This window comes from Salmo salar, chromosome ssa16 (assembly GCF_905237065.1).
Source record: "Salmo salar chromosome ssa16, Ssal_v3.1, whole genome shotgun sequence".
NCBI lineage: Eukaryota > Metazoa > Chordata > Actinopteri > Salmoniformes > Salmonidae > Salmo > Salmo salar.
In genome coordinates this window covers 2697800-2769888 of record NC_059457.1, presented here as the reverse complement: position 1 = coordinate 2769888, position 72089 = coordinate 2697800, and the positions used below count along the sequence as shown (strand labels likewise).

Sequence of the window (72089 nt, the reverse complement as noted above, 5' to 3'; positions counted from 1 at the left end):
CAGATTGCTGCTGACAGTGATCTGCTAGAAAAAATAGAAACTTCATTCCATAGACATCAAATCTGCAGGGAACAGAGCTGTCAAGGGACATTCACATCCGACCTCTGCCTGAAGCTAAGAGCAAATGAACACTGTGGAAACTAAAAAGGTGTGTGTGTGTGTGCGTGTGTGTGTGTGTGCGTGTGTGCGTGCGTGCGTGCACTCTACTGCGTGCGTGCGTGCGTGCGTGCATCACTCTACTGGTACAACAAAGTCAAGGCAACAATGCTGAGTACAGGTGGAAAATCTCACAAGTGGATCCTGTAGTCTTCTATTGGCTGCAATGTGACTGGAGTATTTGCCTGTCATGTTGATGACTTCATCTGGGGTGGCTCACAGACCTTTGATACAACTGTGATTCCACACCTCAAAGCTGTTTTCCTGGTCGGCCGTGAGGAGCATGATAGAGTTTGTTATGTTGGCGTATGCTCTAGTCGGCTGGCCCTCGCTACATATTCGTCGCCAGACCCACTGGCTCCAGGTCATCTACAAGTCTATGCTAGGTAAAGCGCCGCCTTATCTCAACTCACTGGTCACGATAACAACACCCACCCGTAGCACGCGCTCCAGCAGGTGTATCTCACTGGTCATCCCCAAAGCCAACACCTGCTTTGACCGCCTTTCCTTCCAGTTCTCTGCTGCCAGTGACTGGAACGAATTGCAAAAATCGCTGAAGCTGGAGACTTACATCACCCTTACTAACTTTAAACATCAGCTATCTGAGCAGCTAACCGGTCGCTGCAGCTGTATATAGTCTGTAAATAGCCCACCCAATCTACCTACCTCATCTCCATATTGTTTTTATTTACTTTGCTGCTCTTTTGCACACCAGTATCACTACTTACACACCATCATCTGCTCATCTATCACTCCAGTGTTAATCTGCTAAATTGTAATTATTTTGCTACTATGGCCTATTTATTGCCATACCTCCTCATGCCATTTGCACACACTGTATATAGACTTTTTTTTCTATTGTGTTGACTGTACGCTTGTTTATTCCATGTAACTCTGTGTTGTTGTTTCTGTCGCACTGCTTTGCTTTATCTTGAAATCACAACAAGTGACTCTAAAGTTTCAGCATGTTGGAAAAGATGACTCTCCAAAACGAGTTGTCTTCAGTGATGCTTCCCTAGGGAACCTTACACATGGAGGCACACAAGGTGGACATCCAGTCTTGTTATTGGGTGAAGAAGGAAGATTCTCACATCTGTTGGCAGTCAAAAAGCATCAGAAGGGTTGTCCGAAGCACACTTGCTGGAGGAAACCTTGCTCTTGCGGATGGAATTGACAATGCCATCATCTGGCAACTCTGTTCTCAGAGCTTACCACTGGTGAGACAAAACGGCACATTCTACCTGTAGTTTGTCTCACTAACAACTACTCCTTTGTTGATGCTGTCAAGTCAACCAAGTCTGTCACAGAGAAAAGATTTTGTCTTGAGATTAGCAGCATCAAGGAACTTATTCAAGCACAGAATATGCAGCGGATCCTGTGGTCGGCCACTAAGGAACAGCTTGCTGACTGTCTGACTAAAAATGGAGCATCCAGTTTATGCTCCTAAAGGCACTCAGTAAATGAAAGTGGCAGCTTGAGTAATAAAAATAAGAACCTTGTCACACAACCCATTTGTAATGGGTAACTTAAATATTACTTGGGACATTTTACTTTGTTGATGTTTTGTCTTTATAGAAAAGTGGGAGATTGTTAAGTTCATGTTTTAAGTATCCCTATATTTCTGTTATTACGGTGCGATTACTCTGTTATTAGTATGCCTGCGCTGTAGTCTTACTGTTGATTCACCTGGCCTGAGTGCAATGGCAACCATGTACTGTGGAAATACGGTGAAGTAAACGCTGTTAAACTGGAACCTAGTCGTTGTCATTTTAAGTTAACATGGATAAGAGCGTCTGCTGAAATGTACAAATTAATTTTCTGTCTGTGGCATCTTTTTGTCCAACAGAAAGACAAGGCCGGCGATTTCAAAAAGCAGATAATCAAATACCTGGAGTCTCTGCAACAGTCACAGCAACAGGTAGCAGTTTCTGCTCAATGGAGTAAACCTGGGCCTGTATTTATAGTGTCTCAGAATAGGAGTGCTGATCTAGGAGACATTTAGCCTTTTAGATCATAATGAATAGGATTATATGGATGGAATTAAAGTAAATAAAGACCTGGACAGATACACATTATATAGTACATGAGGTATTTGGTATACGAAGGCTGTTTCTAATGGCAAGAATATCTGAATTGATTTGGGAACATGGTTGACAATGTCTGTGTACATCTCCTCCTCTCTTTTTAGCTGATAAAGTACTGGGAGGCATTCTTGCCAGAGGCGAAAGCAATTGCATGACCGTCAATCCAAAAAACGAAGAGGAGAAGGCTGACTTTTTTTATACACTTTACCTCTCACCTATAAACCAAGAAAATAACCTAGAGAGCACTGCAAAGGGAGAAATTTGATACAATCAAGTACTTTTTTTAAAGCACCCTAAACCTATAGTTCTTCTGTTGTATTAATAATTGTATATTTTAATTTTACCTTCCACATATATTTTCTTAACGGCAAAAAATACCTTTGCTCGTGTGATGCTATGGACATGTGTGAGGGCTGGGTGTCTGTACTTCTTGCAAAAGATGAAAACAATAGTTAATTATAGCTCACATGAATGATTCCACTTGTTTCCACTTCAGAGGAGCAGCCATTGTTCTCATGGTTAATATAAGGATGTATTCATTATGCCGATTCTGTTGCAAAAGGTTTCTTAAATGGAAGTACCTAAGTTTGTCATAACTTTTGTTTTGCTGTTTAGTTATTATATGGTTTACATAATGAATACACCCCTGGTCGCAAAAACAATGATTGATAGGCAGTTTCAACTTTTTTTTCATTTCACCATTTATTGGGTTAAAATACAAATTATACATTTGTGACGAGCCATCCACAATAACCACAATCCATAAGGCGCAAATAGCGAAATGACAGAGCAGCAGTGTGATTCACATCAATGCGCCTAGATATCAATAATAAGTGATATCCGTATCGCCCATAGGCTATACCACCACTGTGGTCCTTGCCGCCAAGCATTTATTCAAGTTAGATAATCTTTGGATGCTGACAGTAGTCGCACCTTTGGAAGACAACTTGGACTGTAGCTTACAAAAGCCTATTCCTGCTCTTTTCCCACCATCCATCAAACGTATTTGGTGTCATCAAAGTGGTCTCTGATTTATGGTCAGACTCACGCAGGCGGAACAAACTTAAACTTGCACCTTTTTTCAATGCTGTTTTGAATGTCATTGAGAAAACAAAGGTGTCTATTTTTAAAGTGATCATAGAAGTAATCTAGTTTTTCAAAAGTATCTAATTACAATATCTTTGCAGGTAATATAATGGATTATAGGTACAGTTTTTTTTTTTTTTAATCTGTTACATGTAATCTGTTACTCCCCCATCCTGCTCCCATCACACAAAGCAGTGTCTGGAGCTTTCAAGGGGACCTAGATTGTCACGACTTCCACCGAAGTCGGTTCCTCTCCTTGTTCGGGCGGCGTTCGGCGGTCATCGCGCACCGGTAAACATGTGCACAAGCACTTACAACAAACAATTCCACACAAAGACATGGGGGGAACAGAGGGTTAAATACACAACACATAATGAGGGAAATGAGAACCAGGTGTGTAGGAAAACAAGACAAAACAAATGGAAAATGAAAAGTGGATCGACGATGGCCAGAAGACCGGTGACGCCAACCGCCGAACGCCGCTCAAAGAAGGAGATGTCGTGTCTTTGGGCATCATTAACTTGAAGACATGTTTATCAAATAACTTTCTGTAATTATTATTACGCAATTAACTGATTAATCGTGTAACTGTAATTAACTAGGAGGTCGGGGCACCAAGGAAAATATTCAGATTACAAAGTTATAATTTTCCTAATATAACTTTCCAAATATCATAATATCTGACCGATTATCTTCTGATTAAAGGGATCAACCGAATGGGACCGGCAAGCTTATTGTTTAGAAACAATGAGGGGACATTGGGAGCTGCTTTTGAGAGGAAAGATCAGTCAACAAAGTGAATGAGCTGGGGTGGCTGAAGGTGTAAAAAGTTTTTACACAGTATAAATTGTTGTGTATGGGAGATTGAGAAATGGAACCTCAAATGCTCTAATTGTTGTGTATGAGAGCATTTGAGGTTCCATTTCTCAATCTCCCATACACAACAATTTATACTGTGTAAGAACTTTTTACACCTTCAGCCACCCCAGCTCATTCGCTTTGTTGACTGATCTTTCCTCTCAAAAGCAGCTCCCAATGTCCCCTCATTGTTTCTAAACAATACGCTGTCTGCTAAATGACAAAAAATGTAAAAATGTAAATGTACATTTACTGTCTAAGCACAACCAAAACCCCCTTCCTCATCTCAAAGTACCGTCTGTAAACCTCCCCCAGCCCATTGACTTTGACAGATTTTTCTTGTCAATAGTAGCCCTTCGCATGGGAATTTTGTAGAGATGGGTTTGTATTGTGTTTCAAGAATCTGCAGAGAAAAGAATGCTGTTCATTGACTATAGCTCAGCCTTTCCAAGTTCTTAAATTTTTCCAGATTGACTGACCTTCATGTCTTATAGTAATGATGGATTGTCGTTTCTCGTTGCTCATTTGAGCCATAATATGGACTTGCTGTCAAGGTTGTGCGCTACTGGTAAGAAGTCAGGTGCAGGAGAGCAGAGAGTTGTGATCAGGCACACTTTATATGGCAGAAGCACAAAAGACAGACACAACGGCGTCAAAAAATCTCCAGCCAATGGCAAATAGGAATAAGCGCGAAAACACTCACAATAATGCAAATGTATGACAATAAACATACTACGGGTCAAAATATGATACCCGGGGAAAAACCAGTCTGGCGTGTAACAGTAAACACGTAACAAAACAATTCCACACAAAGACATGGGGGGAACAGAGGAATATATATATGCAGTGTGATTAGGGAATGCAAACCAGGTGTGCGGAGAACAAGACAAAACAAATGGAACAATGAAAAATGGATCGGCGATGGCTAGAAGGCCGGTGACGTCGACCGCCGAATGCCGCCCAAACAAGGAGGGGAGCCGACTTCGGCGGAAGTCGTGACGCTTGCTCTCTACACCCGCAATAACATCTGCTAAATATGTGTATGTGACCAATAACATTTTATTTGGATTTCTATCCCACAATGTTGTGCTCCATAACCACGAGGTGTGTCCTGAGACTGGCTGAGAATTAACTAACCAACCATAGAGGATTTATACACATTCATCATTGCTACCAACACACAAACAGAGTGTGACTGAGCTACAGTTGAAGTCGGAAGTTGACAAACATGTAGGTTGGAGTCATTAAAACTCGTTTTTCAACCACTACACAAATTTCTGATTAACAACTATAGTTTTTGCAAGTCGATTAGGACATCTACTTTGTGCATGACAAGTAATTTTTCCAACAATTGTTTACAGACAGATTATTTCACTTATAATTCACTGTATCACAATTCCAGTGGGTCAGAATTTTACATACACCAAGTTGACTGTGCGTTAAACAGCTTGGAAAATTCCCGAAAAATACGTCATGGCTTTATAAACTTCTGACAGGCTAATTGACATAATTTAAGACAATTGGAGGTGTACCTGTGGATGTATTTCAAGGCCTACCTTCAAACTCAGTGCCTCATTGCTTGACATCATGAGAAAATCAGCCAACCTCCACAAGTCTGGTTCATCCTTGGGAGCAATCTCCAAACGCCTGAAGGTACCACGTTCATCTGTACAAACAATAGTACGCAAGTATAAACACCATGTGACCACGCAGCCATCATACCGCTCAGGAAGGAGATGCGTTCTGTCTCCTAAAGATGAACGTACTTTGGTGCGAAAAATACAAATCAATCCCAGAACAACAGTAAAGGACCTTGTGAAGATGCTGGAGGAAACAGATACAAAAGTATCTATATCCACAGTAAAACAAGTCCTATATTGACATAACATGAAAGGCCGCTCGCTCATCAAGGAAGAAGCCACTGCTCAAAAACCGCCATAAAAAAGCCAGACTACGGTTTGCAACTGCACATGGGGACAAAGATTGTACTTTTTGGAGAAATGTCCTCTGGTCTAATGAAACAGAAATAGAACTGTTTGGCCATAATGACCATTGTTATGTTTGGAGGAAAAAGGGGGAGGCTTGCAAGCCAAAGAACACCATCCCAACCGTGAAGAATGGGGGTGGTCGCATCATGTTGTGGAGGTGCTTTGCTGCAGGAGGGACAGGTGCACTTCACAAAATAGATGGCATCATGCAGGAGGAAAATTATGTAGATATATTGAAGCAACATCTCAAGACATCAGTCAGGAAGTTAAAGCTTGGTCGCAAATGGGTCTTCGAAATGGACAATGACCCCAAGCATACTTCCAAAGTTGTGGCAAAATGGCTTAAGGACAACAAAGTCAAGGTATTGGAGTGGCCTTCACAAAGCCCTGACCTCAATCCTATAGAAAATTTGTGGGCAGAACTGAAAAAGTGTGTGCTAGCAAGTAGGCCTACAAACCTGACACAGTTACACAAGCTCTGTCAGGAGGAATGGGCCAAAATTCACCCAACTTATTGCGAGAAGCTTGTGGAAGGCTACCTGAAACGTTTGACCCAAGTTAAACAATTTTAAAGGCAATGCTACCAAATACTAATTGAGTGTATGTAAACTTCTGACCCACTGGGAATGTGATGAAAGAAATAAAAGCTGAAATAAATCATTCTCTCTACTATTATTCTGACATTTCATTCTTAAAATAAAGTGGTGATCCTAACTGACCTAAGACAGGGAATATTTACTAGGATTACATGTCAGGAATTGTTAAAAACTGAGATTAAATGTATTTGGTTAAAATGTATTTAAACTTCCAACTTCAACTGCATATCGACAAATCTAGTTTTAGTAACAGAGTGTTTTCCAGACAAGGGTGGAATAGATGGATACCAAATTGAGCTACCAAATAAGAGTAACATTAGCTAGCTTGCCTTAGCTAACATCAGTCAGAGATCGAGCAAACAAATATATTTACTCCACTGAAAGCATCTTTCAGTCTAGCAGTGACTGCCATGGCATAAGAAAAATTGATTGACAGTGTATCCCAAAAGATAGCAGCTATATGATTTAGCTGATGGCTTTCAGAGTTCAGTACAGGACTGTAATGGTTAGCAAATTTACTCAGCTAGACTAGCAAGCTAGCTAACGTTAGATACCGAGGTAAAGACAGTTTCAGGTTGGATATTCGACGGATATTTGCCTGTAGTTTTCCTTACGTCCACCAACAGCAGTTGGGGACCGTCAACATAGTGACAAATCTAATTTTTCAAATTTCAATTGCTCTTTAACCATTACTCCTAGAACTTTCAAAACTGCTTCTAGCTAACCCGATGGCATAGACACACATTGCACACACTTTTTTTGTCGATTTACATCTCGCACTATTTTAAAATATTTATTTACATTTTTGAATTTCAATTGCTCTTTTGTCATGTGACCTACTGACTTCAAACAAGGTTCAGAATGTACACTCAGCGGGCCTACATGTTGCACACCTTTTTAGTTTGTCCATTTTCATCTCACACAATTTAACTGAATTTTCAAGGTTTTTCAGTTTTTCTAATTTCAAAGCTGGAGAATGTCCACTTGATCATGTGACCTACTGACTTCAAACAAGGTTCAGAATGTCCACTGACTACCCTTATATATTGCACACACTTTAGTTGGTCCATTTTCATCTCACTCGATTTTACATGAATTTTTCAAAATGTAAAATGTCAATAGCTCCTAGGTCATGTGACCTACTGACGTCAAACAAGATTCAGAATGTACACTCAGTGGGCCTACTCATTGGCACACCTGTTTGTTTGTCCATTTCATCTCACACAATTTTACAGTAATTTTCCTGCTCTGCCCCCCTGAAGGATAGTGTCACTCACACACCTATTCACTTGGGCCTTCTCCCTGGGGACTTCCTGACCTCAAGGCAGGTACTCCATTGACCTGTTGACCTCTGACTTCTTGCCTCTAGGCACACGCTCCCTGCTCGCCTGCCTGCCCTCTCCCTGGGCCTGAGAGTCTATAGCTTACTCCCTGGAACTACAGACCTCCAGGGCTCCACACCTACTCTCCCTACCCGGTCAACACCCTCTCCCTTGGCCTTAGAGTATAGCATGCTCCCTGGAATTACTAAGACGTGTATAGTCCCACTGTCAAGAACAGGCTCTGCGCACCTGGTATCCTGAAACAAGCTCTGTGCACCTGGTGACCCGCCCATTTTTTATCCGCTCAGAGACTAAGTCACCAACCCAACCTCCACAGCCTGAGCGCTTCCCCCAACCCCTGAGTCACGCCCGGTGGTATCATCAGAGGCTTTTCTGTCTTACAAGCTGGACATCAGTTGCCGCTACTAACCTCCAGCGGACTTTAACTGGTTTTAGAGCCAATCGACATCAAGTGCCAGTGCAATATTTATAGGCTTGAGAACAAAATACCCCTCGCAGTATCTAGCGGCACCATTAACCGGGTGTCAGAAAAAGCAACAGAAAATAATCATCCCCTTTCAATCATTTCCTTTCCCAGTCAGCCATCCAGGACAGAACCATAGGAACCACCTTTACCTGCGCTTCCTCGATCTTCCTCACTTTGACATGAGAGGGTCACAGTCACCCACGGGTGATTTGAGTGCGACCTCGACAGGTAGGTACGCTCCTTTGAATTTCATCAAGTTGACATTCAGTGATCTGTGCCCAGTAGGAACCTAGGCTTCTTCCGTTCATTTTATGGTTCAGCAGCAAATCAATGGGCGTGGATGGTACTACCCACATCAGATGTAGGCCTCCCTCCCCAGACAAGCTGGATACCTCTCCCCACTTTGTAGGGCATGCCCGATCACTGCGGGGCCAATGGGTTTAGTCTCCACCTCAAGTCTAGTAGAGGAGACCTCCCCACCTACAATGTGTGGGGCCGGCGAGCGCCGTAGCTGGGGAGATCCGCGACCCAACCGCCGGACCCAACCCCCCACAGGTCCGCCTTCGGCCCGCCGATGGACACCATCCCGACGAACCCCCGCACGCAGCCCCTTCCGAGACTACACACGAGAGACCGCAAGATGGGCCGCACAACAAACTTCCAATGATGGTGAGAGGAGGGCGACGGAGCGACTGCTCCCCTAGCCACGGTTCAAGCCTAGCCCCGCATCGCACCCAAGCCCGACCGACCAAGCCCTTAGAGCCAATCCTTATCCCGAAGTTACAGATCTTTTTTGACAACTTCCCTTACCTACATTGTTATAACACGCCAGAGGCTGTTCACCTTGAAGACCTGCTGCGGATATGGGTACAGCCCGGCCTGAGATTTACACCCTCTCCCCCAGATTTTCAAGGGCCAGGGAGAGCTCACCGGATGCCGCACCGCTTTCCAGGGCTTGGGCCCCTCTCTCGGAACAAACCCATTACAGGGCACCCTGCCCTTCACAAAGAAAAGGGAACTTTCCCCGGGGCTCCCGCCAGCTTCTCCGGGATCAGTCGCGTTACCGCACTGGATACATCACGACGCCCGTCTCCGCCAGTCCGTGGACATTCTGAAAGTAGTTTGAGTTCAGTAGGTCACATGACCAAGGAGCTATTGAAATTAGAAAATTAGAAAAATATATGTAAAGACGTGTGAGATGAGCAATTGTCTACTGCATAGGGTTAAGGACTTGCTTTCAGCTGTCAAAACATGATCTTAAAATCACTTTCTGTGCATATCAATTAGTCTGAGACATGTATATAGCCTATACATGGCTCTGCTTTGAGCAAATAACTCATGATCAATGGTTTGACCAAGGTCCAGGAGGTTTCACTCAACCAGGATGACAAACCCAACCTCATTACTACCTAGACTACTGAATTAAAGACCTATTACCTATTGTTCTGGTAAAGTAACATGTCACCACTCTGTTCCACATAGGAAACAGGTAGTTGCTCATTTCAATAGAAGCAGTTTTTTATGCATCAACTGCATGCAAAGTGAAAACTACAATGTACATTCAGTTGCCAGTTTATTAGGTTCCAGTATCTCAGAAACGGCCGGCCTCCTGGGCTTTTCACGCACAACAGTGTCTTGGGTTTACCGAGAATAGTGCGACAAAAAAAAAATCCAGTCAACGGCAGTCCTGTGGGTGAAAACAACTCGTTGAGAGAGGTCGAAGGAGAATGGCAAGAATCGTGCACGCTAATAGGCGGGCCATAAACAGGCAAATAACAGCGCAGTCCAATACTGGTGTGCAGAACAGCCTCTCAGAATGCACAACTCATTGTTCCTTGTCACAGATGGGCTATTGCAGCTGACGATCACACCGGTTTCCACTCTTATCAGCTAAAAACAAAAAGAAGCACCTACAGTGGGCACGCAATCACCAACACTGGACAATTGAGGAGTGGAAAAATATTGCCTGGTACAATGAATCATACAGAGTCAGGTTTTGGCGTTAACAGCGTGAGTCCATGGCCTCAACCTGCATGGTGTCAACGGTACAGGCTGGTGGCAGTGGTATAATGGTGTGGGGAATGTTTTCCTGGCACACGTTAGGTCCCTTGATACCAATTGAGCAGCGTGTGAACACCACACCTTGTAGAATCTATGCTCTGAAGAATGCAGGCTGTTCTGGAGGCAATGGGGTCCGATCCAGTACTAGATGAGTGTACCTAATTAACTAGCTAATGAATGTACATTGAGAAAATTTGACTGGGGGTTGATGTATGAATATTTCCTTGAACAACAGTTTCCCACCCCCCCCTTCAAATTTGAGGCCATCTAGCCACAAACTAATCACACAAATCGACAATAACTGTCAGATAAAGACAGCTTCCATTGAAATGAAGGACTTTTTCTAGGTGTAAATAAAATCACTTTTCCAATGAACCACTATTTTCAGTGACTCAAGGGGGGCTGAGAAAGCCTACTTGACCTACTGTAAACTACAGCTCACCAAGATCAACAAATCATCTACGATCGCAAGGTGCTAAATCAACTCCCAAATCCCGGAGGTATGTGTGCTATCGCCTAAACATGTAACAGAACATCCTCAGAGGTGGTTGCCCTTTCAACAGTTACCAACGTAGTTTAAACATTTTACATTATTTTCACACTTTAATCAATCTTTCTAGTATGGTTCTAACTTAATTTCTTTACATTTATTTTGGAAGGTTAAAATCTCATGTCCATTTGCACTATGGTTATGTCCGCGAGTGTCTACATAGCACAGTAATTGAACCGATCATGTCAAAAATAGGGTTAAAGAAATTCAATCAAACTTGAGAAATTCAACTGCCGTGTCAACTTGTGACTACAGACAGTTAAGGATCCTCCCAAACTTTACATGCTGAATGTGGCTATACACGTGTCTGACTTATTTCCAAATGATCCCCCAGACCCCTAACCCTAGGCACTAAATCTGAAAAGGTAAAGATAGCTTTCAGCAACAACTACATATAGCCTTACGTATTGCTTACTTTTATCCAATCCTTTATCTTGATTTTTAAGAAGTGCAAGAGGAATAGGGTGCTAGTGTTCGATTTGGAATTGGGCATCTCATTCATCTACTTCCACTGAAGTCGGTATCTCTGTCATGACGTTGCCCTCTGGGTTTTCTATGCACCATCCCCCGACCTCTATACTTCTGACACAAGGCTGTGTGAAGGCGGTCGTAAATTCCAAAGGGAATGTCCTGCCTCACAGGCCACAGTTTTGAGACAGAGTGGGTTTCGTATAGAGAACAAATGATTCTTCCACCTCACAGGATTGGAGAACCGAACGACATTTAGGTTCTGGAGAAGGTATAAAAGATCGGTGAAGAATCCAGCTACGAACTGGTCCGTTTGGTACAATTTTGTGAAACTCATTAGAGACAATATGGCCATATTACCATAGTAAGGTTAATATACTAGCTTCAGCGATGAGACTTACATCTAATGGTTGTATAACATTTATGAATAAGGATAAAGCTATTTGGAATATGTTGAGTTGCTATGTACTTATGTTAATGTGAGAGAATTGTATGTCTGTTCAAAGCTTAACTAAGTCATCGGCACGCCCCCAGGGACACAGACAGGACAAGGCGTCATGTGACAGCATTTTCTACGTTCAGTATATAAGCCCCACCCAGAATTTCTTTCTTCAGACCAGCTTACCTCGAGAAGAGAGAGAGCCAAGGTTTGACCATGCATTCCTCTACTGAACTTTAACCTCTCTGGGCTAGGCGGGACGAATTCATCCCACCTACGCAACAGCCAGTTGAATCCCGTGGCGCGATTTTCAAATACCTTAGAAATGCTATTACTTCAATTTCTCAAACATATGACTATTTTACAGCATTTTAAAGACAAGACTCTCGTTAATCTAACCACACTGTCCGATTTCAAAAAGGCTTTACAACGAAAGCAAAACATTAGATTATGTCAGCAGAGTACCCAGCCAGAAATAATCAGACACCCATTTTTCAAGCTAGCATATAATGTCACATAAACCCAGAAGACAGCTAAATGCAGCACTAACCTTTGATGATCTTCATCAAATGACACACCTAGGACATTATGTTATACAATACATGCATGTTTTGTTCAATCAAGTTCATATTTATATCAAAAACCAGCTTTTTACATTAGCATGTGACGTTCAGAACTAGCATACTTCCGGGGAATTTACTAACAATTTACTAAATTACTCACGATAAACGTTCACAAAAAACATAACAATTATTTTAAGAATTATAGATACAGAACTCCTTTGTGCAATCGAGGTGTCCGATTTTAAAATAGCTTTTCGGTGAAAGCACATTTTGCAATATTCTCAGTAGATAGCCCAGCCATCACGGCTAGCCATTTAGACACCGACCAAGTTTAGCCCTGACCAAAGTCAGATTTACTATTACAAAAGTTTGATTACCTTTGTTGTCTTCGTCAGAATGCACTCCCAGGACTGCTACTTCAATAACAAATGTTGGTTTGGTCCAAAATAATCCATCGTTATATCCAAATAGCGGCGTTTTGTTCGTGCGTTCCAGACACTATCCGAAATGGTAAATCAGGGTTACGAGCATGGCGCAATTCGTGACAAAAAAATTCTAAATATTCCATTACCGTACTTCGAAGCATGTCAACCGCTGTTTAAAATCAATTTTTATGCCATTTTTCTCGTAAAAAAGCGATAATATTCCGACCAGGAATCTCCGTTTAGGTAAACAGAGGAAAGAAAACAAAGCTTTCGGTCGACGCGGGCACGAGCCTGAGTCTCACAGTACTGTAACCAGCCACTACCCAAACGCGCTACTTTTTTTCAGCCAGAGCCTGCAAAGCCACGATTCAGCTTTTTGCCGCCTTCTGAGAGCCTATGGCAGCCGTAGGAAGTGTCACGTAACAGCAGAGAAACTTTGGAGCGTTTTCTATCCAAAGCCAATAATTATATGCATATTCTAGTTACTGGGCAGGAGTAGTAACCAGATTAAATCGGGTACGTTTTTTATCCAGCCGTGTCAATACTGCCCCCTAGCCCTAACAGGTTAACCATACCACGTGGTTAAACTTTTAGACTATCAATACCGACAGAATAATAACACGTCTTTGATATTAACCTGTTAGGGCTAGGGGGCAGTATTTGCACGACATTAATGAAGGTCGCTTTGAAATATACATTCTGACCTGCCTTCCCCGTAGCTCAGTTGGTAGAGCATGGTGTTTGCAACGCCAGGGTTGTGGGTTCGATTCCCACGGGGGGCCAAGTACGAAAAAAATGTATGAAATGAAAAAAATGAAATGTATGCATTCACTACTGTAAGTCGCTCTGGATAAGAGCGTCTGCTAAATGACTAAAATGTAAAAATGTAAATGTAACCTGTCACGTCCTGACCAGTAATAGGGGTTATTGGTTATTGTAGTTTGGTCAGGACGTGGCAGGGGGTATTTGTTTTATGTGGTTCGGGGTGTGGTGGCTAATTTCTGCATTACCAAATGAGAAGAGTTACAAACACACCAGTCCGAGTTAAACTACATCTTTAATACTTAAGATACTTTTGCAAAAGTACTTGACCCCCAATAATGCACTCTCTCGAATGAACCATTGAATGAGGTAATTACACAATGGCTAAAGAGATCTTTTATAGCAACGATACACCCCCTTCAACGTACATTGACAAACCACAGATACTTAGTAACAGTTCACAAAGGTTAAGTTTTGTATGACAGATATCCATAAAATACTACAGACAGTAACTGCTATGTCAAGCTGGTTCATTGAATAGCCCAGTATCTGGTCTCCTTAGAACCGTCCCTCCCTGGTACGGTATAGAACAAAAACACCATTTCATCCAATGGCATATATCAATTGTCAACTCTAGATACTCCCATCTCAAGCAAACCCCCTCTTGACCCTACTTCTGGACAGGCTCACTGGGGAGTGAGCCTCTAGGCCATATATTAACACAGGATAAGTAAGTGCGAGATCTAAGAGAGGACATACAAGGGTCCATTTACTGCCATAATCCTCCCCACAATAAAGAAAAGGAGGGAGTGACTTGCTCACAGAGATTGTGGAGACAAGTCATTGGTTCCCCATTAATCACGCCATCCCTTCACATGGTTTAAGAATAAGTAAAGACACATTCCCATGACAACAAATCTGACCTCTCCCCTCTCTGGGCCCCAAGTGTCTGAGCCCCAGCTAAGGTAGACGAGCAACTGAAAAGACACCAGAGTCCAATGGACACTTTCTAATGACAAGTACCTCAAATCATCATCATCAAATGTATTTATAAAGCCCTTTTTACATCAGCCGATGTCACAAAGTGCTGTACAGAAACAGTCTATGTTATGGAAAGAGCAGGTGTCCTTAATGTTTTGTACACTCAGTATATGTTGTGTATACAAGCTCATTCCCACAGAAAACTGCAGAGGGAAGCAGTACCATCCAGTCAACCATCAGACTCCATTGCGAGACGCCTCACAGAGGATATTCAACCATAATTGCAAATCCAAGATCTCAATATCAACAAGGTGCACACTGATCAGTAAAGAGAAGAGAGACTAACATTCTAGAATGCTCCCTTTTTTCTGCACGGTTCTCACAGTGAGAAACAATAGGATTACAAGTGTTCTACGCTTTCTTCATTTGATCCAATTCAAAGTTGCCAATTATTTTATAAGATGAGAATTAAGTGGAGTGACTAATCTTAGCTGGTCTGAGAAAACTGATGAGACTTCCCTCCTTTATGCATACATTGGGCCATTTAAAAAGACACCAATCTGTAAGGCTTCTCTCAAGTCTGTATCCACATTGCCACATTAAGAGAAGAAGTAAGGCTTCTCTCCTCTGTGTGTTCTCTGATGAGAACACATAAGCATAAGCATATAATATAATATAATATAAGCATAAGCATAAGCATATAATAAGCATATTATACTAATAAAACATCTTAATTATCTATGTTACCCAACTAATTCTGATTCATCCACGACAGGGGTTTAATGGGATATGTATTTATGTAAGAGAGTGGTGTTTGATTTATGTGTTCCGGGGTTTTTGGGTAATGTTCAAGTTTTATATTTCTATGTTTTTCTATGTTGTGTATTTCTTTGTTGGCCTGGTATGGCTCTCAATCAGGAACAGCTGTGCATCGTTGTTGCTGATTGAGAGTCATACTTAAGTAGCCCTGTTTTCACCTGTCCCTTTGTGGGAAGTTGTTGTTGTTTGCATAGCTGTGTGTGTAGCCTGCAATCCTGTTCGTTCGATCGTTTTCTTGTTTTGTTTAATTTTGTGTTCAATAAAAGTCACTATGAGCACTCGACCCGCTGCGGCTTGGTCCACTACGTACTACGACCGTTACAGAACTTCCCACCACAAATGGACCAAGCAGCGGGGTAAAGAGCAACAGAAGAATTATGTGGACTACAAGGAAACTTGGACATGGGAGGAGATCCTGGACAGGGCTGGACCATGGCACCAGGCTGGGGAATATCATTGCCCACCGGAGGAGATAGAGGCAGCCAAGGCGGAGCGGCGCCGGTATGAGGCTCTATACACACGGTTGGCATTTAAGCCTGAGAGGCAGCCCCAATAAAAAAATGGGGGGGGCACACGGACAGATTGGCGGAGCCGAGAATGGAACCAGAGCCAGTCGGGGTGAAATTGGAGGTGAGCGAAGCAGAGACTGTAAAGGAGTTGATGGGAAAATTGGAGGAGAAAACTATGAGAGAGCTGCTGTGTTGGTGTTTTAGGCACGACATACGCCCTACGGAGCATGTCCTAAAATTGATGTCACCTGAGTCAGCTCTCCATACTTGTCCTGAGGTGCGTGCTAGCCGTCTGGTGAAGACAGTACCAGGCCCACGCACCAGGCCTCCAGTGCGTCAGCCCAGTCCTACTCATCCTGTTCCTGCTCCTCGCACTAGCCCTGAGGTGCGTGATTCCAGTCTGGCACATCCAAAGCCAGCACCACGCACCAGGCTTCCAGTGCGTCAGCCCAGTCCAACTCGTCCTGTTCCTGCTCCTCACACTAGCCCTGAGGTGCATGCTTCTAGTCTGGCACATCCTAAGCCAGCACCACGCACCAGGCCTCCAGTGCGTCAGCCTAGTCCAACTCGTCCTGTTCCTGCTCCTCACACTAGCCCTGAGGTGCGTGTATTTAGTCTGGCGTATCCAAAGCCAGTCCCACGCACCAGGCTTCCAGTGCGTCAGCCCAGTCCAACTCGTCCTGTTCCTGCTCCTCGCACTAGCCTTGGGGTGCGTGTATCCAGTCTGGCATCTCCAGTACCAGCCCCACGCACCAGGCCTCCAGTGCGTCAGCCCAGTCCAACTCGTCCTGTTCCTGCTCCTCGCACTAGCCTTGGGGTGCGTGTCTCCAGTCTGGTACCTCCACTACCAGCCCCACGCATCAGGCTTTCAGTGCGCAGTCCCCGTCCAGAGCTTCTGACGACAGTACCCCGTCCAGAGCTTCCGACGACAGTGCCCCGTCCAGAGTGTCCAGAAACAGTGCCCCGTCCAGAGTGTCCGGAAACAGTGCCCCGTCCAGAGTGTCCGACGACAGTGCCCTGTCCAGAGTGTCCGGCGACAGTTCCCCTGTATAGAGATGGCCCACAGTCCGGAACCAAGAGAAACGGCCCACAGTCCGGAACCAAGAGAGACGGCCCACAGTCCGGAACCGAGTGAGACGGCCCACAGTCCGGAACCAAGAGAGACGGCCCACAGTCCGGAACCGAGTGAGACGGCCCACAGTCCGGAACCGAGTGAGACGGCCCACAGTCCGGAACCGAGTGAGACGGCCCACAGTCCGGAACCGAGTGAGACGGCCCACAGTCCGGAACCGAGTGAGACGGCCTACAGTCCGGAACCGAGTGAGTCGCCCTACAGTCCAGAGCTCCCAGAGTCGCCCTACAGTCCAGAGCTCCCAGAATCGTCCTTCGGCCTGAGGTCTACAGCGAAGTGCTTCAGCCCAAGGTCTACAGCGACGTGCCTCAGCCAGAGGTATTCAGCGGGGGTGGACAGGTTAGGTGGTGGACTAAGGCCAGAGCCTGAGCCACCTCCACAGGAGGAGGTGTCACGTCCTGGCCAGTATAAGGTTAATTGGTATTGTAGTTTGGTCAGGACGTGGCAGAGGGTATTTGTTTTATGTGGTTCGGGGTGGTGTTTTGGAAAATAGGGTGTTTGATTGAGTATTTCCGGGTTTTTGGTTTATGGTCTGTGTTTATGTATTTCTATGTGTTATCTAGTTAGTTGTATGTCTATGTTTGGTTAATTGTGGTGGACTTCCAATTGAAGGCAGCTGTGTGGTGTTGCCTTTGATTGGAAGTCCTATATTAGTTGGGTGTGTTTGTTTGTCTAATTGTGGGAGATTGTCTTTGGATTGCTGTGTTGCCTTCAAGGCTGTCATTTTGTCGTTCATCGTTTTGCTTATTTTTTGTATACGTGTTTGTTTGGTTTTTTCCTTCTTTTCCGTTAAATAAAGAAGATGAGTATACACATACCTGCTGCGTTTTGGTCCGCCATTTCTAACGACAAGCATGACAGGAGGATTGGGGAGGGGGGGTGTAGCACGGGAACCATCGGTGACGGCAGCCACCCTCCCTTCCCTCCCTTTAGTTTGGGTGGTTTATTTTATGTTTATTTTTGTGTGAGGTGCATCCGGGGTCTGCACCTTTGGGGGGTTGGTACTGTCACGTCCTGACCAGTAATAGGGGTTATTGGTTATTATAGTTTGGTCACGACGTGGCAGGGGGTATTTGTTTTATGTGGTTCGGGGTTTAACCTCTCTGGGCCAGTGGGACGTTTGCGTCCCACTCTAGTCAACAGCCAGTGGAATTGCATGGTGCGAAATACAAATACCTCAAAAATGCTATAACTTCAATTTCTCAAACATATGACTATTTTACACCATTTGAAAGATAAGACTCTCGTTAATCAAACCACGTTGTCCGATTTCAAAAAGGCTTTACAGCGAAAGCAAAACATTAGATTATGTCAGGAGAGTACACTGCCAAAAATAATCACACAGCCATTTTCAAGGCAAGCATATATGTCACAAAAACCAAAACCACAGCTAAATGCAGCACTAACCTTTGATGATCTTCATTAGATGACACTCCTAGGACATTATGTTATACAATACATGCATGTTTTGTTCAATCAAGTTCATATTTATATCAAAAACCAGCTTTTTACATTAGCAGAACTAGCATACCCACCGAAAAATTTACTAAATTACTCATGATAAACGTTGACAAAATACATAACAATTATTTGTGGGAACTCCTTCTAAACTGTTGGAAAAGCATTCCAGGTGAAGCTGGTTAAGAGAATGCCAAAATCAAATGTATTTATATAGCCCTTCTTACATCTGCAGATATCTCAAAGTGTACAGAAACCCAGCCTAAAACCCCAAACAGCAAGCAATGCAGGTGTAGAAGCACGAGAGTGTGCAAATAGTGTGCAAAGAGTGTGCCAAGAGTGTGCCAAGAGTGTGCCAAGAGTGTGCAAAGCTGTCATCAAGGAAAAGGGTGGGTACTTTGAAGAATATAAAATATAAAATATAATTTGATTTAACACTTTTTTCGGTTACTACATGATTTCATGTATACATCTTATTTGAATATACTGTATATGGATGGATATGTAGACATTTTATACTAATTTTCACATACAGGTTTATATGTTTCCAGTGTTAAATGCATCAACAACAAAAAAGAATAAAGAACTACATTGTGTATATTACGATATCAAATGGTAGGGTAAATGTTGATTTGTAATTTCAATATTGGTACAACAAGCTCAGTTTGGATAATCACAGAAATAGATGATGGTTTGAATCTAGATGCAATAGGATCACTCCTTATTTTTCTTGATTTTCACTCATGAATTAACATATACATTTGCTGTGGTCTACTCACAACCATTAACATAAAATACATGGAAATAGAAACATATAAGGTGAAAAATACAACAATCACTTGCAGAATAATCAAAACTCTACATACCCAGACTTAAGCTTAGTTTATAATTCATATTCAAAGGTTAAAAGATGATCTGCCAATGTAACACACAAAATACATTTTTGGTATTGTGATTGCAGTTCTGAAGTGATTGTTTGAAAGTGTTCTTTCTCTCGCTCTCTCAACCCCCTACCCTATGAATTACTCAGATGCCTATCGTTAAGAGTCGGTGTGATGTGTGATTGCTATTATTTTTGTTTTTTTGACAAACATTTTCATTTCATAACATACCTCATGAAGGTAGTAGTCAAAAGTATATATCCACCCAAAACACATACCACATATGGTGAAGAATGCATGTTGTAATTTAAATTGGTATGTTGTAATTTGAAGATTACAATCTCATGCATATACAGTACCAGTCAAAAGTTTGGACACACCTACTCATTAAAGGATTTTTCTTTATTTTTATATTTTCTACATTGTAGAATAATAATGAAGACATCAAAACTATGAAATAACACATATGTAATCATGTAGTAAGCAAAAAAGTGTTATACAAATCAAAATATATTTTAGATTCTTCAAAGTAGCCACCCTTTAACTTGATGACAGCTTTGCACACGCTTGGCATTCTCTCAGCCAGCTTCACCTGGAATTTTTTTCCAACAGTCTTGAAGGAGTTCAAGTGCTGAGCACTGCTTTTGCAGAGATGGTGTATTGCTGCAGAATGCTGTGGTAGTCATGCTGGTTAAGTGTGCCTTGAATTCTAAATAAATCACAGACAGTGTCACCAGCAAAACACTTCCACACCAGATTTCCACCAGTCTAATGTCCATTGCTCGTGTTTCTTGGCCCAAGCAAGTTTATTCTTATTGGTGTCCTTTAGTAGTGGTTTCTTTGCAGCAATTCAACCATGAAGGCCTGATTCACGCAGTCTCCTCTGAACAGTTGATGTTGAAATGTCTGTTAATTGAACTCTGTGAAACATTAATTTGGGCTGCAATTTCTGAGGCTGTGTCACAGGCGCCATATTGAACAGACCAAGGCACAGCGTGAATAGTGCTCATTCTTGATACTTTAATGAGAAACACTTTACAAAATAACAAACGACCAACAGTTCCGTCAGGTACAATAACTAAACGGAAAATAACCACCCACAAAACCCAAAGGAAAACAGGCTGCCTAAGTATGGCTTCCAATCAGAGACAATGAAAGACACCTGCCTCTGATTGGCAACCATACTCGGCCAAACATGGAAAACGAAACATAGAAATAGAAAACTAGAACAAATTCCCCTAGAAACACATAACCCCAAAACACACAAAACAACCCCCCGCCACGCCCTGACCATTCTACTATGGCAAATGACCCTTTTCACTGGTCAGGACGTGACAGGTTGGTAACTCCAATGAACTTATCCTCTGCCGCAGAGGTAACTCTGGGTCTTTCTTTCCTGTGGCGGCCCTCATGAGAGCCAGTTTCATCATAGCACTTGATGGTATTTGAGACTGCACTTGAAGAAACTTTCCAAGTTCTTGAAACTGACCTTCATGTCTTAACTTCTCTAGGATAGGGGGCAGTATTTTGACGTCCGGATGAAAGGCGTGCCCAAATTAAACTGCCTGCTTCTCGGGTCCAGAAGGTAGGATATGCATATTATTAGTAGATTTGAATAGAAAACACTCTGAAGTTTCTAAAACTGTTTGAATGATGTCTGTGAGTATAACAGAACTCATATGGCAGGCAAAAATCTGAGAAAAAATCCAACCAGGAAGAGACTTGTAGTTTTTCTATCTAATCCCTATTCAAACTACAGTGTCTGTGGGGTCATTTTGCACTTCCTAAGGCTTCCATTGGCTGTCAACAGCCTTTAGAAACTTGTTTCAAGCGTCTACTGTTACTGGGCAGAGAATAGGAGCTCAGTCAATAAGTGGACTGCCTGGGACCAGTGAGTTGTTTACTGCGCGGGCACACTGGCGCGCTGCTCCCTCTTTTTCCTCTGTAATGAATACGCTATTGTCCGGTTGGAATATTATCGAAGTTTTATGTTAAAAAGACCCTAAGGATTGATTGTAAACATCGTTTGACATGTTTCTACGAATGGTAATGGAACTATTTGACTTTTTGTCTCTGGTTTTGCGCTCTCGCGTTATGCCTTTGGATTAGTGATCTGAACGTGCAAACAAAACGGAGCTATTTGGACATAAATATGGAGTATTTCGAACAAAAAGAACATTTCTTGTGGGAGTCCTGGGAGTGCATTCCGACGAAGATCAGCAAAGGTAAGGGAAGATTTATAATACTAATTCTGAGTTTAGTTGACTCCAGAACTTGGCATGTCCAAAAAATATGCAGAAAAATGTATCCATTCTTTTGTCACTTCTAGGTTAGACTACTGCAATACTCTACTTTCCGGCTACCCGGATAAAGCACTAAATAAACTTCAGTTAGTGCTAAACACGGCTGCTAGAATCTTGACTAGAACCCAAAGAAATTTGATCATATTACTCCAGTGCTAGCCTCTCTATACTGGCTTCCTGTTAAGGCAAAGGTTGATTTCAAGGTTTTACTGCTAACCTACAAAGCATTACATGGGCTTGCTCCTACCTATCTTTCCGATTTGGTCCTGCCATACATACCTACACGTACGCTACGGTCACAAGACGCAGGCCTCCTAACTGTCCCTAGAATTTCTAAGCAAACAGCTAGTGGCAGGGCTTTCTCCTATAGAGCTCCATTTTTATGGAATGGTCTGCCTACCTATGTGAGACGCAGACTTGGTCTCAACTTTTAAGTCTTTATTGAAGACTCATCTCTTCAGTAGGTCCTATGATTGAGTGTAGTCAGGCCCAGGAGTGTGATGGTGAACGGAAAGGCACTGGAGCAACGACCTGCCCTTGCTGTCTCTGCCTGGCCGGTTCCCCTCTCTCCACTGGGATTCTCTGCCTCTAACCCTATTATAGGGGCTGAGTCACTGGCTTACTGGTGCTCTTCCATGTCGCCCCTAGGAGGGGTGCGTCACTTGAGTGGATTGAGTCACTGATGTGGTCTTCCTGTCTGGGTTGGCACCACCCCTTGGGTTGTGCCGTGGCGGAGATCTTTGTGGGCTATACTCGGCCTTGTCTCAGGATGGTAAGTTGGTGGTTGAAGATATCCCTCTAGTGGTGTGGGGGCTGTGCTTTGGCAAAGTGGGTGGGGTTAAATCCTCCTTGTTTGGCCGTCTGGTGGTATCGTCGGACGGGGCCACAGTGTCTCCTGACCTCTCCTGTCTCAGCCTCCAGTATTTATGCTGCAGTAGTTTATGTGTCGGAGGATCTGAGCCCTAGAACCATGCCTCAGAACTACCTGGCCTGATGACTCCTTGCTGTCCGCAGTCCACCTGGCCGTGCTGCTGCTCCAGTTTCAACTGTTCTGCCTGCGGCTATGGAACCCTGACCTGTTCACCGGATGTGCTACCTGTCCCAGACCTACTGTTTTCAACTCTCTAGAGACAGCTGGAGCGGTAGAGATACTCTGAATGACCGGCTATGAAAAGCCAACTGACATTTACTCCTGAGGTGTTGACCTGTTGCACCCTCGACAACCACTGTGATTATTATTATTTGGCCCTGCTGGTCATCTATGAACATTTGAACATCTTGGCCATGTTCTGTTAAAATCTCCACCCGGCACAGCCAGAAGAGGACTGACCACACCTCATAGCCTGGTTCCTCTCTAGGTTTCTTCCTAGGTTCTGGCCTTTCTAGGGAGTTTTTCATAGCCACTGTGCTTATACACCTGCATTGCTTGCTGTTTGGGGTTTTAGGCTGGGTTTCTGTACAGCACTTTGAGATATCAGCTGATGTAAGAAGGGCTTTATAAATAAATTTGATTTGATATTCCACAAATGAACTTTTAACAAGGCACACCTGGTTGAGAGAATGCCAAGAGTGTGCAAAGCTGTCATCAAGGCAAATGATGGCTACTTTGAAGAATCTCAAATATATTTATATAACACTTTTTTGGTTACTACGATTCCCTATGTCTTATTTCCTAGTTTTGATGTCTTCGCTATTATTCTACAATGTAGAAAATAGTAAAAATAAAGAAAAACCCTGGAATGAGTAGGTGTGTCCAAACTTTTGACTGGTACTGTACACCAAACATGCAAACAAATGACATTCATTCATTTAAAAGTGAAATCAGAGGCTTCAAACTGTCTGTCTCAGACAGTCACCATAAAGTGGTATGCCTTTAATTCAATTGTTAACAATTTAAACAAATCATGTTGAAACCAAAATGCTCAATATAACAACAAAAATTAAGTCCCAATAATTCACTTTCAATATACAAGAAAAAATATATGTTACATATTAATGCATGGCCACTTAACTTTAAATAATCAATATAAAGTATAATACATTTACAATACACAGTACATTTCCAACAAGAAAGTGAAAAGGTCTTAGTCATTAAACAACATGAGAGAATGGATCCCATCAACCTTAGTTAACAGTTACTTACAGTTCAGGTCATACAACACGGGTGCAAAGTTAGTGGTTTGTGGGATTTTCAATGCATATTCACTCCATCTGAAATGATCTGTGTTTTGTATAACTGATTAAAGATATTATCTCAAATTCTTTAAAAAAAGCAAAGCAAGGAAAGATGTCAATATATTATCTCAACACATTCCAGTTACCCAGACCCTTCTGAAATCGAAATTATGGCATGTACGACAACAACTGTAGCAGCCACAAATATTATGCAAAATGCATTTCAGGGAAACTTTCTTTCCACTACTTAATTAGGTATTGTCATTTAGTAAATTATATAATAAAATGGGCAAAATAATGTTTACCTCTAAATTGTGTTGAATGTGGCCATAAATCATATACTTATACATAATGCACACATTGTGACTACATTGCAGTAATATATGTCTCTCAAAGCTGTCCTACATAAGATTTGTCAAGAGAAGTAAATGCAAAGAGAAATGCAATGTTTTCCACAAGTACAGAGTATAGCCGAAATACACAGCAAAATTATTGAATACTTTATCATGTTTACTTCCCAGATTGGAAAAATATATTGTGTTATTGTGTAGAAAGACATGAATTTACAATTTAAATGACTGAAAATGTATGAATTCGGTGTGTTATTAGTTGCTTTGGATATAGTCTAGTCCTATACAATCAGGAGTATTTTCTACGTAAGAGAACATTAAACCTTTTTAAATATTTAACCTGTCTTCTATTGAGATTAAAGTCTTTAGTTTTTCTGCAAGATATGACTTGCCATAATTATGTTTTCTTCAAATTATGTAACATCTTGAAAAAAACGTTTCTTTTTCTCCCAGGTTTCTCTTCTTCCCAGTGTTTTCAGGTTGTTGCGCTCAATATCACCCTTTTCATAGAAAAACAACATAGATGTTCTAAATGTACAAAAATGCTTCAAACCACATCAGAAGTCCACTTTTGAGGTATGTGAAAAATCTGAGAAATTTAGATTTTCGAGTGTAGTTACCCTTTATTCAAGTGAGCACCTTGCAAGAGGCTGTGTTTTAGCGGTGTGTTGTAGCGCACCTGTGATGGTAGAGTTTGCGAAACAAATACCTATAGGATAGATGAAAATAATCAGATCATTCTGGCAGGTAAGCATAGGCTACTTTGCAGTTTTTGGGAAAGCCTTTCCATCTACCAGAAGACTGTTTTCATTAACATCATCACTAACTGCTACACAAAGTGGTAGACACTTGCAGCTCGCACACAAACACAGGCATTCTCATTGCCTCCAGAAAGTTGCAGGAAACAGGAATCACTGATGCTTTCTGTTCATGTCTTATGATAAACTTGGGAAAATATATACATTTTCAATATTTAGTTGATGCCCTACTAAAGGTCAATAACAAAATGTATATGGTTGTATTTGGACCAGAATGCTCTCCACTAGCTAATGTTCCTGCAGTGATGATTCACGATCTTAATCTAATGTTTTCATAATTTATCTGCTGATAATCGCCAAGACGTTCCTCCCATTTAAGCGTCATTGTCTGGCAAGCACCGACATCCTAAGAAATCTTTCGGTTTACTTGTCTCGATGCCATACCTTGGACATATAACCACGTTGAATGATTTATGAATGCCAAATGGATATAGAAGATTGAATTTATTCCGTCAGTTTGACACCTTGCATAAACTCGTCACCACTTGCTGTTCAGTTGATAATCACTGCACAGTAAATAGCCTACTGTGCGCCACGATTGCGCGTAGCTGGCTTTGTGAAACACAGAAAATAAAATACCGGGAGGCGGGACAGACAGCAGACTGCGTTTTTCCTGTCATCGCTCGCTTTGTCTCTGATAGGCGCCTATCCTATCAATAGATCGCTAGAACATGCAAATTGTTCATTCCGGCAGGAGAGGGCACGATGGACTAGTGAACTAAAACTTTTAAATGAAAAGTATGCCTAGTTTGATATGAAGTGGAAAAATGTGCCGGCTGAAAATGAGTCTGTAACCGGCTGGTTAACCGACAGCCGACGGTAATGGGAAGCAATGAGAAATACAATAATAAATGCAAGAAATATCTGCAAAGTAACAATATTTTGAATAACGAATGTTGGCGAATTTATGGCTATATAAGCTAACTTTAATCATGTTCATTCACCTTGCAAAACTAATATTATACAAAATAATATAGGCCTACATTTGTTAAGGCAATATAACTAAAATAATATATTCCTCCTGATGGAATATTTTAATACCATCAAAGCCACAATAAAAACATCAATCACCAAAACAGGATATACAGTAACAGTCAAAAGTCAAGTAGTTAAGACATCAAAACTATGAATTAACACATATGGAATCATGTACAGTTGAAGTCGGAAGTTTACATACACCTTAGCAAATACATTTAAACTCAGTTTTCACAATTCCTGACATTTAATCCTAGTAAAAATTCCCTGTCTTAGTTCAGTTAGGATCACCAGTTTATTTTAAGAATGTGAAATGTCAGAATAATAGTTGAGAAAATGATTTATTTCAGCTTTTATTCCTTTCATCACATTCCCAGTGGGTCAGAAGTTTACATACACTCAATTAGTATTTAGTAGCATTGCCTTTAAATTGATTAAATTGGGTTAAAGGTTTCAGGTAGCCTTCCACAAGATTTCCACAATAAGTCGGGTGAATTTTGGCCCATTTCTCCTGACAGAGCTGGTGTAACTGAGTCAGCAATGTAGGCCTCCTCGCTCGCACACGCTTTTTCAGTTCTGCCCACACATTTTCTATAGGATTGAGGTCAGGGCTTTGTGATGGCCACTCCAATACCTTGACTTTGTTGTCCTTAAGCCATTTTGCCACAACTTTGGAAGTATGCTTGGGGTCATTGTCCATTTGGAAGACTAATTTGCGACCAAGCTTCAACTTCCTGACTGATGTGTTGAGATGTTGCTTCAATATATCCACATCATTTTCCTTTCTCATCATGCCATCTATTTTGTGAAGTGCACAAGTCCCTCCTGCAGCAAAGCACCCCCACAATATGATGCTGCCACCCCTGTGCTTCACGGTTGGGATTGTGTTCCTCGACTTGCAAGCCTCCCCCTTTTTCCTCCAAACATAACTATGGTCATTATGGCCAAAAAGTTATATTTTTGTTTCATCAGACCAGAGGACATTTCTCCAAAAAGTACAATCTTTGTCCCCATGTGCAGTTGCAAACCGTAGTCTGGCTTTTTCATAGTGGTTTTGGAGCAGTGGCTTCTTCATTGCTGAGCGGCCTTTCAGGTTATGTCGATATAGGACTCGTTTTACTGTAGATATACTTTTGTACCTGTTTCCTCCAGCATCTTCACAAGGTCCTTTGCTGTTGTTCTGGGATTGATTTGCACTTTTTGCTCCAAAGTACATTAATCTCTAGGAGACAGAATGCGTCTCCTCCCTGAGCGATATGACGGCTGTGTTGTCCGTTGATGTTTATACTTGTGTGCTATTGTTTGTACAGATGAACGTAGTACCTTCAGGCGTTTGGAAATTGCTCCCAAGGATGAAGCAGACTTGTGGAGGTCTACAATTTGTTTTCTGAGGTCTTGGCTGATTTCTTTTGATTTTCCCATGATGTCAAGTAAAGAGGCACTGAGTTTGAAGGTAGGCCTTGAAATACATCCACAGGTACACCTCCAATTGACTCAAATGATGTCAATTAACCTATCAGAAGCTTCTAAAGCCATGACATTTTCTGGAATTTTCCAAGCTGTTTAAAGGCAGTCAACTTAGTGTATGTAAACTTCTGACCCACTGGAATTGTGATACAGTGAATTATAAGTGAAATAATCTGTCTGTAAACAATTGTTGGAAAGATTACTTGTGTCATGCACAAAGTAGATGTGCTAACCGACTTGCCAAAACTATAGTTGGTTAACAAGAAATGTGTGGAGTGGTTGAAAAACGAGTTTTAATGACTCCAACCTAAGTGTATGTAAACTTCCGACTTCAACTGTTGTAACCAATAAAGTGTTTTATGTCAGATTCTTCAAAGTAGCCACCCTTTGCCTTGATGACAGCTATGCACTCTTGGCATTCTCTCAACCAGCTTCATGAGATAGTCACCTGGAATGCATTTAAATTAACAGGTGTACCTTGTTAAAAGTTCATTTGTGGAATTTCTTTCCTTAATGCGTTTTAGCCAATCAGTTGTGTTGTGACAAGGTAGGGGTGGTATACAGAAGATAGCCCTATTTGGTAAAATACCAAGTCCACATTATGGCAAGAACAGCTCAAATAAGCAAAGAGAAACTACAGTCCATCATTACTTTAAGACATGAAGGTCAGTCATTCCGGAACAGCCGACTTTATGATGAAACTGGCTCTCTTGAGGACCATCCCAGGAAAGGAAGACCCAGAGTTACCTCTGCTGCAAAGGATAAATTCATTAGAGTTAACTGCACCTCAGATTGCAGCCCAAATGTTTCACAGAGTTTAAGTAACAGACACATCTCAACATCAACTGTTCAGAGGAGACTGCTTGAATCAGGCCTTCATAGTCAAATTGCTGCAAAGAAACCACTACTAAAGGACACCAATAAGAAGAGACTTGCTTGGGCCAAAAAACACGAGCAATGGACATTAGACCGGTGGGAATCTGTCCTTCGGTCTTGTTAGCAATTTATGTTATTCTTCAGTAACACAAACTCCAAAGCAAATCAGGGGAGAAAAATAGGTTTATTCAGAGGACAAATCAAGATTTTATGCTGGGACGCAAATGTTCAGTCTCCCACTGTCCTCAGCTTTCCCCCCCAGAACAACGAACAGGATGCCACTAATAACCCCCCACCCTAGCCTGGGGTTGACCAATCATCCCACTCCAGACTCATTGTACAGACCAATGAAAACGTGGCCCACATAGCACACTTCGCTCTGAGTTCAGGAGTGACATTCCACAGATTCTGAACAGATGTTGAACTGAAACCCAACTCCTATTTATAATTCACTATTGACCATTAGTACTCTAGTTTTTAGTCCTCTCATACTCTCAAACTATGCGTTGTGTATTTATTTTCAAAATATTCTTACAGTCTAATGAGTCCAAATTTGAGATTTTTGGTTCCAACCGCCATGTCTTTGTGAGACGCAGAGTAGGTGAACTGATGATCTCCGCATGTGTTGTTCCCACTGTGAAGCATGGAGGAGGTGGTGTGATGGTGCTTTGCTGGTGACACTGTCGGTGATTTATTTAGAATTCAAGGTACACTTAACCTGTTAGGGCTAGGGGGCAGTATTGACACGGCCGGATAAAAAACGTACCCGATTTAATCTGGTTACTACTCCTGCCCAGTAACTAGAATATGCATATAATTATTGGCTTTGGATAGAAAACACCCTAAAGTTTCTAAAACTGTTTGAATGGTGTCTGTGAGTATAACAGAACTCATATGGCAGGCAAAAACCTGAGAAGATTCTGTACAGGAAGTGGCCTGTCTGACAAGTTGTTGTTCATCTTGGCTCTTTTTATTGAAGACTGAGGATCTTTGCTGTAACGTGACACTTCCTACGGCTCCCATAGGCTCTCAGAGCCCGGGAAAAAGCTGAATGATATCGAGGCAGCCTCTGGCTGAAACACATTATCGCGTTTGGCAAGTGGCCGATCAGAGGACAATGGGCTTAGGCGCGTGCACGAAGTCGACCCCGTGCTTTATTTTCTTTCCTCTTTTTACCTAAACGCAGATTCCAGATTTCGGAATATTATCGCTTTTTTACGAGAAAAATGGCATAAAAATTGATTTTAAACAGCGGTTGACATGCTTCGAAGTACGGTAATGGAATATTTAGAATTTTTTTGTCACGCCATGCTCGTCACCCTTATTTACCCTTTCGGATAGTGTCTTGAACGCACGAACAAAACGCCGCTATTTGGATATAACAATGGATTATTTGGGACGAAACCAACATTTGTTATTGAAGTAGAAGTCCTGGGAGTGCATTCTGATGAAGAACAGCAAAGGTAATAACATTTTTCTTATAGTAAATCTGACTTTGGTGAGTGCTAAACTTGCTGGGTGTCTAAATAGCTAGCCCTGTGATGCCGGGCTATCTACTGAGAATATTGCAAAATGTGCTTTCACCGAAAAGCTATTTTAAAATCGGACATATCAAGTGCATAGAGGAGTTCTGTATCTATAATTCTTTACATTTCTTTAAATAATTGTTATGTTTTTTGTGAACGTTTATCGTGAGTAATTTAGTAAATTCACCGGCAGTGTTCGGTGGGAATGCTAGTCACATGCTAGTCACATGCTAATGTAAAAAGCTGGTTTGATATAAATATGAACTTGATTGAACAAAACATGCATGTATTGTATAACAGAATGTCCTAGGGTTGTCATCTGATGAAGATCATCAAAGGTTAGTGCTGCATTTAGCTGTGGTTTGGGTTTATGTGACATTATATGCTAGCTTGAAAAATGGGTGTCTGATTATTTCTGGCTGGGTACTCTGCTGACATAATCTAATGTTTTGCTTTCGTTGTAAAGCCTTTTTGAAATCGGACAGTGTGGTTAGATTAACGAGAGACTTGTCTTTAAAATGGTGTAAAATAGTCATATGTTTGAAAAATTGAAGTTTTTGCATTTTTGAGGTATTTGAATATCGCGCCACGGGATTACACTGGCTGTTGAGTAGGTGGGACGCAAGCGTCCCACCTAGCCCATAGAGGTTAACCAGCATGGCTACCACAGCATTCTGCAGCGATACGCCATCCCATCTGGTTTGCACTTAGTGGGACAAACATTTGTTTTTCAACAGGACAATGACCCAACACACATCCAGGCTGTATAAGGGCTATTTGACCAAGAAGGATAGTGATGGAGTGCTGAATCAGATAACCTGGCCTCCACAATCACCCGACCTCAACCCAATTGAGAGGGTTTGGGATGAGTTGGACCGCAGAACGAAGGAAAAGCAGCCAACAGCGCTCAGCATATGTGGGAACTCCTTAACCTGTCTGGGCTAGGGGGCAGTATTTTCACGGCCGGATGAGAAACGTACCCAATTTAAACAGGTTACTACTCTGGCCCAGAAACTAGAATATGCATATTATTAGTAGATTTGGATAGAAACCACTCTGAAGTTTCTAAAATGGTTTGAATGGTGTCTGTGAGTATAACAGAACCCATATGGCAGGCTAAAACCAGAGAAAAAGTCAACCCGGAAGTGGAGGATCTGAAAATTGTAGCTCTTCTTTCTAGTCCCTTTCGAAACTACAGTATCCGTGGGGTTACGTTGCACTTCCTAAGGCTTCCATTGGCTGTCTAAAGCCTTCAGAAAGTGGTTTGATCATTCTCCTGTCACTGGGCAGAGTATAGGAGCTCAGTTACTGAGTGGTCTGCCTGGCAACAAAGGGATTGGATATGCGCGGTCACACGAGCACGCTGTTCCTTCTTTTTCTCCTTCAATGAATACGCTATTGTCCGGTTGGAATATTATCTGCATTTTTACGTTAAAAATACCATAAAGATTGATTTTAAACAGCGTTTGACATGTTTCTAAGTACGGTAATGGAACATTTTGACTTTTCGTCTCTGGTTCCACGCTCGCGCGTTATGCCTTTGGATAAGTGATCTGTATGCACGAACAAAACGGAGGTATTTGGACATAAATATGGATTATTTGGAACAAAAACATTTCATGTGGAAGTAGCAGTCCTGGGAGTGCATTCTGACAAAGATCAGCAAAGGTAAGAGAATATTTCTAATACTAATTCTGAGTTTAGGTTGCCCCGAACTTGGCGGGTGTCTGTATAGCTCACCATGATGGCTGAGCTATGTACTCAGAATATTGAAAAATGTGCTTTCTCCGTAAAGCAATTTTAAAATCTGACACAGCGGTTGCATCCAGGGGTAGTCAATCTAAAATTCTTTAAATAATTGTTATATATTTTGTCAATGTTTATGATGAGTATTTTTGTAAATTGATGTGCAAATTCACTGGACGTTTTGGTGGGAATACATTTTCTGAACATCATGCGCCAATGTAAAATGCTGTTTCTGGATATAAATATGAACTTTATCGAACAAAACATACATGTATTGTGTAACATAATGTCCTAGGAGTGTTATCTGATGAATATCGTCAAAGGTTAGTGCTTCATTTAGCTGTGTTTTGGGTTTTATTGACACATGTCCTTGCTTGGAAAATGGCTGTGTGATTATTTTTGTCTATGTACTCTCCTAACATAATCGAATGTTTTGCTTTCGCTGTAAAGCCTTTTTAAAATCGGACAATGTGGTTACATCAAGGAGAAGTGTATCTTTAAAATGGTGTAAAATAGTTGTATGTTTGAGAAAGTTGAATTATGACATTTTGTTGTTTTTGAATTTGCCACCCTGATATTTCACTGACAAGCGTCCCACGTAGCCCAGAGAGATTAAAGACTTTTGGAAAACCATTCCAGGTGAAGCTGGTTGAGAGAATGCCAAGAGTGTGCAAATCTGTCATCAAGGCAAAGGGTGGCTACTTTGAAGAATCTAAAATATATTTTGATTTGTTTAACACTTTTTTGGTTACTACTCGAATCCATAGGTGTAATTTCATAGTTTTGATGTCTTACACTATTATTCGACAATGTAGAAAATAGTAAAAATAAAGAAAAAACTCTTGAATGAGTAGGCGTGTCCAAACCTTTGACTGGTACTGTATGTCTACGGTGTATGCACTATGTAGGCACTTGAGCTGAGCCATAAGGGAGACTAGGCATCTACCTCCCCACTACCACTATAGATTGGAGTGAGGGGGCAATGAAGCCTATGTTTTTTGTCCCCCCACTTTGGTTCTGAAATAACCATCACCCACTAATTAACGTGTAATTTTAGCAGATTAATGAATAAATAGCACAACTTTGGATTTCAACCCCCCCCCCCCATCTCAAAATTGAACGTTTGGAAGTTAAGAAGTAATCTTTTGTCCTCTCGTTTCGGCCATGCAGTGCGCCTCGCAAAAGTGATTGCTGTCCTAGTTATGACATTTTAATCTTGACCTTGTATATCTAAAAATGACCATATACACTGATAGTTTAAAGCCAAACTACCAAAATGATTGCTGAGGGTTAACCCGACCAAACAAAATAACATTTATTGTAATCTCCATTCAACAGGTAGCCTATAGCCAGATGAGAGTTGTGTCTCCAGTAGCTTACTTTTATTTCGGGGAAAACAACATTTTCAAAAGCGCATAGATAACAATAACCTAGCAAATTACATAGGTTGTCACTCGGCACAGTGCACAGTTTGACTAGGCTACTGATATTGCCTTGGGTTGTTTCAGCATGCAAAATCACTTGTAGATCAATGACTGTCAACAGTTACATGCTGTTCGACCCTGAAGGAGAGGACGCATCAGTTGTGACAAAAGATTAGGTAGAAAGAATATGTGCAAAACAAAATGTGAACTTGGCAATTCGTAACCTATGAATCGATTTTCTGACCTACATTTGGATCGGTTTGGGGTCCGAAAACCGATGCCATTGTATCTTAAACATTTAAATCGGGGACCAATGCATATCGGTGAATCGTTACATCCCTAGCTTTTGGAATAAAGTGGAGTAAAGCCCTGGCCCTTATCAGTCAAATATCAGGGTAGAACTCTGTGTTCACATCCATGCTGTGCAAAACAGACTTTTGTTCATTAGCCAACATTCTACTCAGCATTTCAGCTGAGAGTGAATAACTGTTTCCAGACTTCTCCTCAAACCAGCTGTCCAATGGTCGCTTGCCATCGAAGTTGGCCATGGGTGGCCCATTAACCGCAAGGGTCAGTAGGTCATTCATCTGGTCCAGCGTCAGCCTTGAGCAGTTGTTCTTACGCACTTTCTGCAGGGACCCCCGGCCCTTGTCACAGCAGACGGTGGAAGTGGGCAGGACCCTGACGACTTGGAGGATGCGGTTAAGCAGAGGGAAGCGCTGCTTGTACCTAGAGATTTGACTGACCACCTCCTTGAAGCCGTTCATGCCGCAATAGTCAGCTTTGAGGTCCCTCCACTCCACCAGCAGGCTGCCCCGAGCGTCAATTCTGTCCTGCAATGCCTCCCGGACAGCAGAGGGAATCGCTTCAAGGTGGTCAAAGATAAGCAGGATCTCTTCCTCCCCAAAGGCTTGCAGGTCATCCCTGTTGCGTGGCCAGGTGGTGAGGTCAAGCACCCGGCACGCCTTGACCACTGTGCGGCTGTGCATGTCGAGTCGCTGGGACAAGATGCCCTGGCTCTTCTGGCAGATCTTTTCGCGGATGGATTGGAACTTGGACTCTGCGACCCGTAAGTTCTTCAGGTCTACGCCATTAAAACTTTCGCGGAAATTATCCTCAAACTCCTGCAGGTACTCCCCAGGGCAGTCCACCAGCTGACCGATATCATGGATGGCCTCTTCGATCTTGGCATCTACCTGAGATACCAGCAGGTAGTCCCCCTGGAAGATGAAAGCAAGGCGTGAAAGGACAGCGATGACATCCAAGAGAAAGTATATTAGCTTGACAGACTGGTAATCCATGAGGAACTGAAGTAGGGTCAAGGCAATGGCTGCTGCATCTGCCCTCTGCGTTTGGCTGCTAATATCCTTGAGGTGCGCCACCACCTCCAGGTAATCTTTGAGAAGGGCGTTCAGGACATTTGGCTCCCCTATAATCCAGCGGACGGCTCGTATGTCTCCCAGGAACTGTGTCTCCTCAGACAGTGTGGGGGCGGTAGTCCTGAGCTCGGCCATCATGTGAGGCGAGTACCGGTAGAAGCTCAGCAGCTGCTTCAGGTTGTTCTCCAGGTCCTCCAGACAGGACAGCTCCTTCCCACTGATGGCATCCAGCACCTCCAGGTGAGGACGATGGATCATGACCGGCAAGCAGAGGATCCAGGGGAGCATCTTCCGTAAATCAATGTACATATTTGCTCTCAAACTGGAGGAGATGTTGGAGCCATCGACCCCCAGACCAGCCACCAGCATGTCCTGAAGCCTCAGACCAAGCACAGCAAAGGCCCGATCAATGGCCTGGAGGTAGCCATCCACACTGCCAACGCTCAGCCTCTGCAGGGAGAGGAACTCTGTGGCAGGGGGTCCCTCGCTGGTGGTGAACTGCACATAGACGGCAACGGTGTCTGACAGCAAGCCTTCGCTCTGCCCGTCCATGATGACACTGAGGAAGGGTGACAGGCGTATCCTCTCTGCCAGGTCTTCCTTAAGTGCCCTGGCAATATGGTGGATGAGCGTCTGGCAATCGCTTTCGTTCATATACTGGTCGACTACCTTGAGCTCGCATTTCTTAAGCAACTCGGCCAGAGCTTGCAGGTCTGAGAAGGGCCGGCCTTCCAGGGCCAGATGGTAAGCAGCATTGAACAGCAGCAGCATGTTATGACACATCTCATCGGTCTTCTCTGGGTGCATGCGGAGCTTGTATAGCTGAAGGCACTTCTTATGTAGGTTGCTTTGGCTGTGCAGCTTGATGGTGTGGATCTTGAACTGCTTGGAGCCGATGATGAAGGCGGAGGTGCGTGAGGACTGGACGGTGTACTGGCGACAGACATGACACCACATCTCATTGAGCGTTGGCGAGTAGCGTAGGAACCAGAACTTCTTGAGCCATTCCTGCTTGAAGCGGCGTATGCGCCGTCCAGTTACAGCAAACAGCTTGGAGGAGTCGTCAGCAGCCACCATGAGGTCAGCAGTGATGGACTCATCTGCAGACTCCACATCCGGATCATCCTCATCCAGCAGCACGGGAATAGGGGTTATAGCCTCAACTGCTGAAAATAAATGGATATAACATAAATATAATAAAAAAACAACCTCAGCAATGCAATACTGTATGCAACACCTGAGAAACAATTGAAGATTTTCTTCCTATTACTGGAATTTGATCAGACTAGTATCCTACCAAATCCACAGAATATCGGAGATTTCCAAAATCCAGGCAGAAATAAATCATTTAAATAATTTGTTTTACATCTATAAAATACATGTGCAAGCATGTGTATCTATTTTGAATCCCCTAGAATATACACACACACACACAAAAATTCACTAATGCAAAATCTAAAGCAGGAAATCACTGTGACAATTATTTCACACAGTTTGTTTCACATAATTTAATGTTAACTCACAAACGGTGTTTAGCTCAACTTCTTGTTTCAGTTAGCCTAACCAAAATAATGAAAAATGCTTTTCTACTGATAATGATGTGGATTGTGATATGGGGCATCCACATTTTAATTGAAGGTGAATATAGAAAGAACAGAAAATGTAACATCTGAAATGTGCAACAAAGCAGAGGAACAATCTCACCGAATAACCCTTGCCACAATGCTCCGTTTCTCTAGATGACCTACCTTGGAGCTCATCTATAGGTGCGAGCTCAGGGTGGAGGGGTACCTCCACCTGCTCCCCTCCCCTCAGACGAAACACCTCTGCCTCCAGCTCCCGAATCCTCCTCTTAAGCTTCACACAGTTGGGGCAAAACGAGGTGGAAGGCCCCTCATGAGTCTGACCAGGGTCGTCTTCTGAATCCTCCATCTTCAGACAACGAACATCAAAACCCCCATCTAAGTGCTCTGATGGGTGGAGACTCAGACCTGGCACTTTGCATTCCTCCTGGGCCAAATAAGACTCCCCACTCTGGGAGGTGAGTGTGGGGTGGCTGTAGTGGTGGCTGACATGCTGAGCTCTGGCCCGCCTCAGGGAGAAGGTGCTATTCAGAGGAGTTTCCTGGCTCTTGGAGGCCTCCAGAGAAGCTTCCAGGACATCTTTGAAGATCAGGTCGATCTTCTTTTTCTTGGTTTGTGGTTGACCGTCCCCCTCCTCACTAGTGTGCTTGCTGAAGCTCCGCCTCCCATGCAGAGCTGACCTGAGCATGGGTCCTTTGGTCTCCTCCTGGGCCTTGGATTTAAACAGGCCTGCAATACAACAGTGTAGAGTTAGCTGTGTGGAAGTGTAAATGTACGCCTGTGTAAAGTAAAGCTATATACTAGTAATACGACAATGGATGTGATATAACATACAGCAAAAGGTTGTATCACAACTGGCCGTGATTGGGAATCCCATAGGGCGGCGCACAATTGGCCCAGCGTCGTCCTGGTTTGGCCGGTGTAGGCCGTCATTGTAAATAAGAAGTTGTTCTTAACTGACTTGCCTAGTTAAATAAAAGTTAAATAAATAAAAACCGCCTAACTCATTTGAACATAAGTGTTGACCACTGTCATTAACCTTTTACACTCGTGAGAATTGGTCTATATGGATACGGCTAAATTGAAATGTTTGTTACAGAAGATGTATAAGCATGGTAACAATCGAAAGGGAACAGCTTGGAGATTATGGGGAAATTATAAGACCAAAGTTGAGGACACAACAGTTCACCTGACACAATACTGAATCCAAATATTACACTGTTGATTTTATGTGCATTGTACATTTACTGTACTTTTCGCTGTATTTGTTTAACAAAATCTGAAAATATTCTGGATACATTCAGTAACATGATAAGAATATTCAAGAAAATGTGGGGTAGGTGCAACATAAGACAAAACCATTACAAGGGTTTAAGTGAGAGGACTAACTGGTGTCTCCAAGTGGCCACACACCTCTCTAAAGTGTGCACAGTTCCTAAGTAATTTCAATGCACTTTCATGACTCAAATAAGTCTTCAACTACACTGAACAAAAATATAAACACAACATGTAAAGTGTTGCTCCCATGTTTCATGAGCTGAAATAAAAGATCCCAAAAATGTTTTATACGCACAACAAGCTTATTTCTCTAAAAAGGTTTGCACAAATTTGTTTACATCCCTTTTAGTGAGCATTTCTCCTTTGCCAAGATAATACATCCAATTGACAGGTAGCTGATTCAACAGCATGATCATTACACAGGTGCACCTTGTGCTGGGGACAATACAAGGCCACTCTAAAATGTGTAGTTTTGTCATACAACACAATGACACTGATGTCTCAAGTTGAGGGAGCTTGCAATTGGCATACTGACTGCAGAAATGTCCACCAGTGCTCTTGCTATGGCGTCGTGTGGGTGAGCAGTTTGCTGATGTCAATGTTGTGAACAGAGTGCCCCATGGTGGCGGTGGGGATATGCTATGGGCAGGCATAAGCTACGGACAACAAACACAATTGCATTTTATCGATGGCAATTTGAATGCACAAAGATAGAGTGATGAGATCCTGAGGCCCATTGTCTTGCCATTCATCCACCGCCATCACCTCAAGTTTTAGCATGATATTCCTGGAATCTGAAAATTACCTACTTCTTCCATTGTTTGCATACTCCCCAGACATGTCACCCATTGAGCATGTTTGGGATGCTCTGGATCGACGTGTACGACAGCGTGTTCCAGTTACCACCAATATCCAGAAACTTCGCACAGCCATTGAAGTGGAGTGGGACAACATTCCACAGGCCACAAACAACAGCCTGATCAACTCTATGTGAAGGAGATGTGTCGCGCTGCATGAGGCAAATGGTGGTCACAAGACACTGACTGGTTTTCTGGTCCACACCCCTACCTTTTTTCCCCAAGGTATCTGTGACCTACAGTTGCATGTCTGTATTCCCAGTCATGTGAAATCTGTAGATTAGCCCCTAATGAATTTAATTCCATATATGAACTGTAACTCAGTAAAATCTTTGAAATTGTTGCATGTTGCGTTTGAAAGCTTGTCATTTGAATGCTTGTTGTATTGCCAACATGATTAGCTAAGTTATAAAATGTGATCTTACAGTGTTAGGCGTTCACAAGCAAAGGTTGGAACCGGTTCCCTAACTGAACAGAAAACCAGAAAATAACAATTATTTAAGGAACAGAACCCGAACCGAAAGTGATCTATACTGTTCCGGGAGAGAACTGTCATTTTAAAAGCATGGGAACCGGTTAATAATGTTATTTTACGTTCCGGGCATTTTTTCCCCAGTCCCACAAAAATCTCAACACAGTGCCTATGCAAAGCCCTCACTGTCACTCAGAAACGTATTCCAGTGTCTGCCTGCCAGCTGGAAATCTTTGCCAGTGGGTGCACGTGTAGGCTATCTGCCCCTCCCCTCTGAAGCATACGTTACTGAAGCCTACTGACAACGTTACAAGTGTGGTTCAGAAATTAGGGAGAGATGTTTAATTGGAGAAAAATGTATTACATTTTTCAGTGCTAGTTAAGCATGCAATAGTTATCACGTTTCACATTGGAATGATTAACTACAAAAAGTTAAGATGTGTTTTTAATTCTAGTGCTGTTTTGCACACACAAGCTTGTTAGCTAGCTAACATTTACACAGGAAATGCAGATCAAGCAGAAGCCATATTGATTGTCCCCAGCGAAGCTAATCATCCAAAGGGACTCATTAATGATATGTTGACACAAGATATAATTGAACATTCCTCCTCTCCCTGGGCTGCTCCTGTTGTCCTCATCCCAAAAAAGACTGGTGGTCTGAGATTTTGTGTGGACTATAGGAAGACCAACAATGTCTCCCAGACTGATGTCTAACCTCTTCCCACCATACAAGAGATCCTCGAGTCATTGTCTGGCGCTGTTGTGTTCACAACCCTTGACCTCAATAGTGGCAATTGGCAGGTTGAGATGGACCAGGCTTTTGTCTGTGCTGAGGGCCTGTTTTTTCCTTTAAAGTGATGCCTTTTGGATTAAAAAATGCGCCTGCCACTTTCCAAAGACTGATGGAGATTGCGTTAGGTGAACTCAAAAGGAAGATCTATTTTGTCTAACTGGACAACATAATTATCTACTCCCAGTCCAGAGAACAACACTTTCAAGCTCTTCAAGCAGTGTTGGACAAGCTAAGAGAAGCATAAAGAAGAGTAACTTCTGCTAAACCTCCCTGAAGTTCCTTGGCCATATTATGTCTTCTGACGGCATCCATGTGGATCCTGAAAAGACCAAGGCTGTACAAGACTTCCCTGTGCCAACCACCCTCAAGGCCCTTCAATGGTTCCTTGGGATGGCACCATCGGTTTGTGTCAAACTTCTCCCAGGCAGAACCACAATGCATTGAAGCGAAAAGGAGCAAAATCCCGATGGACGGCAGAGTGCCAGACCTCCTTTGAAACCCTGAAACAACACCTTGTCACAACTCCCATTTTGGGTCATCCCAACTTTGACTGCCATTTTGTTGTTTATACTGATGCAAGTGATGTTGGACTTGGTGCTGTCCTAGTCCAACCGACTGGACTTGGCACTGAAGAAGTGCTAGCGTTCGCCAGTCGGACATTGAATGGAGCAGAACGGAACTACTCCACAACCGAGCAAGAGTGCCTTGCGGTTGTCTGGACTTTGGAAAAGTGGAGGTACTACCTGGAAGGAAGATACTTAACTGTAGTCACTGACCATTCCTCCCTTGTGTGGGTGTTCAAGACCAATAAACCAAGCACCAGACTCATCAGATAGGCTCTACGGTTGCAAGAGTTCTTCTTTGCAGTAGAATACAGGAAAGGAAAGTACAACATTGTTCCAGATGCCTTATCCAGAGCTCCTGCTGGTGGTAACAGTGGCCCTCATCTAACATGTGCTTTCCCGTCTCTGATGAGGCCATATGGAAGGCCCAACAGGATGATCCAGAAGTACAGGCTTTGTACCAGACTATCCTGGAAGATGGAGAAAAGATGGTCAGTCCTACCACAAAGCTGACCATCATTGAAGACAAAGTCTACCGAGTTGTACAGCTACCTCACAGAACATTCTACCAAATGTACATACCTAAACCTCTACCCCTTCAACTGCTGCAACATTTTCATGAAGACCTATTAGCTGGTCATCTGGGCAGGTTCAAAACCTACAAGCGGTTGCAAGCGTTACTTTACTGGTCACATCTGAGCATGGATGTGAAGGCACACATCCGAAACTGTAAGGTTTGTCAAATGTACAAACCAGAAGGCAGAAAGCCTGCTGGCAAGTTGCAGCAAACTGTGGTTACCCAACCTTTAGAAATGTTAGGAGTGGATTTGATGGGTCCATTTCCGAGAAGCTCCAATCAGAATATGTACATGCTTGTTTTTGTTGATTACTATTCCAAGTGCGTGGAGCTCTTTGCCCTTCGTCTGGCCACAGTGAGGACCGTCTCTAACATCCTCACAAAAGAGATCCTGACTCGCTGGGGAGTGCCTGATTGCATCCTGTCTGACCGAGGTTCCCAATTCGTCTCTGATCTCCTTGAGGAGACCTGCCAAAGACGGAACCAGAGAAGTTGACCATGGCCTGTCACCCACAGACCAACCTCAACGAGAGGATTAATCGAACCTTGAAGACAATGGTTGCTTCCTATTTAGGGACCCAGCACAAAGACTGAGGCAAGCACCTTTGAGTTTCGGTTTGCCCTGAATTCTGCTGTGCAAGAGTCCACTGGAGTCACCCCTGCAGAGCTAAACCTGTGTTGTCCCCTCCGAGGACCCTTGAATATGGTGCTACAGCCCCAGCAGGTTACTCCAGACATGCATGCTATGACCAAGTAGTCCATCTCCACAACTTGAGAGCTCTTGTCTCAAAGAACATGATCAAGGCCCGTCTCAAGCAGAAGAGAAATTATGATAAGAAGAGACGAGACATGCAGTTCCGGGTTAGTGATCCGGTGTGGCTTCGCTCTCATCCATTCTCAAAAGCTGAACAATTCTTCTCGGCCAAGCTCGCTCCTAAATGGCAAGGACCATATAGGATTATGGAGCAGATGGGCCCTCTGAACTACAGAGTAGTGAAAGAGGACACAGGTGAAGATATGTGCGTTGTACATGTCTCATGCCTTAAGGCCTGTTACCCCTCAGCTGAGGAATTAGAGGAGATTGAGTGCCGCAAGGTCCTGGATATTCCCAAACCCAGGAGTCTCACGCCTTAAGGCCTGTTGCCCCTCAGCTGAGGAGTGTAACCGCCGCAAAGTCCTGAATATTTTTGTAGAGGAAAGTGATGAGGAGACTTTTCTCAGTTTCCCAGACCAAGATGTGCCTTCCAATAGGGCGCTTCCCCTTTAATTCCCAATTAAATAGCTAGCATCAGCTGCGCAAAAGTGGGTTGTGACAGTGGGGCAAGAGAGGAAGTGTTCTACCCTCAGCTTGGAAGCTCGTTGAGACCCTGTTTGTTTTGTTTGTAGTAAAAAGTGTGCACTGTAGCCGTGTCGCAGGATCAACCAGTATTGGATCTACCTGTGTTTATTGTTAGACTACTGATCTACGTTGGTCGCAGCTGTTTCTTCGTGGTCTTTCACCACTGGAGATCTGTGTGCAGATTGGATTGTCTGACTGACCACAACTTTTTGCATACGGTATTTCATTGGTTTTGGTGTGATGTATAACCATGATGACTTATGTGTTCAGTTCTAGTGAAGACTACAGAGATGTGACACATCATAGTTGTGTTGTAAAAGAGTTGATTGCTATCTGATTGTATTAATGAGACCGTGTTTACCCATCACTTTACGAACGGACAAACATGGCGTGACTAAGGTCACTTGAGTTCACTGTACTCATTTACTGGGCTGGACACTTTTTAGGCCTGAGGTACAGGACTTTTCTTGAGGAACCAGAGCTCATTGTTTGTTATATGTGTGTGATCATTTATTTTGGTAATACAACCAACGCTAAAGAACAGTGGTTTTGAAGTCATTTGTAATGTTTTAAGGGTTTATGAAAAGAGTATTTCCATACTGACTGTTACATGAGTCTTTTGTATTGGTGTAGACTTGAAGGACCAGACGGGACTCATTCCCTTCCAAACAAAAAGGAGAAATCAATATTTTCTCTGGTAGGCACAACCTACCTGGCAACCCTACAAACAACCTCAAGTCAAAGCCGTTACACAACGTTAAACCAGCTCGGAAGTTCAAAGACATTTAAAGTGCCTCCATAGAAGCCACTCCTCCGTAGGTATAATTCTGTGGGCCTAATTCAGATAATGCCTGTCATAAAATGTCCAGCGCTTCAAGGCTTGCTTCCTCCATCCTCTCTCGCGCTCTCCTCACCTGCAAAATGTCAGTTGCATCTCGTGCGCCCTATACTATGACTGGCAGCACAGTGTGTGTTCGTCTTTCATTATGATTAAACCATGCTGTTACGGTAAAATACAATTTGCTCTTAACAACTTTCCTGTACAGACTAAATCGCTTACCCGCTCCTAGAGCAAGGTGCTCTATCCACACTGATTGGTGAAGTAAGAAGAAGAAAAATGGTTTGAGGTTTAAAAAGGAATAGAATGGAACGATATAAACTAGTACTTTTTTCGGGTTCAAACCGGTTCAGAACTTTATTTTGCTGGTTGGAACATTGGAATGGAACAAAACATGTATGGTTCTGTTTAGAACGAAACAATTGGAAAAAAATGTAGGTTCCAACTCCTTTTCACAAGAAAATACACCGCAATTCAGGTGCATGTTCTGCAGCCAATTTTCTTCACAATAGACAAACATAGGCTCATTCCGTTCAGGACAACTCAGGGTGTCGCCACGTCATCTTGTAACTGTACACCAAACATAGTGATCATAAACAATGACACTGTACTGTGCCTTCGGAAAGTATTCAGACCCCTTGACTTTTTCCACACTTTGTTACAGCCTTATTCCCAAAAAAATTATATGATCCTCAGCAATCTACACACAATACCACATAATGACAAAGTGAAAACAGGTTTAGAAATTCAAAGATACCTTATTTACATAAATATTCAGACCCTTGTCTATGAGACACGAAATTGAGCTCATGTGCATCCTATTTCCATTGACCATCCTTGAGATGTTTCTACAACTTGGAGTCCATCTGTGGTAAATTCAATTGATTGGACATTATATGGACAGGTGTGTGCCTTTCCAAATCATGTCCCACAGTTGACAGTGCATGTCAGAGCAAAAACCAAGCCATGAGGTCGAAGGAATTCTCCGTAGAGCTCCGAGACAGGATTGTGTCGAGGCACAGATCTAGGGAAGGGTACCAAAAAAGGGCTGCAGAATTGAAGGTCCCCAAGAACACAGTGACCGCCATTCTTAAATGGAAAAAGTTTGGAACTACCAAGAGACTCTTCCTAGAGCTGGCCTCCCGGGCCAAACTGAGCAATGGGGTGGGAGAAGGGCATTGGTTAGGGAGGTGACCAACAACCTGATGGTCACTCTGACAGAGTTCTAGAGTTGCTCTGTGGAGATGGGAGAACCTTCCAGAAGGACAACCATCTCTGCAGCGCTCTACCAATAAGGCCTTTATGGTAGAGTAGCCAGACGGAAGCCCCACAGTAAAAGACACATGACAGCTCACTTGGAGTTGGCAAAAAGGCACCCAATGACTCGAAGACCATGAGAAACTGGTGTGATGAAACCAAGACTGAACTCTTTGGCCTGAATGCCAAGCGTCACGTCTGGAAGAATCCTGGCACCATCCCTGCGGTGAAGCATGGTGGTGGCAGCATCGTGCTGTGGGGATGTTTTTCAGCGGCAGGGACTGGAAGACTAGTTAGGATCGAGGCAAAGTACAGAGAGATCCTTGATAAAAACCTGCTACAGAGCGCTCAGGACCTCAGACTGGGGCGAAGGTTCACCTTCTAACAGGACAATGACCCTAAGCACATAGCCAAGACAACGCAGGAGTGGCTTCGGGACAAGTCTCTGAATGTCCTTGGCCCAGCCAGAACCCGGACTTGAGCCTGACTGAACATCTCTGGAGAGACCTGAAAATAGCTGTGCAGCAATTCTCCCCATCCAACCTGACAGAGCTTAAGAGGATCTGCAGAGAAGAATGGGAGAAACTCCCCAAATACAGGTGTGCCAAGCTTGTAGCTTGAAGTCAAGGCTGTAATCACTGCCAAGAGTGCTTCAAAGTTAAGGGTCTGAATACTTACGTACATTTTATTTCAGTTTTTTATTTTTAATACATTTGGTAAAATTTCTAAAAAGCTGTTTTTCCTTCGTTATGATGGGGTATTGTGTGTAGATTGAGGGGGGGAAAAAACTATTTAATCAATTTTAGAATAAGGCTGTAAACTAACAAAATGTGTAAAGTCAAGGGGTCTGAATACTTTGACATGAGTTTTATGAAATGGAAATGTTTAGTGCACATTTGGATTCTGGGATGTTTGGCTTGCTTGTATGACATCAAACCGGTATTTATTATAATCCTCAATGTCTCATCTTTCAAATTAGATAGTCCTCTTCATTTAAATAATTTCCGTCACTCAGACAACCACAAATGTGCTGAAGCTACCCAATTATCTAGAGGGATGGGGGCAACTTGGTGTTCCCACGTGGCAGGTTTGGGTACTGACAAGTGCCTAAATTGGAAGTGGCTGTAAGCAGTGGCCGTAAGCAACAAGAAGTTGCCCCCATCCCTCCAGCTAATTGGGTAACTTTTTGTCACGTACGGTGCTCAAGTTTAGAATGTCTGTCAGTCAAAACCCACACAGAGCTGTGAAGCGCAGAGCCTGCGCTCTGCCATCATTTATAGCATGTTACTGTACAGCCACTGCGTTCTGATTTAGGTGCTGATCAGTGCCCAAACCTGCCATTTTCAATTTAAAAAACAATTCTAGGGTTGCAAGCTTGTTAATTTGGGTAAATAAATACAGTACTGTAGTTATTACCATTCTCTTTGCAGTTCTAGCAGAGCCAGTTAAATTCTCTCTGAAACTCTGTTAACTAAAGGCAAAGACGGAACCACAGCAGTTGATGTGATTTCCAGAGTAGATGTAAAAATCCTAAATCCAAATACTTACTTTTGTTTGTGAACCAAATCGTTTGTCTAATTGATTGTTTTATTTTCTTTCAACACTTGCATAGCCGTAAACGTGGGAACGTCAAGTTTATTGAATTCGCAGGGTGGTAACTCTGAGCATGTCTTCTCTCTGTCTCAGACCAGACATTTGCATGTTGTTTAGTTCTAGTAAGCTACATATTCATTGTTGTTCTTTTTTCCACAGAAACGTTGAATAAATAATTGATCCATAAGCCCAACTCTGCAATACCTCATTTGCAGACAAAAAAAACTGAGCCCATTATGGGAGCCTCTTGTTCACAGACTAGCCCAACTATTGCTCACCTAACATGGGGAGGGAAATATGTTAAAATGGTGTGTCATTTCTAAAACTTCTCTTGATTTTGTAGGTTACGTTTCTGTCTATAAACGGGGTCAAGGGCATTAAGTGCACAGAGAGATGGATGCTACCTTGCATTCTGTCCAATGATCTTGCCATTACCACAAACAGGACTGGGGCAGAAAAGCCTGTTTCAAGGACCTTTTCTGAAGTTTGCGCTATTATTCCAGACTATTTGATGTGCTTACAGGTTATTATTGCACTGGTTTTCTCTGCTTTTTCAGTAAATGCATGTGTGTTAGACCACGTGCAATTAAAATGTAACTCAATGTTTTTTCTTTGTGTATAGGAGTCATTGAAGAAAGCCTGTAACCCAGGATGCCATGATTGAGGAGGTCCATATTCAGTTCACTCGTTAACTAAAAGGGGCCTCCAATCCTGAAGGCGGGAGAAGGCAGTGAGCATGGAAGAGGGAGCAGCAGTGAGGGTCAATATCTGGCAGACTGCACTGGCGCATCAAGTCGGACTACCAAACTCAAAGCTAGCTTCTACCGCCAAGTCATAACTGTTCAACAACTGAATCCCGGGCTGCCTACTGCACCCTACCATTTATTGATGCATGTGTAAATAAATATTGTACTACAAATTGTGCTTTCCTGTATTATACTTATGCAACAAACATTATTATATTCTACTGAGCCATTTACTTTATGTACGTATTCTTATATTTAATTATTTCTTGTTGCATTGTCAAGACAGTGTTGGACAGTGCATACCTTGTGTATCCTGTACGACAAATAAAACATTACTATTCTGAACAGTGACTGGAATCACTTTAGTCTACCAGACCAATGCAATAGCCAGCTCTCAATCTGCACTACTAATGTAAATACAGTGTATAGCCTATTTAGTTAACTCCTGTACTGTTCATAATTTGTCTCTATAATTCTATGCATTGTATTCGGTTTTTCCACTCACTGTGTACAGGGGTAAACAATGTTCATGATACTATTTATTAATTTATTTTACCTTACTCTTATTTTAATCTGCATGCCTCTTTTGTACTGTGTTTTATTTTTGTTTAAATTATTTCTAGTATTACTATGTCACTTATTTGATTGTTCCCTTTTCTCGCCATTGAACCTTGTGAGAAGCCTGCAAGTATATGACAATTTTTTTAAATCTGATTTGAATTACTTGTCATGACATGTGGACCAGGACTGGCCCTCGTTATCTGATATAATTTTGCATGCACATCAGTTACAGTAGCCTTTTTCGCAAATATTTATTCAAATGTTCAAATAAACATAAATATGACGCTACAATAAACCTCATGGCTGGATTAGACCTTTTATTTTGTCAAACAGCAGATGATTTCATCCATGGCCGTGTGGTGCCAGCACAACAACCTCTCCCTCAATGTGATCAAGACAAAGGAGATGATTGTGGACTACAGGAAAAAGAGGACCGAGCACACCCCCATTCTCATCCTAAAAATGGTCAGACTTCAGCCACCCTAGTCATAGGCTGCTCTCTCTGCTACTGCACGGCAAGCGTTACCGGAGCGCCAAGTCTAGGTCCAAGAGGCTTCTAAACAGCTTCTAACCCCAAGCCATAAGACTCCTGAACAACTAATCAAATGGCTACCCAGACTATTTGCATTGTCCACCCCCCACCTCCTCTTTTACACCGCTGCTACTCTCTGTTATCTATGCATAGTCACTTTAATAACTCTACCTACATGTACATATTAGCTCAACTAACCGGTACCCCCCTGTATAAAGTCTCACTATTGTTATTTTACTGCTGCTCTTTAATTACTTGTTACTTCTATTTCTTATTCTTATCCATATTTTTTTAACTGCATTGTCTGGTAGGGTCTCGTAAGTAAGCATTTCACTGTAAGGTCTACAGCTGTTGTATTCGGCGCATGTGACTAATAAGATTTGATTGAGACAGTAGATAGTGTTTGCTCATTTGTGAACCTGCCCTAATCCATTCTTTTAAATACAGGCTGTTTGAAGAACAGACTGAAACCAGTAGTAATTGTTCATGTTGTTATGGACTTAAGAGTCTAAAGCTCAAATTATATACAGTCAACAACCATCAGGTTCTGTTCCAACACCCACAGAACCAAATCATCGGAAAGCCCCCACCCCATGGCCCAACTAGCAATTTCGACCAGACCGAATGGTGGTCCAGATGGCACACAAGACCCCTAGAGGGTGAAGTTCTTCCTGACGTCGTGTATTACCTTTAGGTGTTGACGCAATCAGCCCAGCTGGTAATACACTCGTGTCCCCCAGCGACTTGTCCGTACATTAACATCCTCCTATCAGGCTGCAAAAATGCCAGTTTCCTCCTTAACTCAAATTAATGGGGGGGGGGGGCGGTGGAAAAGATATATAAAAAAAATATATAAGAAATCGGTGAAAATATGCCTACTGTCTTAGTAAAACAATTCCCCACCACCATGTTATGGTGTCTAGCTACTTCTGGACATTGTGTACAGCAGGGGTAAACAACAGACTCGTGTAAGAACCGGATTGGGTGAACGCTGTGCATTTTTTAAATTATTTTATTATTTTTATTTAACCTTTATTTAACTAGGCAAGTCAGTTAAGAACACATTTTTATTTACAATGACAGCCTACCAAAAGGCAAAAGGCCTCCTGCAGGGACAGGGGCAGGGATTAAACATAAAAAATTAAATATAGGACAAAACATACATCACGACGAGACAACACAACACGATAAATAGAGACCTAAAACAACAACATAGCAAGGCAGGAACACATGACAACACAGCACGGTAGCAACACAACATGGTAGCAGCACAAAACATGGTACAAACATTATTGGGCAGACAACAGCACAAAGGGCAAGAAGGTAGAGACAATAATACACCACACAAAGCAGCCACAACTGTCAGTAAGAGTGTCCATGATTAAGTCTTTGAATGAAGAGATTGAGTTAAAACTGTCCAGTTTGCGTGTTTGTTGCAGCTTGTTCCAGTCGCTAGCTGCAGCGAAACTGAAAAGAGGAGCGAACCAGGGATGTGTGTGCTTTGAGGACCTTTAACAGAATGTGACTGTCAGAACAGATGTTTTATGTGGAGGATGAGGGCTGCAATAGATACCTCAGATAGGAGGGAGTGAGGCCTAAGAGGGTTTTATAAATAAGCATCAAAATTGTGTTTTATTAAGACAGTACATTTTCCCAATTTTCAGGGGCAAGCCATTAAAGCTAGTTATGGAGGAAACCGATGCCTTTGCAGCCCGAATGGAGGATGTTATACAGTGAGGGAAAAAAGTATTTCGTCCCCTGCTGATTTTTTACATTTGCCCACTGACAAAGCAATGATCAGTCTATAATTTTAATGGTAGGTTTATTTGAACAGTGAGAGACAGAATAACAACAAAAAAATCCAGAAAAACACATGTCAAAAATGTTATAAATTGATTAGCATTTTAATGAGGGAAATAAGTATTTGACCCCTCTGCAAAACATGACTTAGTACTTTGTGGCAAAACCCTTGTTGGCAATCACAGAGGTCAGACGTTTCTTGTAGTTGGCCACCAGGTTTGCACACATCTCAGGAGGGATTTTGTCCCACTCCTCTTTGCAGATCTTCTCCAAGTCATTAAGGTTTCGAGGCGACATTTGGCAACTCGAACTTTCAGCTCCCTCCACAGATTTTCTATGGGATTAAGGTCTGGAGACTGGCTAGGCCACTCCAGGACCTTAATGTGCTTCTTCTTGAGCCACTCCTTTGTTGACTTGGCCGTGTGTTTTGGGTCATTGTCATGCTGGAATACCCATCCACGACCCATTTTCAATGCCCTGGCTGAGGGAAGGAGGTTCTCACCCAAGATTTGACGGTACATGGCCCCGTCCATCGTCCCTTTGATGCGGTGAAGTTGTCCTGTCCCCTTAGCAGAGAAACACCCCCAAAGCATAATGTTTCCACCTCCATTTTTGACGGTGTTCTTGGGGTCATAGACAGCATTCCTCCTCCTCCAAACACAGCGAGTTAAGTTGATGCCAAAGAGCTCCATTTTGGTCTCATCTGACCACAACACTTTCACCCAGTTGTCCTCTGAATCATTCAGATGTTCATTGGCAAACTTCAGACGGGCATGTATATGTGCTTTCTTGAGCAGGGGGACCTTGTGGGCGCTGCAGGATTTCAGTCCTTCACGGCGTATTGTGTTACCAATTGTTTTCTTGGTGACTATGGTCCCAGCTGCCTTGAGATCATTGACAAGATCCTCCCGTGTAGTTCTGGGCTGATTCCTCACCGTTCTCATGATCATTGCAACTCCACGGGGTGAGATCTTGCATGAAGCCCCAGGCCAAGGGAGATTGACAGTTATTTTGTGTTTCTTCCATTTGCGAATATTCGCACCAACTGTTGTCACCTTCTCACCCAAGCTGCTTGGTGCTGGTCTTGTAGCCCATTCCAGCCTTGTGTAGGTCTACAATCTTGTCCCTGACATCCTTGGAGAGCTCTTTGGTCTTGGCCATGGTGGAGAGTTTGGAATCTGATTGATTGATTGCTTCTGTGGACAGGTGTCTTTTATACAGGTAACAAACTGAGATTAGGAGCACTCCCTTTAAGAGTGTGCTCCTAATCTCAGCTCGTTACCTGTATAAAAGACACCTGGGAGCCAGAAATCTTTCTGATTGAGAGGGGGTCAAATACTTATTTCCCTCATTAAAATGCAAATCTATTTATACATTTTTTTACATTCGTTTTTCTGGATTTTTGTTGTTGTTATTCTGTCTCTCACTGTTCAAATAAACCTACCATTAAAATTATAGACTGATCATTTCTTTGTCAGTGGGCAAATGTACAAAATCAGCAGGGGATCAAATACTTTTTTCCCCTCACTGTATGTACTCGCTGGTCGCGAGTACATACAAAATTCGCCACTGAGCAAATTTCAGGCCTGCTAAGCACAAACGTGAACGTTGTCAAAATTATGTGCAACTTCTGGCTTGCGTTTACTGTGAACACTGAGGCTGTACACGCTTTAAGTTACAGTTTTAGGCCTACATTTGATCATAATGTAGGCCTAACAGAGTGGCCTACCATAAAAAAACAATGAAGAAAAAGACATCCCATAAAATGTTAACATGGAAATAGCTGTTCTATCATTCAGCCTACAGCAGCAGCAAATGTGTGGTGTTCAATGTAGGCCTACATTCCATGAGACTTTTGAACAAAAATGCAGGGCTTGACAACCTGTTTATCCACTTGTCCTTAAGACAAGGTGACTGAAAATGTTCTGTTTGATGCAAGAAACCACTTTACGAAATAAAATTCATTCAGATAAATTATGCTACCCTCTGCCTATTGGCTAATTAGCTTATTCAAGCCTGTCTCAAAATACAACACAGCCCCTTTAAGACATAAAAAGTGCTTTTACGTGACTCGCTTTTCAAAGATGGCCAGAAATGCAAACGTTTTGTGCTCTTGTAGGAAGCAATCACTCCCCCATTGTTGACTAGAAATGAGCTATAACTGGGCTAATAACTCACTAACTAGCAAAGAAACACATGTGCACAGGTGGCAACATGCAGCTCTAGCTTTGAACGCAAAACAAGCACATCTACTCACAGCCGCTCATGCTGTAAACACAGTCCAGTTCAAAGTGAATGGCAGATCCATATATGGCAATGGCTATTTGCATAAAGGCCTACTGCAGCTCTGATTGGTTATGGCGCACCAGTCTGTGTAGAGTACAGGCCTGAGTTGTGCCTGTCAATGCAATCGAATCCTACTCCAATGCGCTCTGCTTACAAGAAAATCTCTTGCACAGTTAGTTTAACATACAGAGTCTTACATAGTTAGTTTTGTTTCGGTATGATACATTGAAAGTGGCTTATAATGCAATGATTTGATAGCAATTCCCACAGTAGAGTGAAACATTGATAGAGTTAACTAAAATGGGAAAACTCTAGAAAGTTGAGTGAAGTTCAATCTCGTGCTTCTCTGCGAGGGCTGATATTTATTCTGAGAGAGGTGAGCTGCGCACAGTTTAGAGGGAACATTGGTTTGGGGTGCATTTCCGGCTACGCTATTTGCATTGGGACACCAAAGACCAGACCAAGTATACTTTTGTCAGTCAAACTAAAATGCCATAACAAAAGCATGTACGTCATTAGTTTATTGCACAAAATGCACACTTTAAATCCATTTATGATAGCCTAATAATCAAGGAGACTGACTTGTTTCCAAATCTTCACATTTTTACTTTCGCTGGTCTTCTAACAACATGCGGGATTGAACAGCCAATAACCAAACAGTGATTCGGGGAGACCGGGGCGGTTGTGTTTCATAGGTTGGTTTTCACAGTACTTAGTCTGTTCTTCCCAATCTAGAGAGTGCTGTGTAGCCTAATAATTGTTTGATTCAAATGTATGACTACTTTGCAGGAGGTCATCCACCTACTCAATTCATATCTCAAAACATTGAGGTGAGGGGAATTTGTGAGTTTTTATAAGAGATGAAAGTAAAGAAAACATGTCTTGGTATTTTCATTGTTTGAATTATGGGAGTAGGATATCGACACTGAACAAAAATATAAACTCAACATGCAACAATTTCAAAGATTTTACTGAGTTACAGTTCATATAAGGAAATCAGTTAATTGATATGTCTTAGGCCCTAATCTATGGATTTCACATGACTGGGAATACAGATATACATCTGTTGGTCAAAGATACAAACACACAAAAGAAGGTAGGGGCGTGGATCAGAAAACCAGTCAGTATCTGGTATGACATATCCTTCGCATAGTTTATCAGGCTGTTGATTGTTGGCTGTGGAATGTTGTCCCACTCCTCTTCAATGGCTGTGCAAAGTTGCTGGATATTTGCGAGGACTGGAACACGCTGTCGTACACCGATCCAGAGCATCCCAAACATTCTCAATGGGTGACATGTCTGGTGAGTATGCAAGCCATGCAAGAACTGGGACATTTTCAGCTTCTGGTAATTGTGTATAGATCCTTGAGACATTATCATGCTGAAACATGAGGTGTTGGTGTCCCGGTGAATGGCACGACAATGGGCTCAGGATCTCATCACGGTATCTCTGTGCATTCAAATTGCCATCGATAAAATGCAATTGTGTTCATTGTCCATAGCTTATGCCTGCCCATACCATAACCCCACCGCCACCATGGGCACTCTGTTCACAACATTGACATCAGCAAACAGCTCACCGATACAACACCCTACAAGCTGTCTGCCATCTGCCCGGTAGAGTTGAAACTGGGATTCATCCGTGAAGACCACACTTCTCTAGCGTGCCAGTGGCAATTGAAGGTGAGCATTTGCCCTCTGAAGTCGGTCACGACGTTCAAGACCCTGGTGAGGATGACAAACATGCAGATGACTTTCCCTGAGATGGTGTCTTGACAGTTTGTGCAGAAATTCTTCAGTTGTGCAAACCCATATTTTCATCAGCTGTCCGGGTGGCGTGAAGAAGCCGGTTGTGGAGGTGATGGGCTGGTGTGGTTACACGTTGTCTGTGGTTGTGAGTCCAGTTGGACATACTGCCAAATTCTTGAAAATTACATTGGTGTCGGCTTATGGTAGAGAAATTAACCAAATATTCTCTGGCAACAACTCTGGTGGACATTCTTGCAGTCAGCATGCCATTTGTACACTCCCTCAAAACTTGAGACATCTGTGAGATTGTGTTGTGACACAAAACTGCACATTTTAGTGGCCTTTTATTGTCCCCACCACAAGGTGCTACTGTGCAATTAATGACCCTGCTGTTTAATCAGCTGCACACCTGTTGGATAGATTATCTTGGCAAAGGAGAAATGGTCACTAACAGCGATGTAAACAAGTTTGTGCACAACATTGAAATCTCCTTCGATCAACACTGGCCGTCATAATCGCTCCAAAATAAGTAAATGGAACACAAATAACACTAGTTTTACTAGTGATGGATATTTATTTAATGAAGTCAGTCATATTGAGCAGCCACATGAGGCAAATTGAAATCCATTTCAGGGGGGTGTCTCACCTGTGTCCAGGTCACGGTCAATGCTGTCCTGCGAGACACTGTGCAGCCGCCTCATGTAGTCATCGCTGTACCAAACACGGAGCTTCTCTCCTGTCGACAACTGTCGGCACACACGGAAGTATATGTGCTCTCCATGCTGGAACGCAGTCAGGTTCCTCTCATTCTCATCCGACGAATTCCGTATATACCTGTAATATATGAACAAAAACCATAAATATCTGTCAGTCGCATTAGGTCTTAATACAACATAGGTTGTAGCATAAACATGTTTAAAGCAATGGACATACAGTAAACAGGTTAAATTATACCTGATCTTCACACACTTCATTTAGGATGTCCTCTCACATTCTTTGAATGCTCAACACTAATGTCAAAGATTCACGGCTGATGAAGTTCATCGGTTTCTGTTCAATTCTAATCTCAAAACTGAGAGGCTTATTGATGATCAACATTATTACTAAATTGTACCTCATCCAGTTAGCTTTAGTTTCATCACTGCCATCAATGGATTTGTATGTGTTGTTTTCATCGACGATCTAAGAGAATTGAGAATAAGGATGAAAAATACCAGCAATAGCAGAATGGTGTGGTGTTTAGAAAATGGAGGACAGCTCAAGGATGAGATACGTTCCCTGGAGAAAGATCCCTGACCCTTTTAAGCCTTTTTCACGCTGATATGGCTACAAATGTATAACATACAAACAGTTGGGTTAGGACCATTGGTTAAACATTTATAATTAATAAATAAACACGAATTAAATTAATAAGCCATTATAAATGCGTATAAATGTTGACAAATAATGAAATACGTATTTATAAACAGTTCAGGAAAAGTCCTTGATAATGCTCAACTCACTATCCATGAGAAAAACCCTGCGGAATAGTCTTTTGACACCAGCTCCCCCTGATATGGGCCAAAGAGCGCCCCCTTGGGGATGCCCGCATCTATGCAGCACACATCCACCTCCTCCTCCTGGACGATCTCTATTCCAGAGGGCACCGTGAGGGCTGCCCGGTTGGGCACCCCCAGTGCCACTGATGTGTCTGGCACAAAGACTGGAGGACCATGGGTGGGGCATTCCTCCAAGAAATACTCCTTGCACTCCTCACAGACTGTAGAATTTTTTTGGACATTGGTCAGTTTTTGATGGTAGTACACACCAATGTTCAGCATGAGAATTGTTAGAAAGATGATGATACTTACACCAGAAGTCTACTTTTTGGTGACTCTCACTGGCACCGTGATCAACCTTGAGTTTATTGCTTGGGTCCTCTGACTCACACTCGTCTTTGATTAGGCTGTGGTAAGAAATCACATACAATACATGATCAATTGATACCCTACATGGGCTTGTAATGCTTATCTTCAATACAGCATGCAAAGAACAATGCAACACTGCATAGAAGTCAACATGCGCATGCCCAAATAGTTCATAATTATCCTTAATAATAGCCTACAGTGGCAAGAAAAAGTATGTGAACCCTTTGAAATTACCTGGATTTCTGTATAAATTGGTCATAAAATTTGACCTGATCTTCCTATAAATCACCACAATAGACAAACACAGTATGCTTAAACTAATAACACACAAACAATTATACGTTTTCATGTCTTTATTGAACACACTGTGTAAACATTCACAGTGCAGGGTGGAAAAAATATGTGAACCCTTGGATTTAATAACTGGTTGACCATCCTTTGGCAGCAACAACCTCAACCAAACGTTTTCTGTAGTTACGGATCAGACCTGCACAACGGTCAGGAGGACCATTCCTCTTTACAAAACTGTTTCAGTTCAGCAATATTCTTGGGATGTCTGGTGTGAACCGCTCTCGAGGTCATGCCACAGCATTTTAAATTGGGTTGAGGTCGGGACTCTGACTGGTCCACTCCAGAAGGCGTATTTTCTTCTGTTGAAGCCATTCTGTTGTTGATTTACTTCTGTGTTTTGGGTCGTTGTCCTGCTGCATCACCCAACTTCTGTTGAGCTTCAATTGGCGGACAGGTAGCCTAACATTCTCCTGCAAAATGTCTTGATAAACATGGGAATTAATTTTTCCGTCAATGATATCAAACTGTTCAGGCCCTGAGGCAGCAAAGCAGCCCAAACCATGATGCACCATATTTTACAGTTGGGATGAGGTTCTGATGTAGGTATGCTGCGCCTTTTTTTCTCCACACAGTGTTGTGTGTTCCTTCCAAACAACTCAGCTTTAGTTTAATCAGTCCACAGAATATTTTGCCAGTAGTGCTGTGGAACATCCAGGTGCTCTTTTGCGAACTTCACACGTGGAGCAATGTTTTTTTTGGACAGCAGTGACTTCTTCCGTGGCGTACTCCCATGAACACCATTCTTGTTAAGTGTTTTACATATCGTAGACTCGTCAACAGAGATGTTAGCATGTTCCAGAGATTTCTGTAAGTCTTTAGCTGACACTCTAGGATTCTTCTTAACCTCAATGACATTCTGTGCTGTGTTCTTGCAGTCATCTTTGCAGGATGGCCACGCCTAGGGAGAGTAGCAACAGTGCTGAACTTTCTCAATTTATAGACTATTTGTCTTACTGTGGACTGATGAACATCAAGGCTTTTTGAGATCCTTTTGTAACCCTTTCCAGCTTCATGCAAATCAACAATTCTTAAACTTAGGTCTTCTGAGATCTCTTTAGTTTGAGACATGGTTCACATCAAGCAATGCTTCATGTAAATAGCAAACTCAGATTTTGTAAGTGTTTTTTATATTGCAGGGCAGCTCTAACCAACATCTCCAATCTCATCTCATTGATTGGACTCCAGGTTAGCTGAGTCCTGACTCCAATTAGCTTTTGGAAAAGTCATTAGCCTAGCGGTTCACATACTTTTTCCAACCTACACCGTGAATGTTTAAATTATGCATTAAATAATGACAAGAAAAATACAATAATTGGTGTGTTATTTGTTTAAGCACACTGTGTCTGTCTATTGTTGTGACATAGAGGAATTTATGTAGAAATCCAGGCTATTCCAAAGGGTTCACATACTTTTCTTGTAACTGTATATGTTGGAGTTCAGGCTTTATTTGAAAAGTTTAAATAGGAAATTGCATGAATGTTGACCAAAAAGGCTTTGCAGTCAATCATATTTCATGGCTTTTAGAATGGGCTCACAGACCTTGAATTTTCACTCACATCTGTCCCCCAGTATTAGTTGTGAGATGATGTTATTGAAGCAATACAGACCATGTGGTAAATAATTGGTTTCTCTCTTTTCATTGTCAGTGTCCTTTTTTTAGCATGATGATATTTGTAACATCCATAATGGTTGTGGATGTGATTGGACGAAGAATTGTTCTTTAATGAGTCAGACAGAAGGATATACTCCAAACACCCGAAAAGGCCCTTATCCCTGTCATTTGCTAGAGAAAGAAACAGATTTCGCGGAAAGAGATCGAGGTGCCTTGTGAGGATCAGGTGACGAGTGGCTAATCTGTCTTCCGTACTGTTAGCCAACATTCAATCACTGGAAAATAAATGGGACGAACTGATAGTGCGTATATCCTACCAACGGGACATTAAAAACTTTAATATCTTATGTTTCACCGAGTCGTGGCTGGACAATGACATTAATAACACACAGCTGGTGGGTTATACACTGTCGGCAGGATAGCACCGCAGCCTCTGGTAAGACACGGGGTGGCAGCCTATGTATATTTGTAAACAATAGCTGGTGCACGATATCTAAGGAAGTCTCGAGGTTTTGCTCGCCTGAGGTAGAGTATGTCATGATAAGCTGTAGACCACACTATCTACCTAGATAGTTTTCATCTGTATTTTTCGTAGCTGTCTACATACCACCACAGACCAATGAGTGCGGTTTTAGTGCCAGCAATGAGCCGTATACAATGAGCCATAAGCAAACAGGCGCTCCTAGTGGCCGGGGACTTTAATGCAGGGAAACTTAAATCAGTTTTACCTAATTTCTATCAGCATGTTAAATGTGCAATCAGAGGAGGAAAAAAATTCTCTAGACCACCATTACTCCACACACAGAGACGCATACAAAACTCTCCCTCGCTCTCCATGTGGCAAATCTGACCATAAAATTCTATCCTCCGGATTCCTGCTTACAAGCAAAAATTAAAGCAGGAAGTGACTCAGTTTATAAAAAAAGTGGTCAGATGAAGCAGATGCTAAACTACGGGACTGTTTTTCTAGCACAGACTGGAAAATGTTCGGGGATTCTTCCGATGGCATTGAGGAGTACACCACATCAGTCACTGGCTTCATCAATAAGTGCATCAATAACGTCGTCCCCACAGTGACTGTACGTACATACCCCAACCAGAAACCATGTTTTACAGGCAACATCCGCACTGAGCTAAAGGGTAGAGCTGCCGCTTTCAAGGAGCGGGACTCTAACCCGGAAGCTTAAAAGAAATCCCACTATGCCCCCCGACAAACCATCAAACAGGCAAAGGGTCAATACAGGACTAAGATCGAATCGTACTACACCGGCTCCGACGCTTGTCGGATGTGACAGGGCTTGCAAACTATTACAGATTACAAAGGGAAGCACACCCGAGAGCTGCCCAGTGACACGAGCCTACCAGACGAGCTAAATAACTTCTATGCTTGCTGCGAGGGAACTAACACTGAAACATGCATTAGAGCATCAGCTGTTCCGGATGACTGTGTGATCACGCTCTCCGCAGCCGATGTGAGTAAGACCTTTAAACAGGTCAACATTCACAAAGCCGCAGGGCCAGACGGATTAACAGGATGTGTACTCCGAGCATGCGCTGACCAACTGGCAAGTGTCTTCACTGTCTGAATCTGTAATACCTACATGTTTCAAGGAGACCACCATAGTCCCTGTGCCCAAGAAGACTTATGTAGCTTGCCTAAATGACTACCGACCCGTAGCACTAACGTCTGTAGAAATGAAATGCTTTGAAAGGCTGGTCATGGCTCACATCAACACCATTATCCCAGAAACCCTAGACCCACTCCACACTGCCCTTTCACACTTGGACAAAAGGAACACCTATGTGAGAATGCTGTTCATTGACTACAGCACAGCGTTCAACACCATAGTACCCTCAAAGCTCATCACTAAGCTAACGACCCTGGGACTAAACACCTCCCTCTGCAACTGGATCCTGAACTACCTGACGGGCCACCACCAGGTGGTAAGGGTAGGTAACATCACATCTGCCACGCTGATCCTCAACACGTGGGCCTCTCAAGGGCGTGTGCTCAGTACCCTCCTTTACTCCATGTTCACTCATGACTGCACGGCCAGGCATGACTTCAACACCATCATTAACCTGTTTAGGATAGGGGGCAGTATTTTCACGGCCGGATGAAAAACGTACCCAATTTAAACAGGTTACTACTCTGGCCCAGAAACTAGAATATGCATATTATTAGTAGATTTGGATAGGAAACACTCTGAAGTTTCTAAAACTGTTTGAATGGTGTCTGTGAGTATAACATTTACATTACATTTACGTCATTTAGCAGACGCTCTTATCCAGAGTGATTTACAAATTGGTGCATTCACCTCATAACAGAACTCATATGGCAGGCAAAAACCTGAGAAAATTCCAAGCAGGAAGTGGCCTGTCTGAGAATTTGTAGTTCTTCTTTTGATTCTCTATCGAAACTACAGCATCTGTGGGGTTACATTGCACTTTCTAAGGCTTCCATTGGCTGTCTAAAGCCTCCAGAAAGCGAATTGAGGCATCTCCTGTCTCTGGGCAGAGTATAGTAGCTCAGTTTCTCAGTGGTCTGCCTGGGGACAAAGAGATTGGATATGCGCAATCACACGAGCACTCTGTTTTTTCTTTTCGTCTTTGAATGAATACACTATTGTCCGGTTGGAATATTATCGCTATTTTACGAGAAAAATCCCATAAAAATTGATTTTAAACAGCGTTTGACATGCTTCTAAGTACAGTAATGGAACATTTAGATTTTTTTTGTCTCAAAATGCACTCGAGTGTTACCCTTTGTGGATAGTGACCTGAACGCACAAACAAAACGGAGGTATTTGGACATAACTATGGATTATTTGGAACAAAAACAACATTTCTTGTGGAAGTAGCAGTCCTGGGAGGGCATTCTGACGAAGATCAGCAAAGGTAATACAATATTTCTAATACTAATTCTGAGTTTAGTGTGCCCCGAACTTGGCAGGTGTCAAAATAACTAGCCGTGATGGCTGAGCTATGTACTCAGAATATTGAAAAATGTGCTTTCGCCGAAAAGCTATTTTAAAATCTGACATCGCGATTGCATAAAGGAGTTCTGTATCTATAATTCTTAAAATAATTGTTATGTATTTTGTCAACGTTTATGATGAGTAATTTTGTAAATTCACCGGAAGTTTTTGGTGGGAATGCATGTTCTGAACATCACACGCCAATGTAAAAAGCTGTTTTTGGATATAAATATGAACTTGATTGAACAAAACATACATGTATTGTATAACATAATGTCCTAGGAGTGTCATCTGATGAAGATCATCAAAGGTTAGTGCTTCATTTAGCTGTGTTTTGGGTTTTTGTGACATATATGCTTGCTTGGAAAATGGCTGTGTGATTATTTTGGTCTATGTACTCTCCTAACATAATCTAATGTTTTGCTTTCGCTGTAAAGCTTTTTTGAAATCGGACAATGTGGTTAGATTAACGAGAGTCTGATCTTTAAAATGGTGTAAAATAGTCGTATGTTTGAAAAATTGAAATTATTGCATTTTTGAGGTTTTTGTATTTCGCGCCACACTGTTCCATTGGATATTGGCTAGCGGAACATCTGTCCTCAACAGGTTTTAAGTTTGCCGATGACACAACAGGTCGGCCTGATCACCGACAATTATGAGACAGCCTATAGGGAGGTGGTCAGAGTCCTGACCCTGTGGTGCAAGGACAACAACCTCTCCCTCAACGTGATCAAGACAAAGGAAATGATTGTAGACTACAGAAAAAGAAGGACCGAGCACGCCCCCATTCTCATCGACGGGGCTGCAGTGGAGCAGGTTGAGAACTTCTAGTTCCTTGGCGTCCACATCACCAACAGACTAACATGGTCTAAGCACACCAAGACAGTCGTGAAGAGGGCACGACAAAACCTATTCCCCCTCAGTAGACTGAAAAGATTTGGCATGGGTCCTCAGATCCTCAAAAGGTTCCACAGCTGCACCATAGAGAGCATCTTGATGGGTTGCATCGCTGCCTGGTATGGCAAGTGCTCGGCCTCCGACCGCAAGGCACAACAGAAGATTGAAAACTAACTGCACTTCGTTTTGTTTTACCTTTTTTTCAATTTACATTTCTTTGTATACATCCATAAAAAAATATGCCAGTTGATTTATGATTTCGACTGGCTGAGAAATGCTGCCTGCCTGTCTGTCTCGTCCCAATTCCCTGACACGTTTATGGGACAGCTGGAGATCAAATTTGAATATTGAAACAATGTTGCAAAGTCGGAGAGACAGACCGCAATGTTTATACAAATCTCTGCTGTTGAAAAATAAATGTTAGTCTAAAAAAAATGTGAGATAATGTCTAAATGCTTTTTATAGTGGAGATCAAGTTTATAAATTGCCTGGCTTGGCTGATGAGAAAGTGGATTGCACAGTCAGATGGAACAGAGTAAATAGGCATTTTAACATAATAGATTTAACCGGTGGTAACTTGTAGAAAAGACACCATCTGGAATGCAGTTAACTAATCAGCATTCAGGATTAGACCCACTCGTTGTATAATAACTGTTATAAACTGGGTGGTTCGAGCCCTGAATGCTGATTGGCTGAAAGTCGTGGTATATCAGACCGTATACCATGGGTATGACAAAACATTTATTTTCACTGCTCTAATTACGTTGGTAACCAGTTTATAATAGCAATAAGGCACCTCGGGGTTTTGTGATATATGGCCAATATACCACGGTTAAGGGCAGTGTCCTAGCACTTTGCGTTGCATTGTGCCTAAGAACAGCCTTTAGCAGTGGTATATTGGCCATATACCACACCACCTTGGGCCTTATTGCTTAATTATATCATGAATACTTTTAGACGCATACAGAGCCAAGTTAAACAACTACAACTTACTTTGTGTTAACACATCCCATGCACATACCTCTACCCGATAACACAGTCAGACTCAGGGCAATATTTATACCCTTGCGGGAGCATGCAACAGAACTATCTGACCAGTGCAGGGCTAGCTATGAGCATCTGACCAATCACAGAATGCGTGATTAGTGCATGGACAGAGTGTGGGGTTCATGGGGAGAGTCTGATTGGCTGAAGCCACGAGTGATCGATATCTCTCACGCGAGGAGGCTAGACTACATGGCGTTAGCCAGATATAAACACCACCACACATGCTGAAAATTATTCCCACAGCACCCTCGGCAGGGGAATTATGTAACAGCCACCCTTAAATATGTATGCAGCATATTTACAAAAATAAAGAATTCCCCTGCTGGAATGTCAGTAGTGCTGGTCCCCGCCACCATGTGTAGTTACCCCATGCAGCCACTCCATCAGCTGCAGGTCAGGTGCAGCCAGGGGACAGAGGGCTTAAGATGTCCATGCGGATAGCACAGAAGTAGGGGCAGCCCACTGTAACAAGTCAGGTGCCGGGCAATAGGGGCTCCCTGATAGAGGCGAGCCAAGTCCCCAGAGAAATTAGAAACATGGTCTGAGATTAAACAAAGAATGGTCGGATGAAACCAAGATTAAACTCTTTGGCCTAAATGCCAAGCGTCACGTCTGGAGGAAACCTTGCACCATCCCTACGGTGGTGGCATAACCTTGCTGTGGGGATGTTTTTCTGCGGCAGGGATTGGGAGACTAGTCAGCATCGAGGCAAAGATGAATGGAGCAAAGTACAGAGAGATTCTTGATGAAAACCTGCTCCAGAGCTGTCAGGACCTCAGACTGGGGTGAAGGTTCACCTTCCAACAGGACAACAACCCTAAGCACACAGCCAAGACAACGCAGGTGTGGCTTCGGGAACATCACTGGAGAGACCTGAAAAAGCTGTGCAGCAACGCTCCCCATCCAACCTGACAGAGCTTGAGATGATCTGCAGAGAAGAATGGGAAAACCTCCCCAAAAAACGGTGTGCCAAGCTTGTAGCGTTTCACCCAAAAATAATCAATGCTGTAATCGCTGCAAAGGTGCTTCAACAAAGTACTGAGTAAAGTGTCTGAATACTTATTTAATATTTCCGTTTTTTATTTTTAATAAATTAGTAAAAAATGTGAAAAACCTATTTTTGCTTTGTCATTATGAGGTATTGTGTGTAGATTGGTGAGAGGAAAAAACTATAATCAATTTTAGAATAAGGCTGTAACCTAACAAAATGAGGAATAAGTCAAGGGGTCTGAATACTTTCTGAAGGCACTGAATATTACATTTAATTCATTTATGATTTATAACAGGAAAGACGACGAAACGTGCAACGTTTCGCTTTCAATAAAACCTGTCATGTTGGTATAAGAACATTCTACTTTATTTTATTACAACTTTGCAGGCTAAGTTATATTCTGTTAAGATTAATTACAATAATCTAAATGTGATTTTGAGCACGGTGGGTGGACGTCCTAAAGCGTTATGTACCCAATGCATATGGATGTCCGGTAAATTTCGCAAAATCTCCGGAAAATTTAAATCTTGCCGGTCAATTTTCAGAAATCCTGGTGCGGCAGTGGTTCCCCCACAGAGGCGGGCTGTGCCTCAGCAGAGGAGAGGCCTGGTGGCGTCGGTTCCCCAACGGAGGTCTGGTTTGTCCCCCACAGTCACGTCAGGGGTTGAGAACAGTGGCAGCACGACCAGGACTGGAGCTGGGCCTAGGTCAGGGCAGGGCCGATGATCAGAAGTAACAGCAGACCGGTTCGGTGCTGCTGGAGGGTCCCCTAGTGCAGGGACTGGCAGAGAGTCAGAGGCAGAAAGGGCGACGATGCTGGAATCACATAGGCCGCCCGAGCCAGGGAGAGGGTTCTCCCATACTCCACAGATGCGGAGGGGGAATCGGAAATTACATCTGGTCTGGGCTCAGTCTCTGTAGCAGGCAACTCCCGAGGACCAGCAGGAGCCGAGGACATGACGTGTCCCTGCCCGGTCTCAGTCGCAGCCTTGCCTGACAATGGTGCACAGGCTGGAGAGGCAGTATAGTCACGCCCGATGGTCACAGACACACCTGGCAACGGTTCCGAAGAAACAACTTATTGCGGCTGTCCTCCATATGACCACCGCATGTTCTCCACTGCAACCTGTTGGAGAGGGCTCCCCTGACAGGAGGAAGACCGGGATCTGGTCTTCTGTTGCATAATGTGAAGAAGACTGTATATTCTGCTCAATACAGGCAAAACATGCTTCCTGTACTCCATATGACGTAAGCAATGATGTCTACGGCGCTGCAACTCCCTGGTACCCCAACGTAGAAGAATAATCCACACACTGGGTTGTTGGGGATGCAGCCCCACCTGTTGCTGAATGGTATCCCAAAGGTATATTGTCTCATTTGCACATTTCAGAGAAGTTGTAATACAAACAAATATATTGTTGTTTAGATTCAACTGGTAAAGTTTCATTTTGATATACACTACCGTTCAAAAGTTTGGGGTCACCTAGAAATGTCCTTGTTTTTGAAAGAAAAATATTTTTGGTCCACTAAAATAACATTTTGATCAGAAATACAGTGTCGACATTGTTAATGTTGTAAACGACTATTGTAGATGGAAACAGCAGATTTTTTATGGAATATCTACAGTTGAAGTCGGAAGTTTACATACACTGAGGTTGGAGTCATTAAAACTCGTTTTTCAACCACTCCACAAATTTCTTGTAAACAAACTATAGTTTTGGCAAGTCAGTTAGGATATCTACTTTGTGCATGACACAAGTGATTTTTCCAACAATTGTTTACAGACAAATGACTTCACTTAAAATTCATAATATTACAATTCCAGTAGTTCAGAAGTTTACATACACTAAGTTGACTGTGCCATTAAAAGGTACCACATTATTTTGTACAAACAATAGTACGCAAGTATAAACACCATGGCACCACGCAGCCCTCGTACCGCTCAGGAAGAAGACGCGTTCTGTCTCCTACAGAATAACGTACTTTGGTGCAAAAAGTGCAAATCAATCCCAGAACAACAGCAAAGGACCTCGTGAAGATCCTGGAGGAAACGGGTACAAAAGTATCTATATCCACAGTAAAACGAGTCCTATATCGACATAACCTGAAAAGCCGCTCAGCAAGGAAGAAGCCACTGCTCCAAAACCACCATAAAAAAGCCAGACTACGGTTTGCAACTGCACATGGGGACAAAGATTGTACTTTTTAGAGAAATGTCCTCTGGTCTGATGAAACAAAAATAGAACTGTTTGGCCTTTATGACCATCGTTATGTTTGGAGGAAAAAGGGAGACGCTTGCAAGCCGAAGAACACCATCCCAACTATGAAGCAAGGGGGTGGCAGCATCATGTTGCAGGATTGCTTTGCTGCAGGAGGGACAGGTGCACTTCACAAAATAGATGGCATCATGAGGGAGGAAAATTATGTGGATATATTCAAGTGACATCTCAAGACGTCAGTCAGGAAGTTAAAGCTTGGTCGCAAATGGGTCTTCCAAATGGACAATGACCCCAAGCATACTTCCAAAATGGCTTAAGGACAACAAAGTCAAGGTATTAGAGTGGCCATCACAAAGCCCTGACCTCATTCCTACAGAAAATGTGTGTGCGAGCGAGGAGGCCTACAAACCTGACTCAGTTACACCAGCTCTGTCAGGAGGAATAGGCCAAAATTCACCCAAATTATTGTGGGAAGCTTGTGGAAGGCTACCCAAAACGTTTGACCCCCTCCGGGATGCTGGCCTTCTAGGCAGAGTTCCTCTGTCCAGTGTCTGTGTGCTTTTGCCCATATACATTTTTTCATTGGCTAGTCTGAGATATGGCCTTTCTTTGCAACTCTGGTTCAGTTGAGGACTTGTGAGGCTTCTGTTTCTCAAACTAGACACTAATGTACTTGTCCTCTTGCTCAGCTGTGCACCGGGGCCTCCCACTCCTCTTTCTATTCTGGTTAGAGCCAGTTGCGCTGTTCTGTGAAGGGAGTAGTACACAGCGTTGTACAAGATCTTCAGTTAATTGGCAATTTATCGCATGGAATAGCCTACATTTCTCAGAACAAGAATAGACTGATGAGTTTCAGAAGAAAAGTCTTTGTTTCTGACCATTTCGAGCCTGTAATCGAACCCACAAATGCTGATGCTCCAGATACTCAACTAGTCTAAAGGCCAGTTTTATTGCTTCTTTAAATCAGGACAACAGTTTTAAGCTATGCTAACATAATTGCAAAAGGTTTTTTTAATGATCAATTAGCCTTTTAAAATTATAAACTTGGATCAGCTAACACAACGTGTCATTGGAACACAGGAGTGATGGTTGCTGATAATGGGCCTCTGTACGCCTATGTAGATATTCCATAACAAATCTGCCGTTTCCAGCTACAATAGTCATTTACAACATTAACAATGTCTACACTGTATTTCTGACCAATTTGATGTTATTTTAATGGACAAAAAAATTTGCTTTTCTTTCAAAAACAAGGACATTTCTAAGTGACCCCAAACTTTTGAACGGTAGTGTATATAAAAGTGAAGGGAATTTTTTTAATGTAAGGGTCTGGTGACTGGCCTTTTATACTATTCAGGCTACCTGTAATTATGCAATCTTGAAGTGTTATGCCTTCTGCTGACCTTATTAAAAAAATACAAATGATAACAAATGTGTTATTATAGATTTTTATCATGATTTGAATGTCTATTTCAGACTCTGTAACATCCATAACGGAGGTTGTAGCAACTATAAAGGTTATTTTTCCTCTCTAAAGTAATCATGGAAATTACCATGTTTTCAAAATGATCGTTTTGGTGTTCAGCCAAGCCTTTCCTTCCAAATAGCTATCCAAAAAAGCTTGTTCATGTAACATCCATAATGATTCTTATTTACTTTATTTCTCCAACATGCTAACATGTAGAAGTCCGCTTTCTTGTAATTCCAAGGGGGACACATACATCCAAAGTTTCATTTATATTTTGTTCGTCCATTTTGTGAGATATTAAAGTTATGATTTTGCATGCAAATGTAGTGTCCACAACACTGGAATCGCCCAGCATCAGTCTACCTGGGGCTGCTGTTGGGCCCGACTTCTGAGGAAGGCTCGGTTTGATAGGCAGATGATGCTGCCATTGTGGACGGAAGGAGGGGAGTGAGCGTACTGTTTGCAAGTTCAGTCCCACATCATTAATCTGCAAATAACACGGAAAAACAAGGTGATCTACAACACAAAGTAGGCTGGTTATTATGACGAGTTGCACAGATACAAAGGGCACATTTGAAAATAATCTGAAATCCTCAAAATGAAAATATTTGGACTATTTTCACAAAAGCCGAACTCTAAATGCACTCACTATAATGGGGGTAACTCTAATTAGCATCCCGTCTCTGCTAATTCTGTCAAAAAAATGTGATGTTATTTTCAAACATATTTACATAAGGCAAGCTGCACTCACAAAAGGCAAAAAGCGTTACAGACCAAGCATATGTCTCATGCAGGGTTTGCATTCTGAGATGTTACAATGTAACATGTGGTCAATCTCTGGACATCAAACGTTCGAAGTGACCACGAGAAACCCCTGTTCAACCAAACTGTTGTTGAGGACGATGGCCACAAATCCCGAATTCCAAAATATTGCGGCAGCGAATCGACAGTGCTGATTGGTCGTCAAGGCTGCCGCTTTCGGAGGACGCTCGAGTATTCAGTAGAGACGGGTCTACAAATAATGATACTCAAAAAACAAACTTACATTTATCGGCGAAGTTTGCTGTTCCTACACAACAACAAGGAAAAACACAGCAGCATAGTCATACTATGTGATAGATTCCAGATATGTCGTGCACTGCGCTATTTCCAGATATTTCCTGGATTCTCGTTTGCAGGCAATTGGCAATTTGCCTAACGCTTTCGGAAGCCATTTTCATTGGCCACATTGGCTAGTAATACGACTCACCACCTATAGAATCTGCAGGGCTCCAGAGGGTCTGCGTTGAGCACTTTATCTACCGACCCAAGACTCCGTGATCCCCTTCGTTGACGCACCGCCACTCTTTGATTTCACTAGTCCACGGCAATGCAAAGTTTTTCCTATTAGAAGTAATTACTATGAGTCAGCCGATTCTCTCGGCTTTGACCACCATCTTTTTATTACAGGAAATGACATGGAAAACGGAAGAAAGCTACTTTAGTTCAGAGATAAAAGACGCAGTACAAACATATGAGTTAAATTGTCACCTTTCGTGCAACGCGCATTACTAGATGTGCTGTGTGGGCGCGAGAGAAACAACCTTGAGACAGAATGCTCAGAAACGAACCTATGGAATTATTACACGGAAAAAGTAAAGAAAGTTTTAAATTTAGCCTGGGTAGATTGAGAAACTGTCCTCAATTATGTCCTCCAAAAAATATTGCTGAAATCAATTTATGGCTGAAATAATTTGAAAACGGTACACAATCAAAACAGACCTCATCAGTTCTCATGGACAGTGGCATAATCTAAGCGGAGTTATATTTAAACTATTTAGTTAAAAGTAAATAGTTAAATGATAGAACAAAATTGAAATGCAATTCTGAAGAAAATATTATATTGACAACTCCCCCTCCCACCAAACTTAAACACACACTTCAATGACAAGGCAGGTTGCTTTTGACAATTTATTAACAAAATGATAAAATAAATAAATACAAATTGATCAAATGCTCCTAATATCAACTTCTTCCCATATTCCCTACAGTATTTTCTAAACAATGCATACAAATAACTAATCACAGAAGAGGCTCAGTACAGGAGAGAGGTAAGAAACACACCGGATCACTCACAATGTCAGGTGTACAAACAAATGAGAGATCTGTAACAAGCGAAGTCAAAAAATAAACACTCCTTTTAAAATGATGAAAAATACAAACATTTTACAAATATTCAGTTTTGTGTAATTAACAATTTACACAATTCAGCACACCAGGTGAACCTTTTATTCGTATCGCTACAATGCATAATCTTTCACCAAATGTAGTTTTTTTAATGATACTTTTTTGTACTCTTAAAGAAGAAACTCCTCCAATTGAATTTACAGTGGATGAGGTAAGACTCTCAAGGTGTTGCAACAATAGGGAAGTCACAACAGATGAATTATAAGTATTATGGATGATGAAATGCATAAACAATACTAGAAGGCCACAATCATGACTTGGTATAGCATAAGAACAAAAAATCTAGACTATATTAAAAAGCCATTGACAGAATATATAATGCACTGGTGAGAATGTATAAGTGAGCTACTCTAGATTCACTCTGGAATGAACTGGAAATGCCATTGTTATGCATAAAATATACTACTTTCACTGTAAAACCCACAAGCCCAATAACGCACATCTGAGTGAGTCTTAGTTGCCAACTGCTTTTTCTTTCACATCTGTGAACTTATACACTGTACTGAAGCAGAAATTAACCGTTTTTGAGGCTGATATTTATGAAATGCATAAGGGCTTCCAAATATAAATGCACATTTGCTATATTCTTTTGGTATATTGGTTTTGGAGCTTAGGACTTTACATGAATGTGTTAATTATTATTTATATATATTTTTAAACAGGACAATGCACTGAATTTTGCACTCACTGTCCCAAAGTAACAATAACATTAGGCATGGTGCATTAGTGAAGGCAGAAATTGAATCAAAAGAATGGTCCAATTGCACAGAGACTTCATAGTTCACAGCATTAAAATCCTCTGCCATTAGATAATTCCAATTATGAACTGGGTGGTTTGAGCCCTGAATGCTGATTGTCTGAAAGCCGTAGTATACTGCTCAAAAAAATAAAGGGAACACTTAAACAACACATCCTAGATCTGAATGAAAGAAATAATCTTATTAAATACTTTTTTCTTTACATAGTTGAATGTGCTGACAACAAAATCACACAAAAATAATCAATGGAAATCCAATTTATCAACCCATGGAGGTCTGGATTTGGAGTCACACTCAAAATTAAAGTGGAAAACCACACTACAGGCTGATCCAACTTTGATATAATGTCCTTAAAACAAGTCAAAATGAGGCTCAGAAGTATGTGTGGCCTCCACGTGCCTGTATGACCTCCCTAAAACGCCTGGGCATGCTCCTGATGAGGTGGCGGTTGGTCTCCTGAGGGATCTCCTCCCAGACCTGGACTAAAGCATCCGCCAACTCCTGGACAGTCTGTGGTGCAACGTGGTATTGGTGGATGGAGCGAGACATGATGTCCCAGATGTGCTCAATTGGATTCAGGTCTGGGGAACGGGCGGGCCAGTCCATAGCATCAATGCCTTCCTCTTGCAGGAACTGCTGACACACTCCAGCCACATGAGGTCTAGCATTGTCTTGCATTAGGAGGAACCCAGGGCCAACCGCACCAGCATATGGTCTCACAAGGGGTCTGAGGTTCTCATCTCGGTACCTAACGGCAGTCAGGCTACCTCTGGTGAGCACATGGAGGCCCCCCAAAGAAATGCCACCCCACACCATGACTGACCCACCGCCAAACTGGTCATGCTGGAGGATGTTGCAGGCAGCAGAACGTTCTCCACGGCGTCTCCAGACTCTGTCACGTGCTCAGTGTGAACCTGCTTTCATCTGTGAAGAGCACAGGGCGCCAGTTGCGAATTTGCCAATCTTGGTGTTCTCAAGCAAATGCCAAACGTCCTGCACGGTGTTGGGCTGTAAGCACAACCCCCACCTGTGGACGTCGGGCCCTCATACCACCCTCATGGAGTCTGTTTCTGACCGTTTGAGCAGACACATGCACATTTGTGGCCTGCTGGAGGTCATTTTGCAGGGCTCTGGCAGTGCTTCTCCTGCTCCTCCTTGCACAAAGGCAGAGGTAGCGGTCCTGCTGCTGGGTTGTTGCCCTCCTACGGCCTCCTCCACGTCTCCTGATGTACTGGCCTGTCTCCTGGTAGCGCCTCCATGCTCTGGACACTACGCTGACAGACACAGCAAACCGTCTTGCCACAGCTCGCATTGATGTGCCATCCTGGATGAGCTGCACTACCTGAGCCACTTGTGTGGGTTGTAGACTCCGTCTCATGCTACCACTAGAGTGAAAGCACCGCCAGCATTCAAAAGTGACCAAAACATCAGCCAGGAAGCATAGGAACTGAGAAGTGGTCTGTGGTCCCCACCTGCAGAACCACTCCTTTATTGGGGGTGTTTTGCTAATTGCCTATACTTTCCACCTGTTGTCTATTCCATTTGCACAACAGCATGTGAAATGTATTGTCAATCAGTGTTGCTTCCTAAGTGGACAGTTTGATTTCACAGAAGTGTGATTGACTTGGAGTTACATTGTGTTGTTTAAGTGTTCCCTTTATTTTTTTGAGCAGTGTATATCAGACTGTATACCACAGGTATGACAAAACATGTATTTTTTACTGTTCTAATTACGTTGGTAACCAGTTTATACAGTTGAAGTGAGAAGTTTACATACACCTTAGCCAAACACATGTCAACTCAGTTTTTTTCAATTCCTGACTTTTAATCCTAGTAAAGATTCCCTGTCTTAGGTCAGTTAGGATCACCACTTTATTTTAAGAATGTGAAATGTCAGAATAATAGTAGAGAGAATGATTTATTTCAGCTTTTATTTCTTTCATCACATTCCCAGTGGGTCAGAAGTTTACATACACTTAATTAGTGTTTGGTAGCATTGCCTTTAAATTGTTTAGCTTGGGTTAAATGTTTTGGGTAGCCTTCCACAAGCTTCCCACAATAAGTTGGGTGAATTTTGGCTCATTCCTCCTGACAGAGCTGGTGTACCTGAGTCAGGTTTGTAGGCCACCTTGCTCACACATGCTTTT

The 72089-nt window shown here is 42.5% G+C and overlaps 1 protein-coding gene and 1 long non-coding RNA gene across 6 annotated transcripts; one reads left to right on the top strand and one right to left on the bottom strand.

Annotated features, from left to right (window-relative positions):
* The first annotated feature begins 2001 nt into the window (after positions 1 to 2001).
* On the top strand, positions 2002 to 2825 carry LOC123727753 (uncharacterized). The gene is made up of 2 exons (XR_006759629.1): positions 2002 to 2074; positions 2345 to 2825. It is a non-coding gene; the product is annotated as an uncharacterized lncRNA (long non-coding RNA).
* Positions 2826 to 33215: 30390 nt separating this feature from the next.
* Positions 33216 to 68407, bottom strand: LOC106573033 (zinc finger protein 862). 5 transcript variants are annotated; one of them, XM_014147649.2, is made up of 8 exons: positions 68208 to 68407; positions 67322 to 67445; positions 55339 to 55433; positions 54991 to 55247; positions 54603 to 54670; positions 54135 to 54322; positions 36413 to 36976; positions 33216 to 35830 (listed from the first exon to the last, which is right to left on the bottom strand). In XM_014147649.2, the coding sequence occupies exons 2-8, from the start codon at positions 67384 to 67386 to the stop codon at positions 33669 to 33671; spliced, it is 3399 nt and encodes a 1132-aa protein (XP_014003124.1). In that variant the 5' UTR covers positions 67387 to 67445; positions 68208 to 68407; the 3' UTR covers positions 33216 to 33668. The 5 variants fall into 5 exon arrangements, with proteins under 5 accessions (XP_014003124.1, XP_014003129.1, XP_014003125.1 ...); XM_014147654.2 differs by having other exon boundaries at positions 33216 to 35827; XM_014147650.1 differs by lacking the exon at positions 68208 to 68407 and adding an exon at positions 68004 to 68201.
* Between the last annotated feature and the right edge of the window lie 3682 nt (positions 68408 to 72089).

Excerpts from the sequence above, each read along its gene's own strand:
- LOC106573033 (XM_014147649.2), bottom strand. The coding sequence starts at position 67,386 with ATGGCAGCATCATCTGCCTATCAAACCGAGCCTTCCTCAGAAGTCGGG. Across the intron at positions 55,248-55,338 it reads CCAAAAAGTAGACTTCTGGT|TCTGTGAGGAGTGCAAGGAG; the intron begins GTAAGTATCATC and ends AAAATTCTACAG. Across the intron at positions 54,323-54,602 it reads ACTAAAGCTAACTGGATGAG|GTATATACGGAATTCGTCGG; the intron begins GTACAATTTAGT and ends CATATATTACAG.